We start from the raw sequence: 72,089 nt of genomic DNA, 5'->3' as shown, positions 1-72,089 counted from the left end.
TCATTGTGCAATATGGTATTAAGGATGCTTCGTATACGTGGATCGAGTTAGAGGTCTTTGTGAGGTATATAAGAGCATCACCATCAAGGTTGACAAAATTCAACCAACGGGTAAAAGAAGAAATGATAGATAGTAAGGCTCAATTGTGTTTAGATGTGCCTACTAGATGGAACTCAACATATATGATGTTAAAGGTGGCTGAAAAATATGAGCGTGCATTTGAATCATATGTGCGTGATGACCATAATTTTTTCTTGATCTTCTTGCTGGAGATGGAGTTCCTACATTTGATGATTGGGAAATTGTTCAAGAGTTATAAAAGTATTGGAGCCTTTTATCATCTTACATTGAAGGTGTCCGGATCTTTGCATGTTACCTCTCATTCACTTTTGAAGTATTGACGGATGTGCATTGTCTTTTGATGGGTGGCAAGATTGTGGAGATCTAGAAATAATTTCTATGACTTCCAAAATGAGAGAGAAATATAATAAGTATTGGGGTGAAGGAAACAAGATCAACATGCTAGTTTACTTGGCGGTCATCTTTGATCCGCGATGTAAAATGAGTTTTTGGACTTTGGGGTCAACTTGCTTTTTCCTAATGTCGCTAATGACATTATAAAATGATTGATAAAGAATTGCATTGCTTGTTCAATGAGTATTCTTCTAATGCTGGGAGAATTGAATTGTTTGAAGGTAGATCTAGTTCTTTGACTAATCTTTGCAGTTCAATGGAAATAGATCGATCGAGAAATGAAAACGGCTTGGCCAAACAAAAATACCTTAAGAAGAAGAAACAAGTTGGATTAGAAAGCAAATCTGAGTTGGATAGATATTTGGGTGAAGATGAAGAAGTAAACAATTCAAGTTCATTTGATTTACTATTGTGGTGGAAAATGAACAGCCCTAGGTTCCTATTCTTGCACAAATGGCTCGAGATATTTTTGCTATTCCTATCTCAACAGTTGCCTCGGAAAGTGCATTTAGCACGGGTGGACGTGTTCTCGATAGTTTTAGAAGTTCTCTAACTCCTCTCATGGTCGAGGCTTTAGTTTGCACACAAGATTGGCTTGAAATCTAGTGATGCCATCAATCTTGAAGATTATGTTGATGAACTTCAAATCATGGAAGACGGTAATATAAAAATTTTAATTTATAAAATAAGCTTTTGTATTATTTATATTAGTAAGCATTCCCATAATTTAACTAACACTTTTGTTTTTAAATTTGCTAGATTTATTCAAAATACAGAAGATCAAGAAGGTAATACACTTAACATTAGTTTATAAAGTTAAGTGTTTATTTAATTATTTTTGCAAACATTTTTATCATTTAACTAACTCAATCAATACTTTTACTAGATGTTTTAAGATTATCAACAGTGATTGAAGCACAAGAAAGAAGTTAAACCATTCTATAATGGTTTTTGAACCGATGTTAGTTTGGTTTGGTTTGTTATTGTTGTTGGATAATTGAGCTTTTGTTGTGTTCTTTTTTTTGGACTGGTGTAGGTTTTATTGTATTTTAGACTTTTAATTATGTTTTTTATTACAATGTTGTTGTATTGTTTTTGTTTTTATTTGGACTCATGAAGAAACTTAAACTATTCTATAATGGTTTTGAACTGATGTGTTATTGTTATTAGTTTGGTTTGGTTTGTTATTGTTGTTGGTTAATTGAACTTTTGTTGTATTCTTTTTTTTTTTGAGTGGTGTAGGTTTCTATTGTATTTTAAACTTTTGCTCATGTTTTTTATTATAATGTTGTTGTTTACTTCAACTTATGTTGTTTACTTTGACTTTTACTTATGTTTTTTATTATAATCTTGTTGTATTTTTTTGTTGTTTTTTGGACTAATGTTGTTTATTTAGGTTAATGTTGTGTTGCTTGTATTTATTCACTTATTTACTTTAATTTTTGTTGTATGTTCATGTTTAAAAACTTTAAAGAAAATTATTTTTTGAAAAATTACATAAAAATAAATAATGCTAGAGTCATTTTTTTAAACTTAACTCGAACAAATATATTCGATTCGATTCGATTCGAATTACATCTCACTCGACTCGATTCGAGAAAATTTCAAATAAAGTTAGGATGATAAAATAAGATTCGAAAACTCGATTAACTCGAAAATTTTCTATTCGATTCGATTCGATTCGATCGAATGCTCACCCCTATTCCTTCCCCGATCTCAAAAGGTAACCTTTTTTCGCTTTCTTTTTGAATATCTATATATATGTGTTATATTCGAAACTGGACTTGCAAAGGAAATGAGAAAACAGAACAGAAAGAAACACTTTGATTCTTTTTTGTATTCGATTGCTCTTCCTTTTTTTTTTTGTATAATATGCGTGTATTGTGCCATTCCCCCCTTTACAATGATCCCCTAGGGCTTCTATATAGCCAAAATAATAATAATAAAAAAGAAAAAGAAAAATACAATTGTTTTTGTTCTTTTCTGTTGTTGTTGCTGTCATTTTTTGCAGGTACGGAGAAGGCCAGCTGGCGTGCGGTGTTGCATACGGAGGTACGGAGAGGCCTTGGGGGCTGTCTGGTATTTGAAGGTGCTGAATATAAAGGTGGAAACCCTAGGGTTTCCTGTTGGTGTTTTGATTTTGGGCCTTGTATTTCTGGGCTAATACTTAGGTTATAATTAGGTTAATTTGGGCCCTTTTTTTGATGTGTAAATGGACTTGGACTGTTTTATTATTTGGATTTTTTTTAGCTTTATTATTTATTTTAATTTTGGTTTTTCTTCGGGCCCGGGCAAATTTGGGTCCTTATATGTATGATGTTTAAACATGAAGTGGAACAAGAGAAGTAGTCAAAGTTCCAACAATCTCCCCTTTGATATTTTGACAAAACTAACAACAAATAATTAGCTTTTAATCCAGACAAGTCAAGTATGAACTATGAAAGGAACAAGAATATGTTTTTACCTAAGAGGTAGAACCATGATCGAACATACACTCCTCATATCAACAACCAAGTTTATTTGTTCATGAGGTAATCAACCAAGAAAGTGCCAAAGTCATCAAAGATAAATTCAAGATGTAGAGCATGACATATAAGCTAAACAAAACAAATATCATAACCAACATAAATTAGGATGATCAAATTAGAAAATACTCTTACCAAGAGATTTTCATTTTTTGAAACAAATCTTTCATCCAAAGTCTCTACATTGTATTTGATTTTCAATATTAATTGAATTCATTTAAGCTTTCAAGAACTCCAAACACTTAAGTGTTTTGGGTGTCTCTTCAATATCATGACCAAACCAAATCATATGTTCAGCACATTAACCTCCTAAAACCAACAAGAATATAACAACAACAACAACCAACAATATCAGTTCAAAGTATAGAAATATTGAAATCAATCATAAGTAAAATCAACAGTATTAGCCCCTTTATTCATCCCAATCAATTTCCATCATGTTGTTTAGAGGGATGAGATTAAATGTAATATCAACAATAAGGCTCATAACTCATAGAACAACAAGTAATTTTTTCACGAAATTTAGAAGTTTGTCCAATACTTAATAAATCTTCAATATTATCTCCATCAATTGCAACTTCATGCTTTACACAAGCATCAATCAAACATTGATATTTATAACTCAAATGTGCTAGATCCTTCCTCATCCAAATCTACGTATATCTTGCTCTTCTTATTTTAGTTTTTTAGTTTGAAATGTTTAAAAATTGAGATAAACTTTTTCCAATCTCCCATCATCTTAAAATAGCGGGGTCTGATGTGCCTTCATTAGATTGAATGCTTTCTATACTTTTTTATTATTATTATTTAACTCTTGCTGGTTTGCTCTCATAGTTCATTCATTTTAACAATCATCTCGTTTGTATTTAATACTTGCGTTAACCTTTATAATGAAATGCAAAGGTGAGAGTGTGAAGCATACGCAGCCAATTAGCTTATTGTTAATGCTTTTAATATTTTATTTTCCGTCTAATTAATGAATGATTTTAGTATTTTAAAGTTATCTTTACGCTTTTGTTGGCGGACATCTAGGTTATGGATAGCCATTATTTGGTGTCACAGTAGAATTTACATGCGACATATCATTGACGGTTGAATCAATGTAGTCATACTTCCTGCTTTAGTCATTTTATTATCCAACATCTCATTGAAGCATTAAACTTTCCAAGAGAAACAAATGTTAAGGATTATGAGACATAAAATGAGTGGAAAACTCGTGATATATAAAAAAGGTGGTGGAAAAGGAACTGAAATGATCCAATTTTGTTAATTGAGAATTAAATTTATTAAATATTTTATATTTAGGATCAAATTAATATAATTTGTAAATATTAGAGAGCTAAACTTGTTATTAGACCAATAAAAAACTCATTTTAGTACCTCTGTTAAATTTCAAACGATTGTTAATAATTGATGATAAAAAAATTGATTTTAAAAGTTTAATGACTAAATTATAAAATATTAAAAATATTTTTAGATAAAATTATAAAAATGATTTTAAAATCCCAAAATACTAAAAATTATAAATAAAACATCATCTAAATCCCAAAAGATCAAAATAAAAAATTAAATCTAAAAATATTAAAACAAAATTTAATATTTACATATTAAATAATTTTATCTAAATCCCTCAATTACCACCTCTTGTTAATACCAAAAATAATAAAATTTGTAACTTTATTATAAATTATTGAACCGATGGATTAAATGAAAGGGAATTAGTATTTAGTGGAACCATTCACCAATTGAATGATGAATTTGGTTAAGAGAGTATAGACTGTTGAAGGAGTGAGAAGGGATTTTGGTTGACAAATAACTCAATGTTTCTTAAGGTATTCAAACATGGATTATCCAATTTCCACATCTTTTTAGTGTTTGAAAATTAGAAGGTTTTTCTTTGCCTCAGACTTACAAATTTAAATTTGAATAGTAGTCCAAGCACGTTGATTAAATAATCAAAGTCATAAAATATTTAATTTAAAAACTGAAAATACGAGTAGAACTAAACTAAGAGAAATTACATTGTCCATTCCATGTCTTTTGGAGTTGTTCATCTCTCTCTAATACTCATCAATCTATTTCCGGTTCATTTCTTTTGAATTATTTAATATTTTTTACTGTTTTTAATTCTTTAATACATATATTTTGGTTTTTACTTATAATTAATTTATACTTTTAGATTTTTAAATTATTATTATAATTTTTATTAAAAATAAATATTTTAAAATTTTTCTTTTTTTAATTTTAAAATTAGGACTAAAATGACAAATTTTATAAATTTTGAGGGCTAAATTTGTTAAATTTTTAGATTTAGGATCAAATTGATAGAATGTATAAATATTGGAGGGCTAAATTTGTTATTGAGCTAATAAAAAAGAGGCCACATCATATTTCTATTACTCATCTAATGACAATGAATGAGAGAGTGACTAAAATATTTGATTTTAAAAATTGAGTGATTAAATCGATAAACTTAATTGTTGGGTGCCCAAAATAAAACTAAAGTTATAATTGGGTGACTATTTTATCGTTTACTCTTATTATTATTTGGGGCTTCTCTCGAAGGGAGTCATTGATTTTTTTCTCTCTTATGAAGCTAGCCGTTGAGTTGTTTCCTATATGACTTATTATTATTTATTTTAGTTTTGTATTATTGTAAAATCTTAGGCATGTTCCCATTTGAAGAGACAAGATTTATCTTTGAATTACCTTTATCATGGAAGTCACATAGATTGTCTTGATCTTCTTCTTCTCTCTGATGGATGATCAAAGGTTCAATTGGAAAGTTTTTTTTTTTTTTTGTTAGGGCATAAGACATTTCCAAATTTTTTCTAAGAGTCAGACAATTGTCAATAATAGCTAAGACTTCCATTAGTTCATTAACAATTAACCTTTACGTCGAACATTATAGTTCATTAACAATTAAACTTTACGTCGAACATTATGTGCAAGTATCTGAGATCGTGGGCTTGTTCAATCACATATTTATTTTTCACCATTGGAAATATGAAATAACGACTACAAACATTCTTTCTGGATCCAACTTCTTCAGTATCATATTTTTGTTGCAATGTTTTCTAAATTTTCTTTGCTGAAACATACTTTTGATCATAATAATCATAGAAATTGTCAGAAAGAAAATTGAGTAAATAATTTTTGTGGTGGTCGTGATTCTTCTTCCATTTCTTCACATTCTTTTTAAGCTCAAATTTTTCTTCTTCAATCAAAGATTCAATATTTTTTTTTTTGGGATTCTTTTCCACTAGAATGTAATAGACATTCAAAAGTATTAAAGTAAAAATATGTCTTTTGCTTCCATATTTTATAATTTGCACCATGACAACAGAAAAGGTGATTCAGTTCACCAGTTTGCGTAGTTTTTAGTAAGCTTTCAACAACATTCTCTATAAGAAATTCGTCTCAAATTGTTGAAGAACGTGACACAATATTTCTTCTAAACAAGAGTGTAGGATTAATTTACTGCAGTCAAACTATCACAACTTTGATAATTAAAATAAGGTGACGGAGATTGAGGAGTAGGCCATGTCACTCTCCTGAGACGATCCATGCCTTCTCAATGATAATAATCAGTGCAAAAAGATTTTATTGCACGTTGTCCTCCAAAATACAACAAGCAAAATTACCCACTGTACACCTTACTAACCTACACGAGTTAAAAAGTAAAAGCTCCACCCAAATTAATACTTTCTTCACCCAATTAATTAGCACCCATTGAAAAACTAAAAAGATCTTTTTAAAGGTAAAAAGAAACTTTTAAGAATACCTTAAAAAATAACTTGTTTTGGAAGTGAGGATGAAATCACTATTTATCATGAAAATATGAAGGAAATCAGATCTTACATGTAGAAACCAATTACATAAACTTTTGTTGAATTGATTGTAAGTGATTAAACTTAGAATAATAAATACACTTAAAATATTAAACTCACATAATCACAATAAATGTAAGTTAAAAGATAATTTTAATAATTCGATTGAGTTTTAGTTCGATTGACATTGACGTTGTTACTAGTGTAGGAGGACTTGGGTTTGAGTGTGTTGAAGCTCATTATCCTCCTATTTAAGAGTTGAGAAGGACTATGAGTAATTATACATTGTAGCAAAATGACCAGATATTATAAGAACCTATAATTAGATTAATATTAAAATTTTTTTAATAATAAATGTACTAAAACTCTCTTTAATGTTGTTTAAAGGATAACTTTGTTCTTTTATTAAAATACTCCAACAAGTTTAGTAATAAACAAATATTTTCATTTTTATATCTAATGTAAATAGGGTGAATTGATTTATATATTCGTGTAAAAATAGGATAAATTAACATAATGTGTATAATGTTGAGAGCTATAATTTTAAAAATTAAGACTCAATCGATATAATATGTAAACATTGAGTGCTAAATTTATTACTATGTTAATTTTAAAAGTAGTGACATCATTTTTTTGTTAAACAATGGTAGGTGATTGAAAAGAAAAAATAAACTATTTGAGTGACTATTTTGTAACTTTTCATAGTTTGATGACCAAAAGAAATTACTAATAATTGGGTAACTACAAATGTAGTTTACCCTATTATTATTAGGATAAATCTCAAAATTATACATGAACTTTGATTTAATGTGCAACTCTATACATAAACTTTAACTTGTTGCAATTATACACATGAAACTCTAATTGTAGTTCAAATGTGTACTTGAAACTTTAATATTGATTTAATCATACACATTTAAAGAAACAAATACATCAATTTATTTTTATATTGGATAAATATAATTATTTAAGTATGCAATATATAAACATAAAATGATGTTATATTAATAATTGTGTTAATAATTTATAAGAATTGGATAAAATCAAAATTTCATGTATAAAATAGCACAAAACCAAAGTTCATGTATACAATTACACATTAAACCATAATTTATGTATAATTTTGGAATTTATCCCTTATTATTGTTATTACTATTATTATTATGGTTGGACAAAACTTTATTTACGTTCAACAATTGAAAATTAACTGATTTAGACTAACCATTTAAAATAATTAAATTAAAACCATTTGATGTATTGATTAGGATATAAAGATTGAACTAATTTTTGAATAAACGACTTGAAACCGAAAAATTAAATAGGCTGTGTATATGAAAAATATTAAGTTGAATGGAAAATGCGAATCTCTTATCCTTGATTTACGACAATGAATTTACCGAATTTAATTATATAAATAAAAATAGAAAAAGATTGGGTAGTTCGACTTTTTGTATTTTAATAATATTTGGTCAACAATTTAAAAGATTAAATGATAGAAGTTTTCTTTTATAAATTCTTTGTATCTTGACATTTTAAGATTCAGTATTCAAATCTTAGTTCCATAATTTTATAATGCATCTATAGGTTAAATAATATAACAACATTTCGTGTATCCTAACGGTTGTGCCACTTGCCATGCACCATTTTCTAATATAAATATTAAAATAATATTTTCAAAAATAATTAAAATTGTCAACGAGATTGGGAAAATAGGAATGAGATTGGAAGTGCTAAACGCATGAGAAGCATTCCTTTAAAAAAATGGTATGATATCCTGATTTTCATCAAAGGGTTTTAATTTAGTATTTAAAGAAAAATAATATTTTAAGTTTATAAAAATAGTTTACCCATTTCTAACATCCAAGCTAAGTCAAAATTTCTAAAATTTATATGTTACAAAAATATAGTGAACCGAAACCCCCCACTTTTCTCACCACTGAATGATGAATGTGGTTTAGAGAGTATGCATTATTAAAGAAGTGAAAGGATTTTAGGTGATAAATATTTCGATGTTTTCTTTAAGGTAATTCAAACATGGCTTATCCAATTTCCACGTCTTTTTAATATTTGAAAATTAAAAGTTCTGTTTTTTTATCTTATTTTGTGTGGAATTAGGCATACTATTAATAACTTTTAAATTTAGGTAATTCAAGAATGTTGGTCAAACGAATAAAGTCCCCCAAAAAATAATTCTGAAATAGAAAATGCTATTTAAATTAAATCGAGGGAGATAATTTTGTTAATTCTATGTCCAATGGGAATGTCTAACGCCATCTCTCTAATACTCATCAATCTATTTTGTATTCATTTCTTTTTGAATCATTTGATATATTTTTTTTGTATTTTTATTTTTAATACATATGTTTTTTATAGTTTTAGATTTTTTTATAGTTTTTAGATTTTTATATCTTTTTATTCAAATATGAATTTTAAACTTTTTTAAACATTTAGAATTAAAACTGAATTGACAAATTTTGTAAATGTTGAAGGCTAAATTAATTGAATTTTTAAAATTAAAAATAAAATGACAAATTTTATGAGCATAAAGAGCTAGATTTGTTAAATTTTTCATATTTAAGACCAAATTGATGAAATGTGTAAATATTGATGAGCTAAATTTGTTATAAGGTCAATAAAAAAAGATCACGTCAACTTTCCGTCACTCATCTAACGAGAGCTTAACTAAAATATTTTATTAATTTTTAATTATTCTTAAACTGACATTCGAACTTATTAAACTAAAAACCAATAATTTAATCAATTCGAAAACCGATCATATTATTAAGGACAATCAACCTTTTTTTTATCTCTAACATCAGGCCTTGACACTTGTCTTATACTGATCTTATCGTGATTAATTACTTATGGAACAAGATATGTTTCTAGATAGGTGATAACGTGCGGTTTTATACCTAGGAAAGTGTTGCACACAAACAAGGTTTTAGTTTAATAAAATATGAGTGAGCAAGATGAGAATAATGAAGCCTACTCCAATCCAATGAAATACACATAACATCTAACAACTTTATTATATATTAAGATGTATATCATGGTTTTAATTTTATCACAATATTTAGAAATTGTATCCACGCTGCTGTATGGGCCATTTGGCATTGTCGCCGATCAATACAACATCGTGATTGAAAATTAGAATTTCCAGAAAGGAGATGAATTAGTAGCTCAGCTCCACTAAAAATAATGTGTAGAAGAGGTAATCAAGTTTTAATCTGACTTTCTATAAAAAATGATTAATTTGACTTAGTAGATGGTTGATGCAGATCTCTTCAACAAAATCAAAATAATTTATACCATGTGTACGACATTAATTTTACCAAATTGAAGTAAATAAATATGATTGCATAGTTTGAATTTTTGTTATTTTAATATAATATAATAATATTTAGTCAATAACTTTTATTGAAGTTTTGTGTTGACATTTTAGTGACAATGCCTTTCCTAATTTATAATAACTGTGCTTGTATTGTTCAAAGAATATAATAATATTTCATCCGTTCGAATGGTTATACACTTGCCCTATATAGAATGACACTGTTTCATAAAATATAGAATTAATGTTGGTCAAGTTTTTAACTCTATTGGTATAGGTATTATTGTTAATGTAGGAGAATGTGGGTTCGAGTGTTGAAGCGCATTATCCTTCATTTATGAGTTGTGATATCCAACTATAATACTGAATAACTTTTTTGAATGACAGTTAAAAAAAAACGTACTTCTACATCAAAAAAGCGTATTCGAAAAAATGTTTGGAAAAAGAAAGTATATTGAGCGGCCTTGAAAGCTTTTTCATTAGCTAAATTTTTTTCTTGTACGCCAAATGAACTTGGAGTAATCTGAATTGGTTTAATTCAAATAAGATATTTACTTTTTTGAATTTTTGAATATTTTTTTTTATTTCCACGGGGTTCTTATTTTTCCCATCCCCATTTGTATTTGTTATGTGTGTTATAATAATTTGTTATTTTATAATATTTAATTTATAATAATAAATAATTAAATAATAGAATAATAATTTTTTTCTATTTATACTATAGCATATTGCGAAGCACAAGAATACTCCATAATTCTTCATTTAATATAGAACATCGACTCAAATTCCTGTTGTACCAAGTATCCAACTCCTGTGTCGATCTCTTAATATCCCTCCAGCAATCGTCAACCCAGACTCTAACTTCATAGTGTCGTCAGATACGATTAATATTTTAACCATCCAACTATTAGATTTACTAAAATATTTGTATTTGTCATATATGTAAATTTTTGAATCAATCTGATATCTCTATTATATTGATTTAAAATATTGTCTCTCTCTAAATTTAACTATTGAAAGTTTTTTATATATATATATATAAAATGAATAGTTATAAATTTTAATTTATGTCAAACTTGACATGTATGATCTACATGAATAGAGTATGTAAGATGACGGTTAGGTTGTTAAAATATTAATTGTATAAAAGGCTAGAGAAGGGTGTAAAACTACTTTGTAAGTGAATCCTTATGCTAAATTAAGTTATTGAAATTTTATGAATTAAAAAAATATAGATGAATAATAATTATATTAAAATAAATAATATAAAAATATTTAATAAAGATTGATATTTATCAAACCCAATACCAATAAAACCATTTTACCCTCTACACGTTAAGTAAATTAGAATTCTCATTCCTGAAGCAGGGTCAGGAACAACGATTCTCTTTATGATAAACAGATCCATTTTGCAAGTTTGTTATTACGGGTAGTTCCTACAAAGGATCGGACTAATGACGTATACAATACTTGAATTCTCGATGTAGATGCTACATAGTTGGTTCTCATCCTTCAGAGACTACGAGTGTAATAGGAGCATCCGTCGACAAAAGGTTCACCCTAAGATGATCATCTCATGGCTATTGAGAACGAATCAAATCAGATGGTTCTATTTCTCAATCTTTCTGACTTGCTCCTACGGAACCAAGGTCGAAGTATGGGTCTAGCTTATTGATACGGTCCAGAAAACCCTAGTTGAATACATTTTGAAGGAACAAAATTTGTATAAATTTATACATAATTTTAATGAAATAAAATTATAAACTAAATAAAATTATGAGGATAAATTTATACATAATTTTAATGAAATAAAATTATAAATTGAATAAAATTATGAGGAATTTTAAAAAAACACCTCTTTAAATGAAACTCGAAAAGGAAATGAAACCACTAAAATGTTCGAAATTACCAACAAAATTTTAAATTCTCAATATATTTATTGAAACAAATAAATTTATTTTTAAAATTTTAAAAGTTTAATACAAATAAAATCCCTCCACAAGTCACTCACCCATATGTATTTGAATAATAATCTCAATGGCAATATTTAAAGACTTTGAGTGCCGCCTACTAAGTCTCATAAAAGAAAGAAAAAACCTTCCGTCCTCCAAATTACAGTTAGACTCTTCTCCAAAATTCTATGATTTACTGAAGTAAAATAAGAAACGCAAGAATTGCCGGCATTCACACCTAGTTCTATTAAAAAAAAAAAAAGCTGTTTTTTTTAATCCACCACAAATTCTATTTAAAGCCCGAAGTTGTGCAACAAGAAGCACAAAACCATCTGTTTTTCCTTTTTCTTTATTTTGAAGTGTCAAACCCCACAATTGTTGAGGTAAACATCGTGAAGAAAAATGGAAAAACAGATGATATTTGCATGGGCAATGATATTTTGCCTTGCCATTGCACCAGTGTATGGCCAATACTATTCCAGAACTGTTAAGGCAGGTCCTCGGGTGGAAAAGATTACCCACCTCCACTTCTACTACCACGACATTCGCAGTGGCAATAACCCTACTGCATTCCTGATAGCCAGTCCCAACATCACCCAGGACCCGCCCTCATATGGCACCTTGTTTGCAATGGATGATCCTCTAACTACAGAGTTTGAACTAACATCCACGCTCGTCGGAAATGCCCAAGGGCTCTACTTAGCATTGAGTCGAGACCTTACCAAGTTTTCTGCAGTCTTTTACGCTGACTTTACGTTTACCACTGGCAGGTACAACGGCAGCTCCTTCAGTTTATTCTCACGATTTCCCCCCACAGATGTTGTTCCTGCCCCTGGCACAATTCGTGAAATGGCAATAGTGGGAGGGACAGGTAAATTTAGGATGGCCACAGGCTTTGCCCTCCTGCGACCCACTTCTTCAAACGACACGGTCGGGGATGCTCATGTCGAATTCAATGTTACTTTGTACCATTATTAAACCCAATTACAAAATATTGAAATCCAACGAATAAGATCAATAAAATGATGTATTCTTAAAGATTATATTTAATGTATTGTCAGTCATCAATAAATCATAATTCATCACCTCATTTTCAATCTTATTGTCGTAGAAAATTGTGATTTTGATGTTATCGAAAATCCTTTAAAAAGAAAACTACATGTAACAAAGGTAGTTCTTTTTCTTATTCTCTGTGCAGTAGAATTTTGTAAAAATAATCATTTTAAAGGTTTGTCATTATTTTAAACTCAATTTATATAATTTCGATTTTGGAAAATTTATAAATTGTTCTAAACTCCTTTTAATCTTTGTTAAAGTACTTGGGGTAATTAATTCACCATGGAAGGAGACAATTCCAATATCTTTTATTTTGGTTTCATGTTACTCCAATTGTTAAAAATGTGCAAAACGATATGAATAATAGCATTAAGACAATCGATGATAATTGTTGTTGTTTGAGAGTGTTAAATTTGATGGGAGTATTAATTTTCAAAAAAAAAAAAGAAGAAAAAACCCCTCTCATTTGTATAATTATCCAATTTCATCCTTTTGCTTCAATTCAACTTTAATCTTAAACCTCAGTCATACACATTCATATAAATTGAAATAGGAGATAGTGAGTAAAATAATTTCTCTAAATTCATTCCAATAAAAATTTCAAGATTTTAGTAAACCCCGACACTTTATCAATTCCATGTTGATACACAAGAAGGAGGTGAGAAAATTATATAGGAAAGTTATAATTAATTATAATCATGTTTAAATAATTTATTTAGTATATATGAAAAGTCTTCCCACCATTTTTATTTTGCAAATTATTGATATGATAAATTGTAATTTATTAATGATGCATGAGATTTATGTACTAACATTGCATCAAATATAATTCTTTAGTTCTAATTCTCCGCCAAAACATCGGTTAAAAATTATATCATTTAGTTAAACGTTATATTTTATTTTAACAAAGCAATTTTAATTTAATATTTAAAAGTAATATTTGAAGTTTATAAAATTATTTAATTAATATATAAAATACGAAAAGTTCTAAAATAGCTAAGCCAAAATTTTCAACGTCTAATTGATTTCAATAATGACCTCGTGATAAATATTTAAAGAGTTTGAGTGTGATGGCCAAAATAGAGTTTGAGTGCAAGATTTACCAACTTTTAATTAAAATTGTGACAGAATTATTGATTAATTGTTTATACTATATAATTTTAGGTAAATTATAAAATAGTCACTCAAATATTTACTTGATGATTAGGTAATTTTTCAAATATTACTTAAAAATGATTTTACTTAAAATAAAAGATTAATTTTTGATTATGTTGAATTAATTGAAACATGAAAACTTAAGTAAAAAGTTTTAAAATAATGTGTATATATATATGAAAATTTTGATGTATTAGTAATATTTTATTAATGGTAACCAAAGAAATTTTCTGATATTATAGACCCAATAAATGAAAATTCTAAATAAAAATTTAGTAAAGAAAAATTTTCAGATCTTATTAATTAAGAAAATTTTGACTAAAGATATATTAATATTGTTATGATTTTTATAGACATAATTAATGTAAAGTTTTGATTAATTTTTTATGAAAATTAACTATAAATAACTTTTTCAAAAACTTAGATATGTCAACACTTGTAAAAATAATTTGTCGAATTGTTGCCTAATTCAAGACTATATTTATATATTGCATAATTGTAAATATTACATATAAAACATCACATTTATTTGGATCCATTTAAATTTGTTTGATTATAATCTATTTAAATTTGAAATAAAAAATAATTTTTTGGTGAATTATAAGGAGGAGTAAAGCTCTAATAATATCACGACTAGTGTGACTTAAACTTAGGTCACACTTGAAACGATAACATCTTGACTATCATATCAATACGCAACGTTAATGAAAAGTCAATTAGAAAAAACACCTCAAGAATCTAAACCCAAACATAATCAGAAATAATGTGAATTCAAAAACAACCCTACTCCACCTCGTGAGCACCCACCTCCCATTTACAACCTCTAGTAATGAATAACAGTTACATTAAGCTCCGCAATTATAGTGGTGTCATTACTTGAGTAATCCTTAAGTTGTGCAAACCCTTTGGCCATCCTAAATTTTCCTCTCCCTCCGACCACCGAAAGCTCACGTACCGTTATCGTTGTCGGATTCCTTGCAAGCATGCTTATAGAGCTGCCGTTGAACTTACCCGTGATAAATCCAAAGTCCCAGTACCAGAGCAGGTTTGTTGTATTTGTATCGGCTATGAGGATCCCAAGCCCCTGAGCATTTCCGATCACCTCTGAGTTATCCTCAGGACCAATCTTTAAGATATCATCAAGGGCAAATATGGTGCTAAATGGCACTGATGAATTGTTATCGCTGCTTGTGATATTAGCCTGAGCTATCATGGCAACCGTAGCGTTGCTGCCGCTGAGAAACTCATGCAAAAAAAAGTGGAGATTGGTGACTTTCTCCTCCTCGGGATCATATGGCAAGCTTTCTGTGTAGTATTGGCTCTGCACTGATACGCTGAAGAGATGGAGGATTAGAATCCAAGTCAATCTTTTCATTCTCTATGCTCTGATAACTGTATGGCTTATTGTCGATGAAATTTTCAACAAAAACTCCGCTGAGAAAAATAGATATGAAATAATTTGTCCTCTGTCACTGTTAAGAGGAAATAAGATTGAGCCAAGGATAATTGGTTTTACGCTTTGGCGCCCAAAATAAATAGGAAATTTGGGAAACTTATGATCATAATTAAATATTAATTAATTATATCAATTTTATTATAAACTTTACAAATCGTATGAAGACTGCTGTATGTGCCATTTAGTATAGTCGCCCCAGTCTGGATCAAAATCAAATAAAACATTGAATTTTAAAATTACAATTTATAGAAAGCAGGCGGCTTAGTTGCTCAGCAACAATAAAATAATAATATGCACGAAAGTTTTAGTTAATTAAATGTCATACTTTATTTTGTTGAGTAAATTTATACGTAGAATTTGTAAATCCAGTATTGATTTTTCTATCTATAAGAAAAATATTAATTTGACTGAAGTTAAAGTCTTGCCTCTACCTCATCTTTTTTTTTTTCTAGAGTGCTAGTTTTAATTAATTGAATGTAATGCTTTTATTTTGTTGAATAATTTTATATATAGAATTTGTAAACAAGTATTAATTTTTCTATCTATAAGAAACATCAATTTGACTAAATTTAATGTCTTGCCTCTACTTTCTCTCTTTTCCTTCTAGAATGCAAGTTAGTCATGTCTTTAGGCATGTTATTCTCTTGTTAGTCAAGTTTTCCATGGATTTTTAGAGCTTTTCACTACAGGATAAAGAAAAGTTTGAATTGATTTTAGATTTGAAGGAGGAGTTTGTGGTGGATGTAGATTGCCAAGTTTTTGAAGTGGTTGACTAAGTGTTAAGTGAAAGTGGCGACTTCCATCATCATTGTGATCATTTGTAATTTGTCATATTTGAAGTTAGCAAGTTTTTAAATAATTTTTTTTTGGCTTTGAACAATGTTAATATTGTGGAAGTATGCAAGCTTGAATTTGAAGAACAATCCATTTGAAGCAACTTACCTTGAAGATTAGACTGGATCGGATCAAGTAACCAAGTTCCTTGGATTGTAGAGATTAGATCGGGATACTATTGAAGACAACATTAAAGAACATATCTCCAACAATTAACTTTACATTGGTTTTTATTAGTATATTGTATCTTGCTATTTTATATCTATTGGATTGTAATTGATCTCTAGTATGTTAGCAAGTCTCAAAATTCTATATATTCAAGAGGCTTGTATAGACTTATGTACTGAGTAATGAGAGAACCTAATTGTTCATCTATGAACGTATATTGATAGTGCATTTGAGAGAGTAAAAAAATTGTGTTTATTACCTAAGTTCTTCAGGGGAAAACTTAAAGGTGAATGATCTAGGTTTTTAGATACAAAAGTGAGATTTCTATACCAAGGGTGTGATAGAAATTGAACTTGTTGTGTAGGGGATTAAAGATAATGAATTTACTTACTTAGCTAGACTCTGCGGATATAGGAAAATCAAACTATCTAAACAATAATTTGTGTCATTTGATTACTCTATTTTTCAATTTGTTCATTGTAGTAGCAAATAAATTGCCCACTACAACTAAGCACTTCCATTCAAACACTTAGTTTCTAAACAATTAGTAACTGTTTAATTCAACAATTAGTATCAGAATTATCTGCTTAACATAACTATTAGTGTTTCTTCGTGTTGCAAAATTCTAGATATGGAAGGATCTTCAACTACTCACCCTTATGTGGAAACTATGCCTATTAGAAGGCAATGATGAAAGCCTACATCAAGTTTACTAATGAGAAGGCTTAGCACTCCACACTCATTAGATGGAAACCACCTATGATCAAAACTAGATCAGGAGATTAAATCAATAATGACAACTTTTAAAACTTTAACAGTTTTACAAATTGGTACATGGATTAGCTAAATCAAGCTCTCATGACTTTAAATCTATAAAAGTTACAAAAGAATGACTTAAAATTCATTCCTATATCAATGACTGAATGTTTGAGGTGTAACACCCTTCACCCATATTCAACGCCGGAATAGGGTTATGGAGTATTACCGAACATATTATACAATTACACATACATTTTCTTATACGTTATCAATTTCATGTAATCATCAATCAACAACATTCATATTGTCCCTAATATGAGCCTACGAGGCCCAAAACATGCATTCGAGGTGGTTCAGGACTAAATCGATAACTTTAGAAACTTTTCGAACAGTTAGAAATTTTTTCTAAAAACAGGAGACACACACCCATGTCACAGGCCGTGTGGATATTCAACATGGAATCATATGGCTGTGTCCCAGCCCGTGTCTGACCCGTGTAACTCTCTGACTTGGGTCACACGGCCAACATACAAGCCCTTGTGCTCTAAAAATGGCCACACACGCCTGTGTGCCAGGCCGTGTGCTAGGTCGTGTTAAACCTATAGGGTATACTGACTTATGCCACACGGCCAAGTCACACGCTCGTGTATGAGGCTGTGTGGAGCATACTGACTTGATTTTAAATTCAACACTTGTGTACATGATCGTGTATCACACATGGCTGAGACACACGCCCGTGTCTTTGCCCGTGTGGACAAAAATAGGCTATTTACCAAGCCAATTTGCCACCCAAACTTGTGCACACCAACACCAAACTCAATAGCACCAAAACATAGCATATATAAGCATTTAAATCAACTCCAATCAAGCATAATCCATACCATTTCATTTCCAACCAATACAAAACACAAATACCACAATACAACATCCAAATTCATACCAAACTTCACTTTCTCAAATCATCAATATGTCTATTATCAACTATGTATTATTTGATTTATGTTCTCTAGCATATCAATCATTCAAATCTTAACTATTAGATATCTATAAGGCTAATTATTCACAAGCATTATATATCCAACATTTCAAACATCACACAAGCCATATACACATATATATACATGTTTCAAACATACCAAAATAAGCCAACTCCTATAACAATATACAAAACCAAACTTAGGAAATTTACAAGCCAATTCAAATGGTTACATTCATCATCAGCTTATATACCAGAATGACTAAAGTTCCTATACATGCCATATATTCAAAACATAGATTCAAAAGTACCAAAATGATAGCTTGATAGTGTGATGAAGTCTCCGAATATCCCTGAATCCAAGCTAGATTTGAAATCACTATAAAATATAAAAAAATAAACAAAGTAGTCTATAAAGCTTAGTAAGCTCTTATGAAAATAATAAGCAAAACTCACCATTAAGTTAACATTCAAAATATGCATAAAACATACTACAAAATATGTATAACAATAATGTTAACATATATTCAGTTATCTATTTAGCCATGAACTCAATTATTTCATATGCTCAATACATATTTAGTTTTCGTACATACCTGTACCGATACGTATTTATTCTCACCAATTTATATCATCGATAAACCCATTGAACCATTTGGAATAAAATCGGATACCCGGGAATCTCGCACAATAAGTGCCAATAATAATATAGCCAAAGCTATCTCAATAATCTTATACCCGAAGTGCCAATATACATAGTCGAAGCCATCTCGATGCATAGTCGAAGCTATCTCGATAACTATCCCTAATGACATGTCATTTGTATCCTAATCTATTCCTAAGGTTCAATCGGGTTTCCAATACCGAGTCGTCGTCGAATATATCTGCAATGTCGTATTCATAGTTTATGCAATATCAAAACATTTAAAATACAATTATAACAAAACTTATTACATACGAACTTACCTCGATTGTAAAAACGAAGACACAAGTTAACTAATCCGGAACCTTGTTCTTTCTTCGATCTAAACCCATATTTCGTCTTTCTTGATCTAAATATAATCAAAATTAACTTATTCAATTATATCTCTGTTCAATTTAATCAAAAATTCACATTAAGACACTTTTACAAATTTGCCCCCAATGTTTCACAGTTTTACAATTTAGTTCTTATTTCACAAAATCACCAATTAAGGCAATTTGATACCAACCCATGCTAGCCGAATTTTCCTAGTACACATATCAGCCCATATTTTTTATTTATTTCACATTTTAACCACAAAGTTTCTACATTTTACAATTTAAGCCCTAATTTGTATTTTCACTAAAAATCACTTAACAAAACTTGTATAATCAAACATTCATAATCTATCATCAATAATGAAAACACATGCTTATTCATCAATGAAAACTTCCTAAGTCTTTAAAATTTTTGCAAAATAGTCCCTGGGCTAGCTAGACCTAGCTGCAACGATCTCAAAAACATAGAAATCATTAAAAACGAGACAAAATACATACCAAATTGTAAGGATTGAAGATGGCTGAACCCTAGCTTAGAAGAACCATGTATTTTCGGTGGTGGTTTGATGAAATGAAGAAGATGAATGGTTTTTACTAATTTTAATTATCATTTAATTACTAAATTACTATTATAACCTTTATAAACTTTAAAAATTACACAAAATACCAAGAAACTATCATACACTATCTCATAAATGGGATGATTACCACATAAGGACCTCCAATTTAAAGTTTTATAGCTATTAGACACCTTTAGCTAGTAGAACTCAAGTTTTACACTTTACGCGATTTAGTCCTTTTTACCGAATTGAGCATTCAAACGATAAAATTTCTCAACGAAATTTTCACACAAATACAATATCATGCTGTAAATATTTAAATAATAATAAAATAATTATTTTAACTTCAGATTTGTGGTTCCAAAACCACTGTTCCGATTTGACTAAAAACAGGCTGTTGCATGAGGGACTTGGAGCTTTTCTTAAGTTTTCTATTAATGGTGGATGGTAGAAGAAGTGAGAAAGATGATGAATATTCCATTAAGTTTACCTTTTATACTAATATTAACCATTAATTAGTTAGTATAATTAACTATTAATCACTATTTAGAGGATGGTGTCATCATAATGTTCTATCTTTTATTGGAAAATGATTTATTTATCATTTTGGACCTTTGTTTAATTGCAATTTAAGTCTTCAAGCTATTTACTAATTGAAATTTTATAGCGATTGAACTTTACAATTTAGTCCATAGACCTTAATTAACCACAACTATGGCTAAATTATTTAACCAAATTTTAATTCATCTTTACATAATCTTTGTAAATATCCCAATTAAATTATTTACGACCTCAATTTACGAAAATGAGATCTCGAAACCATATTTTCCAATACCACTGAAAACTAAATCATTACACTTAAACATCCCACACGGTCCAAGCAGAAAATTCGTTCTTGTTCTAACAAAACATGGACCGAGCAAGTAACACCCCCAACATGGGCCATTTGGTATTGTCGCCTATCAAGATGAAAATCAAATACAACATTGCAATTGAAAATTGGAATTTTCAGAAAGCAGATCGCTTAGTTGCTCAGCCACCGTAAAAATAATATTATATGCAAAAATATGTTTTAAAGTTTATATACGAAAATTTTACTTAATTAGATGTTATACATTTATTTATTGTATACATTTATATGCAGAATAATAGGTAATCAAGTGCAAGAGTATAGCAGCGCTAGGGAATCCCATATTTTACGATGGAAAGAGCATAAGAGCTTGGTTACAACCCAAGCGATCCCATTTCCCATCCTCAATTATAAAATAAAAAATAAAAAATATTTAGTTAGTTATCCAATATTTTAAGTGCTTGATCACCCATATAAAATAGTTTACAAGCAAGGCAAGAACAAAAGAAACAGTCCAACTGCAAAAGTAATACCAAACATTCCTCAGTCCTCACTGCTGCCTACTCCAAGAGGTATCTTGCCTTGTTAAAGAATACTTTCATCAAGGAGAAAAACTTTGACGAAGCTAGTTTTTCTGAGTATGGAACTGACACCCTCCTGGAAAACAAAGGTCCAACGGGCTGTGTTAGTTTTGTCAAGCCCTATGTTAGACAATAGTTCCATCAAGGAGCAAAACATTGCTGAGGTATCCTGGCATGGAAGTGGAGCAAGAATGGTGTTTTTGCAACTGCTATTACGTATGAAGCTATCATTAGTGCTACTGGGGATCCCATTGACTCTTCTTGGGAGATGATTTGGAAATGTCCAGTCCCTCAAAGAGTTTTTCCTCTGGCTCTTAGTTAAAAGCCGAATCTTGAAAGATGAGGAACGTGTACGTCGTCATATGGCAATTGACAAGAGTTATCCCAGGTGCGGAGGCTGAGGCAGAAACTTCTTTGCATGCATTGCGAGATTGCAGTTTTGCAAAGCATGTGTGGAGGGTTGTTACGCCGGTCACTTTTAGTCGGGTTTTCTTGTATATGCACATTGATGAGTGAGTGTTATGGAATGTGCGCAACGATGAGGGATATCTTTTTGAAAATACTAACTTGTATTCGCGCTTTTTACAATTATTTGCTGGAGGTTGTGGAAATGTCAGAATAGTTTTGTTTTTAATGATGAGGATAGCAGCGCTAGGGAAGCTCTTCCATCGTGTTTATCTTGGGCTAAGGGAATGGACAATAGAGTTTGCAACAAAGGTTGTCTATTGGGTTTGCTTTTTCTCCACGATGGATTTCTCCGAGAATGGGACGGCTTAAAATCAACACCGATGGGGCTATGGATCCTGTATCTGGTTTATCTGTAGGAGGTTTGCAGGATTTTGATGCTGGTTGGATCTTTGGATTTGCAAGGAATTTGGGGTCAATGTCGGTTTTCCAGGCAGAGGCGGGAGCAATGTATGAAGGGCTTGGATTGGCTTGGGACAAGGTTGGCTGCAAAGTTGAAGTCGAAAGTGATAATGCTCTCTCGATTATAGTTGTGAAAAACACCTACGCTGATTACAATGGGTTAGTTTACTTCAACTCTCCACTAGGCGGTGTTGCTCCAATCTTGAGTTGGGATATTAGTTCGAGTTCTATTTGTAATGCAAATGTTGGGGGTTTACTTTAGGCTCGGGTGAGCCTTTTAATTGGTTTCACAGCCGATCAAAAGATTATTAAAACATTGATATAGAGCAATCCTATTAATTAGGGCAGAAATTTGATAGATTATAAATTTTTAGAGAATTAAAATGAAAAATTATCATTATATTAATTTATAATTTCATAAAATGTGAAATCATTTTTATTTATATCCCAACGCCTAGTGATATTTGGAGGGGTTCACGTTTGATACTTCGGTAATTTTTTTTTTTCAAAATTGGAAATAAACTTTAAAAATTATCTTACATCAAGATGGTAGATTGCAGTTCAGATGGTGACGAGTAGAAGTGTTCATGGGTCGGGTTAGGTCTAATTAAAATTTTAGAGGCTCAACCTAGCCCGAGAAATAAGTTTAAAATTTTGCTCAAACTTGACCCGAATAAAAATGTTAAAATTCAGATCTAGCACAGCCCGCCCATATTATTATTTTTTATATTATTTTTTCATATAGATTTTTAAAAACATATTTAATACATCAAAAATACTAAAAATATTAACATAAATGTTTCCCAACAAATTGAAAATAAATTAAAAACAATATGTACACTTAAATAATACCAAGCAGATGCAACTTAACAAACAAATACCTCTAAAATAGTAACAAATTAACAATAAAACAAAAATTATATAATATCCAAACAATAACAAAAAAAATAGTAGCAACATAATAGTGAAATTGTAGCAAAATAGTGAAAAAAAAAGAAAACAGCAAAAAAATTTAAAAAAAAGAAAAAAAAGCAGCAATTTTTATATTCGGGCCGGGCTCTGGCCAAAAAAGCCTTACCTGAGGCCCGGTCTGTTTTCTAAACGGGCCTTATTTTTTTGCCCAAACCCATTTTTTAGGTCTATATTTTTATTTAAACTCTCCCACTTTTCGGGCGAGCCTTCGGGCTAGACCTCCGGATCGAGTCGAGTGACCTGTCCCATGGGTATCCTCCTAAAATCAGATAGTTGAACAAAAGAAGAAATAAGTATGAAGCATAAGAATCCAACATTGAAGAAGATATCCTCCTAAAATCAGTGATGGGTATTTATAGGCGAGTCTGATTATCTTTGCCATTAGGCTTTGATGAGTGTCCAATGCTGGTCTTATCGTGGTTGGCCACTTACAAGGCATGGTAGCTTTCTAGATTGGCGATAGTGAGATTGGCATGGATCATGTAAGACTCCACATGTGACCGATTTATAAAAAAATCTAACTTTTGTCCATCGCGAGATAGATTAGAGGCATTCCACGTGCCATATATATATACACACACACATATATACATACACTAGCTTCTAATGTCACATATTTGTTGCATGTGATTTTATGCATTTAATAATTAATTAATTATTAAATTTTAATTTATAGTAATTAGCATAAAATAATATTTTTATTTGAATTATTGAAAATAATAAAATGTATTAACTTTTAATTCAAATATTATAAGAGAAAATTTTCAAATAATAACTAAAACATTTTAGCATATTCAAAATACAACATAGTTTTACTTATGTAATTAATGCAAAGTAATATTATTCAAAATAATAACTAATTAAAATAATTAAATTTAATAATAATTAAGATGCTTAGAATTCTATTCAAGTAATAATTCTATCTTAAACTAGCATAATTTTTAACTAATAATTGTAATATAAATTCTAATTATTTTAAATGTACAATTATCACAACCTCTATTTTATTTAAAAATTTTAAACTAATAATTTTAAATTAATTATAATTATTTTAAAATGTGAATTTAATAATATGATAAAATAAATGGTATTATCATTGCTTCAAAAAGTTTCTAAACTCATATATATATATATATATATATATATGTGTGTGTGATTTATGGAGTCCATAACTAACGAAGTGTTGCACACGAACAAAGTCGTCATTTGACGAAGTTACGACTAAGCGAGATGAGAGAGATGAAGCCTACTCGAATGAAATACAAATAAAATCTATTTAACTTTTATTATATTTTAAGATTTATAGATAATTATATATGTCATTGCTTTAATTTTGTCATAATAATTAAAATTTATATCAATATTGTTGTATGGGCTGAAAAATCTTCGATTTGCACTTCATTTCACTATTGATGTATGCATTATGGATGGAACAACAAAACTTGGAGTTAAGCCATTTAAAAATAGTCTCGTCTTATCTTCAGTTGGAACAAAATCTAGATAGAATTAAGAGAGTTTATAAAAATAAATCCAAAGTGCAAGTGAGTCAAAAAGATAAGTAACGAGAGAATCAACATACGATATTTGTAAATATAATTTGGAATTCCAAATCTTTTATCTGTAGAGCTCCACTCAAAAAATAATTTTATTCACCAATTGTTCGGATTACCTATTAGCTCAAGCCCAATCTAACATTACTCAAAGAAGTAATTGCAACCTAAATCTCTAAACATGGAGTGCTTTAAACATCCAAAACTGCTCTCCAAGAATGTCAATCAACAACCTATTAATAGGCTCTCCAACATGATTAACAACCAGTGTTTTAATAAGCTTAAAATACTCTTTTAAAGATTGAGATTATCACATTAATGATTTTAAATATTTATCACATAAAGGCCTTCATAAATTATTCTTCCAACGGCTTTAAAACTCCCTTAAAAGATAAAGATAAGAATAATCACTTTTCACCCTTTAAACTTTTCAATATAATTAGTTAAAGAAGTGAAAATTCCTAGCCAAACACCAACTGATATTTGACGAGCAAGTAAAAAAACCCAACAATCTCCCCCTCGGCATTTTTAAAAGAGCCCTATAAAAGATGATTAGCAAGCAAATCAAACAAGTTAAATATCAAGGGAATAAAAATATGTCTTCTCCTAAGAGGTAAAACCATGCTCAATCATACACTTCCCTATCAATATACCTGTTCATCATGTAATTAACTAAGCATGCACCAAGGTCATAAATAAATAGTTACATATCAACATCATATGCATTAAATGCACTTGCTTCACACCAAGGTCATAAATAAATAATAACATATCAAGATCAAGCAGTTGCTGCACATCTTCTTCCTTCCAATCCTTTATATATAATCTCAACAAATAAAGTATCAAGTTACCAACCATAAATTTAGCACAATATATTGCACATAATTCTTAATATGATGTATCCCAAGATCTACTCTCAAGTCATTAAATATAATACCATATTTTCACCCAAACTTACAAAGCCTGGACCGATTCCATTATCACAAACTGAACACCAATTTGACTGCCTATAAAAAAGGATATTAATTTGACTGAGTTTATAGATAATACGAATCTGTAATCTTAAATTTACGACGTTAATTTTACTCAGTTTTAGGATTCAGTATTCGACACCTTCCCTAATTGATAATGTTTGCATGGGGAAAAAACAAGATTTGATGTGTCGTAATGGTTGTGCTAGTTGCCACACTTAGAATGGCATAATTTTCCAAAACAAAGAATTAATTTAATTACAACTACTAGACTCATTTTAAAAAATAATTAAAAGTTAGGTTAAGTTTTGAGACTGGGCAAATAGAAATTAGAAGCATTAATCCGTTATAAAACGGTTATTATTCACTAATGTTTTATCCTTGACTTTCGCCACGGGTTTTAACTTGGTATTTTAAAAGTAATATTTTAAGCATATGTAAATATCAAAATTTCTAATATTTGACTAAGCCAAGACTTCTAAAATTTTGTAAATTTAAACAGATTTTTAATGAAATATTCATGGTAAACTATACAAATAGTCACCTAATTATATAAAAATTATTATTTAGATATTAAAATAAAAAAATTTAATTTAAGCACTTACGTTGCATAGTTTAATTATTTTGATCACTCTTGTTAAAATTCAAATAAAAATGTTTTTTCTACCTTCTTAATGAACTTTTCTGGGTTTTAATGTTTTGATAATGAAGGATGATGGTGCTGATGAAACAATGAAATCAAAGGTGTAATTTTTAAAATATTATTATTATTTAACAGAAAAATTAATTTTTATTTAGATTTTAATGGGAGTGATCAAAATGATTATACTATGTAATGTAGGTATCTAAATTGTAATTGTTTTCATTCTGATGCCTAAAATGAAAAAAAAATTATAGTTATTAGGTGATTATTTGTGTAGTTTACCCAATTATATAAAACTTATTAAAATTTTGAGTTTTGATGAAAAATTTTAAATATTTTGAGATTTAAAATGCTAGCATTTTTAGAGTTCATCCCACAACTAATGAACAAGGATTGAACTCCAACCACATGGTTATGGGATGAGGTGAACAACCACCACCGCATAACTCATGGTTAATTTATAATTGTCTTGTTTGAGAAAGTAATTGATTTAGGAAAGGGAAAGGATCTACTTACACGGATGTAAAACTAAGATGGTTTTACACCTTCAATAATTTTTATATAATTAATATTTTAACAATCAACGGTTGAATTCATTAAGATAATTGTATTTATTATACATGTAAAATTTTGAATTAATCTAATATCTATATTACACCGATCTAAAATATTGTCTAAATTAATATATTTAACAGCTGATTTTTTTATTTCATAAAATGAATAGTTACAATTTTTAAATTTATGTCAAATTTGACACATATTATCTATATGCAAGTGGATTCTTCCATTAAACTATGTTATTGGAATTTTACTAATTAATTACATTAAAATAAATAATAATATAATATATTGTCTCAAAATTTACAAATAGTTATAATAAAATAAAATTTTAAAATATATATTAAAATTAAATTGGAAGAAATTTAAAAAATCACTCCTTTAAATGAAATTTGTAAAAGGAAATTTGAGCAACTAAAATCCCCTCTTAAAAGGACTAGCAAAAATTTTGTTGATTGATTTATAGTTCGATTAGCATGGACAATATTATCAACACAGGAGGGCGTGAATTTAAATATGTTGAAGCGCATTATGAATAGTTATAGACATAATAGTAATAAAAATTTTAAATTCTCTAATATATTTATCCTAATAAATGAAATTATTTCCATAGCTTTGAAAAGTTTAATTCCAGAAATAAATTTATTTCCATCACTTCGAAAAGTTTAAAACAAATAAAATCCGCCCACGAATCCATACCTAAATTACATTTGAATAATAACATTGAATTCCTTCCTACCAACCTCCAAGTGACTAAGTCTCAAAAAAGAAAAAAAAAAATTCCTTCAGTTCTCCAATCACAATTAGACTCTTCTCCAGAATTTTATGATTTTACGAAAGATAAGGAACACAAGAATTACCCGTATTCACACTGAGATTTATTCAAAAAAAGCTGTTTCTTCATCTCCAGCACAAATTCTATTTAAAGCCCTAAGGTGTGCAACAAAAAGCACAAAACCAACAATTTTTATCTTTTTCATTATCAAGTGTCAAAACCAACTATTTTTAGGTAAACATTGTGAAAAAAAAATGGAAAACCAGGTGATATTTGCATGGGCAATTATATTTTGCCTTGCCGTAGCACCAGTGTATGGCCAATACTACTCCAGAACTGTTAGGGCAGGTCCTCGGGTGGAAAAGATTACTCGACTCCACTTCTTCTTCCACGACATTCGCAGTGGCGAGAACGCTACTGCAATCCCGATAGCTAGTCCCAACACCACCCAGGATACGCCCACATACGGTACCTTGTATGCAATGGATGATCCCCTCACTATGGAGTCTGAACTAACATCCACGCTCATCGGAAATTCTCAAGGGCTCTACTTAGATTTAAGTCGAGAACGTACTAAATTTACCGCAATCTTTTATGCGGATTTTGCGTTTACCACTGGCAGGTTCAACGGAAGCTCCTTCAGTTTGTTCTCACGCTTTTCCGCCGAAGATGCTACTAGCACAATTCGTGAAATGGCAATAGTGGGAGGGAGAGGTGCGTTTAGGATGGCCACAGGATTTGCCCTCTTGCGACCCACTTGGAGCAACACGATCGGGGATGCTATTGTCGAGTTCAATGTTACTTTGTACCATTACTAAACCCAATTGCAGAATACTGAAAATTAATAAATAAGCTCAATAAAATAGTATATTCCTAGGCCTTATATTTAATGTACTGTTTAAAGATTTTTTACTAATTAGTTAAATATAATTAAAAATTAATTATAATTTTGTAATTGTTGAGTGGTTGTTTTTCTCTTCCCCTCTTGAGGGTTTATTTTCATATTTATAAAATATGATTTTTTAATGTGATGTACTAGATTCAAATAGGTTTTATGCATGTCAACATATGTCGTCATTTAGGATCAACATGCGTCTTCCTAACATGAGTTTACCAGTATGTTAAAGAACTGTGTGTTAACGAAGCTTCCAAACTAACTTAATGGTATGCAAGTTATATAATCATAAGGAATAATCGATTAGATCGATTTTAATCAAATAGTAGGTCGAATCAGGACGGATGATGGCTAACACTATGACAATCATCTTCAATCTTCATTAATTAATATAATTGTCGTACAACATTTTAATTTAATTCTTGTCGAAAATCCTTTAAAATGAAAACTATATCTAACAAGGTAGCTATTTTTCTTATTCTCTTTGCAGTCCAATTTTGTTAAAAATAATCAATTTAAAGGTTTCACAAAACTCTATTTATATAATTTGCAATTTGGGAAATTTGTGGATTATTCTAAACTCTTTTATTTTTAATCTTTGTTAAAGGCCATTTGGGATAACTGATTCACCATGTTTTCCAAGTTGTAGTTGCAAGCAGTATTTGACTTTATTAGGAGGCAGTTTCATGTTGCCCTGTAAAACCATATAAATACCAATTATATGTGATTAAGACAATTGATTATAATTTTTTTGGCCGTAACAATTGAATTGCATATTCCTAAAAACGTGCCTCAAAATCCATGACACATGTAAACACATACAAAAGCAAAAACACCTGCCACAAACTTAGAAAGGTTAAAAAAAAAAGAAAAACGAAAGATTGAATTAGGACTGAAATAAATCAAGGATACATTCATATGTTATTAGTATAAAAATAGCAACGACGATAAAATTAAATATTACAATAATATTATAGTGTGAGGTTAAACATATCACACCAAATCACCTATTCAAACCTTACCGCATTTAATTTTGATCTATCCCTCTAGAGGCTTGGACCAAGCAACTTTAGAAAATTTCTCCTGTTGCACTTGTCTGTCATTAACAATTCCCTGAGCATCCATAAACTCCTTAGATGCAAATAGGATGGGCCGTATAGTACAGTGAATATCAATATTCTTGCCTTCCATCAAGAACTCACAAACAACCTTCAAAAAAATCCTACAGGTATACAAAATTCTAATCATTAATACCTTGTTCTGATCCCAACAATTAACCTAGACTGGACTGATTTAGATATCAACCTAGATAGGACATCAACTACAAACAAATAAAGGTGAGGAGATAATAGATTTCCCTGGCTCAGACCTCTAGATAGTAGTCCAAGCATCTACAAGTGCAAGATCAGTGGGTACAAATTAATAATTTTGAGAAAATAAGATGAGAAAAATGAAATTTTAAGATGTAAACTCAGACTTTTAACTTAAGAGTTTTTGCAAAAATAAGTTTTAATTCTAAAAATTCTAAAATTTTATTTCTCAATGTTTGCATAAATTTTCATTTTATTTATACATTTTGTAATTTACAATTATTTTTAAGAATTTTAAATATTTTGTTTATAATCTTTTAGGAATAATGGATACCAAACTCATGTCATCTATTAACTTAGATCTACCTTATAATGGTCGATTTCAGCACCATACGGATGTTTTAGGACTGCATTTTCTTGTGTCTTCGCCTGCTTAGCACCCTGCCAATGAGTCTTTGTGTACATAATTCACAATCCTATTTTGATAAAAGTAGATGCATTCAAGTCCTTACATACAACTAGATACACTTAATCACGACCCCTCCCATCAATATTTGTTATGTTTTAGATAAATAGAAAATTCTTCTTCTTTAAACTAGGATTATCAGGAGTAATCTAAGAACTAGCAATTCCATATCTTCAGTCAAATAATATGTTTCCATCAACAATCATAATGGGATTTAAATATTTTTACAATATTTTAGAATTAGAACTAAAATGGTCAATTTTATAATATTAAGGGTTAAATTTATTAGATTTTTTAGATTTATCATCAAATTGAGAGAATACGTAAACATCGGAAGACTAAATTTGTTATTAGGCCAATAAAAAAAGTGCACATTAAAGTTCCATTACTGATTAAAATATTTAATTTAGAAAAGTTAAGTGATTAAATAAAAAGTAATAATTAAGTGACCAAAATAAAATTAAATACATAATTGATTCACTATACTTATAATTTACCCTAATTTTGAGCTCAGAGGACGAAACTACTAGACATTAAAGATAAAAAGGACTTGTAAAATTTGGTACAATATGGGATAAAATAAATGATTGGAAAGTGCAAGAAAAAGTTACAAAAACTAATAAAATAAAATGTAGTCACGAAGAAGGAACATGACAGCCAACCACCTCTCTAAATCCATTCACGATTATTTATTTTTTTCCATTAATCAAATACTTTATATACTGATTGACCTCTGAACTTAGTAAATTTTCTCTTATTCATCTTTAGTTTTTTTCAGATTATATTATACTGATCTCTAAAATTAGCATCTGTTACACAGATTAGTCTTTAAAATGATACTGTTTGATTCTTTTCTTTTTTTAATTTTTGATGTAAAAAACATAGGACTAACACGTGAAGAAATAAAGAGACAAGATATAGATTCATCTTTAACTATTCTTTAACAATGTTTTTAAAAACCTTAAAATTTTGAAAAAAATTAAAATTTGTTAGAAAAAAATGAAATATATAAATTATAAAACTTCAAATATATATAAATTGAAATTGAAAATAAAAATAATATATAAATTGAAAATAAAAATAACAGTATTAGTTAAAAATTCAAAAAAATATATGTTAAAATTCAAAATAAATAAATTTGGTTAGATTTTTAGTAAATCACAAGAAATCGTAAAAATATAAAATTAAAATATTTTAAATATTAAAGAAATAAAATGTACCGATTGATGTTTGTCAATTCTTTATTAGCGTCGGTCAATGCTGGTCAAGTTTGGTTAACTTCAGTCAACGTCCGATCAATTTTTTATAATATTTTTAAAATATTGACTATTTATTTTTTATATTTTTAAATTTTATTTTTATATATTTTTAGATTTTAATTTTTAATTTTTATTTTTAAGTTAAATATTTAAAGAGTAAGCTTTTAGATGTTAAATCTTAACTTTAATTTTTTATTTTAAATTTTTATATATTCAGTTTTGGAGTTTTATAATTTATAATATCTTTTAAAATTTTAAATCTTTTTCAAAATTTTAAGATATTTTTTAAAAAATTGTTAAGAATAATTGAAGATGAATCCACGTATGCTCTCTTTATTTCTCTACATGTCGCCCCTGTACTTGTCCATGTAACAAATTGTGCTAGTGTAGGGGTGAATTTGTATAATGCATGCCAACCTTAGGGCCAATATGATTAAAAAAACATTTAGGGGCTAATTGTTGCCAAGTTCAGAGGTCAATCTATATATTAATCCTTAAAAAAACTAAACGTTAACAATAGGGATGGGTTTGGTGTTAATCATAGGGATCGATTTGAGTAACAAATGCCAACCTTAAGAATCAATGTGATATAAAAATTTTAGGTGCCAATTTGAGAAAAGTGCAAAGTTTAGGGGTCAATCTATATATTAAGCCTTGAACAAATCGCTTGTGTTTTTTTTTTTTCTCTTTTAAGAATTTAATTGAAGTCGCCGGAAAATCTCAGGCTTTATCACCGGAACACATTTCATCTTCTTTTCTCTCTTCTCAGACCAACTTTGACTTCAATCAAATTTCAATCAACAAGAATTTGCTTTGAAAACATAAAGAAAATTCCTTTTTTGGGTTTCGAAAATTGTGAGATTTTGGGCTTTTAGAAGAAAAGTGGAATGGGCTGTGCTGGATCGACGCCGGCCAAAGGAGACGGTGAGTCTATTTTACTTTGTTTTTTCTTCTGGTTTTTCTTGCTTGGTTACTGAGAAAATCGTCGGGAAAGTTGGAAGCTTGAAAAACAATGACAACATCTTTGATTTATTTGAGCTCAAGAAAACTTTGGAGTTAAGCAAGTTAAATGGTATATTAAACAAGTAAAGTTTCTGATATTTCCTAAGCAGCTAAAAGGCTTCCGCTTGAATTTCTTTTTCTTTTTAAAATTTTTGTTTCAATTTGTAGTGTTTTTTCGTTCATTTTAAGATATAGATAGCATTTTGGTTATTCGATTGTGTGATAATTATAGTCTCTTTGTTTTTTTTTTCTTTTTCTTCCTATGGATGATATAAAAACAAAAACAAACCATAATGTTGGAGCCGTGATTGAAATATCTATCATCTATATATTCATGTAACAGCTAAAAGATTGAAATTTCTGACTTATTCCTTTTCATAGTATAAATAATGTTGTTATAGACTGAAAAAGAGAAAGTAGAAGAAAAATGGGGCTAAATTTGGGACGATGATTTGAATGTTCTATTATTAGCTTGCAATTAGTACTCAATTTGTTTTCCAAATGTTTCTGAAAATTTTCTAATGTGTTCCATTTAGATTTTTCAATAAAGAAAACTTGCATTTTTGGAGTTGCAAGCAACTACATTGTTTATTTATTTATTAGTATTTTTCTATTGTATCGAGATTCAATAGTTGAAAGTTTGGAGATTGATGATCAAATTATGAGAAAGAAAAAGGACTAATGCCTTGGCTGCATGAAATGGGCTATATAATTATATATTCATTCATGTTATTGTCATATGTATGACAATGGATCAGTTTAGCACAATTCATAATCATATAGGAAACTTTATTTTCAGTCCAAAGACGGTTTCATATTGCGTAGAGAAGGGATAGTGGATGCTAGGATTCTAATCCGGGACTTGCTGAATGCCTCTTAAGCATGGCTATATAAACCGATTGAGTTAAGTGCCGGATTCTTATCACGTAGGAAACTTTTTCCTAGTTTGAGCTCCAAGCATGCTATCTTCAAAAGAAGTAGTGCTTGAGTGTTTGGGTGGTTAGTTTCTTTTTACCATCCGTAACTAACTAACTCTTTCTGGCAAACATGCAGTATGAAATCATGCTTTTAGATTTGCATTTGAAGTGTATGTGTAGTAAATGATATAGTGAACTCTTTTGGCTCTGATAGGGAATGTGAAAAAGATCCGGAAGCCCAAGCCCTGGAAACATCCTCAGCCGATAACGAAGTCTCAACTTGAGCAGATGCGTGAAGAGTTTTGGGACACTGCACCTCATTATGGTGGCAGTAAAGGTTGTACCTATGACATATAACCAGTAATGATTTTGTTTCTAGAAATCAACCGTTAGGTTTCCATGCATAAGATTATGAGTATCTTTCCACGATTATCAATTTTGTGGGTGAGAAGAAATTTTTTTGATCTCAAGTTGACCAAATGGAAAAGGTCTTTTTCTTTTCCTTTACTGTATGAGTTAGGGGAAATTCAGAAAATGCTGAAACACTGAGTGGATAATCTGATAAAGGCAACTGATCCGCCAATATGCTTTCCTACTTAGGTGGGGATCTGTTTCTATGGAAAACTGAATCAAAGTGAAATGATATATGCCATTTCAAGTTGGTTCTGAAGTCAGACCAAGAATTGTAGATATGAAATTATTGTAGTTAGATACTTGGATTCATGTAGTGAGTTATTTTCTTGTTCATTTTAAGTTCCTTGGCCCTGATATACAATGTTAAGAGCTTTGGTTACCACTAAGATTACTTGAGCATGCATGTAAATCAACAGAAACTGGAAAGTATAAATTAGGTAGACCAACTCTTTCACTATTCAGCCTAATTTCAATTTTATAGCCCAAAAGGAAAATGAAAGAAAAACTGAGAGAAAAACATGTGTATTCAGCAGGTTTTAGCTTCCTCTTAGCAATGTTCTTATGATTTATAATTTGTTGGTGTTGGCTTTAGCTTTATTTATTTATTTTATTAGACTTAGTGTTTGATTGATTAGAATGGAGTCATTAACTGGAACTATAGGTTTCATGGGAAGGTTCTCCATAGATATGATTTCCAAGCTAAACATTTCTATTTAGGAGTTCCTGCCAACTTAAATACAAAGGCAGGGTAAATCATATTGAGTTAAAGATGACACAGTTTGTAACCCTTACGACGCTTGTGTTTTAGGAGAACAGCCTTTTTAGTTCCACTTATTTTAACCAAAATCAGGCTTACTAAAATCCTACAATGATTTTTGAAAATCCCTAGAGTGAGTACGAACTCTCAGTACTTAATAACAGTAGTCGGTTTACTAATATTTGACTACTGAACAGTATTATGATTGCAAGAAGGAAGTATGTCTTCCAAGCAAGGAAAAAAAAAAGTGTAATAGGAGTTGCAGGAAAATCAAAGAAAAATACTGGATTGACTAAGGGCAGAGTTTAAAAGAAATAGAGAAGAAAAGAGAACCAAGCAGGAAACTCAAATAATAATACCATTTTTTTCATTTAAATATTGGAATAAATATCACAGGCTGTATGTCTTCAATTTCTGGTCTCATCAGGAAATATGGTTTCTTTGCTAAAATGCAATCTAGTTTTATTGTAGAACAGAACATTAGAAGTAAATGATTGAAAGTGAACTGAAAAAAGCCATGGTGCCTTCTACTTATTATAAAGCATGTTTACTTTTAATCTGTTTATATGTTAATAACTTGGTTATCTTCACATGGATCTGGAATGTAAATGTCAACTTCCTGGACGCTAGAGATCTGGGATGCACTTAAAGCTGCTACTAAACAGGATTTAACATTTGCTCAAGCTATTGTGGACAGTGCAGGGGTCATAGTGCAATCTGCCGATTTAACTATCTGCTACGATGAAAGAGGTAATGAAACCTTGTTGAATCAAAACTTGAAAACCAGTCAAGCCTCCTTCAACACCCCTATGATTCATCCTCCTTGGAAATAGTTAACTTTCTGAATATCACATATTCCGGAATGAAATTTCTTCTAACATGCTTTCACTAACTCTTCTTTGCAGGTGCCAAGTATGAACTACCAAAGTATGTTTTGAGTGAGCCAACCAATTTGATCCAAGAGAGTTGAAAATAGAGAGAATAAAGAGTGCAATGCACGCTAAGGTTTAATGTAAATCATGTATATGATTCCCTCATCTTCTTCAAACCCCTTTATGAACTTAAGGCCGCTCAATCTATGTTCCTTTTTAACTTTGTGTTTACTTTCGATGTTCACTAGGTTGCTGTAAGTTTCTCTGATGAAATGATCAAAAGGCATAAACATTGGTTTCAATCAAGATGTCACAGTTCTTCTCTGAGCTTTTGTGTAGAGATAGTTTTTGTTTGGCCCTTGTTTGAACTTGAAGACTATGTATAAGATTTTACCAAAACGAATTAAATAACTGAGTTGAGTCAATGCAATGACATAATATCTTGTATGTAAGTTAAATTTTTTGTTCAATGAAAAATAAAGTGTCGAATCATAAAATGAATTCATTAGGGCACTGCTCTTCATTCCAAAAGGTAAAGAAATAGAATCAAACAGCGTTTAGTCATGTTAAATCCCTCATATGGAAGTCTTCTATCAGACTATCCTACATGAACATGCAGTATACATCTTCATAATAATACATTAAAATATACATGAAAATGTATTTCCGGCTCAGTTGCTTGTTGGTATCACTGTGATCAAGCCTTTTTGAAGAAAGATAGAATGTTGCCTTGCTTAGGATCCTTTGCATTTCCAGCCTTCTTGTTTCCGGCTTTGCCTCCGGGATTAGATGGTGCAGTGCTTCCAACAGCAGGAGACCTTTGGGGTGCAGTAGGCCTGCATCAACAACTCTAAAAGTTAAGACCACCCTGCCACCCTACTAAAAATGTAAATTGAAATAAAACATCTACATGATAGAAGCAAATATTGGCCTCAATGAAGGCTATCAATCTCATTGACAACACAGCTTAGTAACCTAACAATTATATTTCAATTGCTTGAAGTAGTAAAAGCATTACATATTGTAGAGAGATTATACCATCCCTTCTCCCACTTTTCCACTGTTTTCTTCATCTTTAGTCCCCTACAGTTGGGCTACACAATTTTATACGATAACACAATGAATTATAGTTAAAACTGTCACAGGAATCCCTGTTGGCTTATTTCCTTTTTGATGTTCTAGCAAAGATTGTTAACCCTTCATCCTAGGACCTATTTTCGGGAAATAATTAGGCTTTAGTTTTATCGGTTCTCATGTATGGCAGGAGGAAAGAGGGAGAAAAACAAGGAAAACATGAGAGATTAAATCGGTTTTCCAAAGTGAGAATCCTGAAAAAGATTATACATATTTGGTTGCTGAGTTTCAAATAACTAGAATGTCAACTAAATCACTGCCCCAACCTGGAAACCTGTACAACTAAACAGAATGTTCACTAGCAGGAAAATACGAATAAAACCAAACAGCTGGTTATTTTTCAAACAAAGATGTACTGGCTTAGAGAAGCACTTCATGGCAAAAAGAAAAGGACATATAAGCAATTGTCAAATGCACTTCTGCTAAATAGCAACATGAGAACTAGCAAAAATAAAAATAAACAGAAAATAGCATAACCTGTTAGTGGTATTTGTAACAGTATTGGCTTCAGCATTGGTTGTTCCACTTCCAACTTTCTTCGGCATATGATTTTCAACTTTCTTCACCTCTGTCTCTTCGCCTTCCCAAACTACCTCATTTACTAATATTAGCATAAATGAAAAAAATATATATGAGAAGATATACTCTTTTGAATTAGCACTACTATTATTGTTTGCTTCAGTTTATTGCATGTAAGGGGGAAAGGGGGGTACAAATGTACAAACACCAATTTCTGCATTTCTCATAAGAAAGAACGGGCAATGAAATTATCTAAATTGATGAACTGACAGGGGGAAAAGGAAAACAGCACTCTTGGAGAGAGGCTAGGCATTGGATTTACCTTCTCCTCCATGGTCATCGATATGTGTTTTTATCACCTTCCTCCTTTTAGGTGAATTGGGTGCAGCATCAGTCACTTCATCCATCTTATTTGGAGCAGTGTCAGGAAGCTGGCTCTCAAGCTTAACCACAGAATTTCTACCATTTGTGCGTTTGCTGACAAGTGAAGTTTCTTCCCTCAATGATATATTGGGTTCTCCATCAGTCATTGTCTCTTCCTTAATATTTACTTCATCCTTGTTTGGCTTGTCTACAATTGAATTGGGCCTCTCTGGAACCAAAGTTTTAGAATCTTGTTCTGAACCTAAAAGTGATTTCCTTTCAGGGGGATCAGGTGAAGCTAGATTGACAGCATCTTCATTCTCATCTTCATCTGAGAAATCAAAAACTACCCTCCGCTTCTTATTGCCTTCACTATAAGAAGCTCTCCTGAAATTAACCTCATAAGCGTCAAGGTCACTGTTCTCGTCTTCTACTGCTTCACGAGCACAAATTTGTGCATCTGCAGTACCTAGTAATTTAAAAGGAAATTACAAAAATAAGAAAACCAGCCAGCTATGAATATAAAAGAAAAGAAGAAATTTAAATAGCAGAACCACCCAAGTAATGAGTCTTAGGTTGATGAATACAAGTTTGCTTTATAATTTATAGAATGCACTTAAAGAAATTCATATAACAAGGAGTAAACACACCATTGAAATTTTGGATGGAATCGCAACCAACTTCTGGCACAGAACTGGACTTTGGTTTTGTACATGCACGACCCCATAAAGTTGCTAATGATCCTTCATTTCCAGTGGAGCTTTTACCATTCTGATCTTTGTTTTTATTAGAAGGCAAGGAAGTAGTTTTCTTTTTATCGGTAGAAGGCTTGACGGCCAGATTATGGACTTCACGAATACCATCGCTTTTGACATCTTTTACCATAATGGGAGTATGCTGAGCAACTTTTGAGCTTGATTGCAGAACTTTATTTTGTTGAGATGGTAAAGCTGCGTTGGTTTGAGAAGAATTCTGTTTGGATGGTCCTGAGGTTCCCGCACTATCTGGTTGTGCAGCAGCAACCCTTGCAGTAGTTCCATCAACATTGCGCTTGACAAATGAAGCTGAAATCCCACAGAACCTGAAGAAAACAATAAGGATAAGATATACACATGGCAGACAGATGTAAATATTCATCTGATTAAGGAACTAGCATTTTACTTTCACCTAGGTTTTAGGACTATATGAGCTGACTTCATGTCTCTTGACTCACCCAACCCCTCCCATCAGCCCCTGCCCCCAAACCAGACTATTACTCTTGTGTGGTTTTCTATTCCAAAAAAGTGTCTGTAAACAAACAGGCTACTTGAACCTCCACTAAATGTATAGATAAGTAACTAAACATCTGAATGGAAACTACAAGGACCAGAAAAAAGTGATTAACACGGAGGAACCACTAATGACATTGAAATATAATTCTCTCCTTGTGCTGTGATGATCACTTTACGGAAGTAGGATACCTATTATCTCTCAAGCAATTATCCACTGGGGCAGGCCGCTTGAAGAGCTCTTCAGCTTGTAGAAATTCAGTATTCCAAATTGCAGCTGGGTCCTCTGGAATGCAAACTTGCACACTGTATACATCAGCTCTGCAATTGCCATCATATTCTTGCTTGGCTTCTGCAAGAAATTCAGGAAAAAAGAATTTCCATTAATTATTTACCTAATTTTGATATCCCAACAACATAAATATTATTATGGCATAAGAAGACAAACATCTAGAGGATTAATATAATATACCAAAAACCACCTAAAGCATCTTAAAACACTGATAAACTCAATAGTATATTGGCAATATTGAAAATGTACTTGATACATCTCTCTTCACATGGAGGAGGCATGGTTTGATAAAAGGTAACTTCTAAGTAAAAGGAAACTGATATGAAGGAAGCTTTCCAGCAATACTGAAAATGTTGAAGTTAAATAAAATGTGAAAAGCAACTATCCTGTTTCTTGTATATAACTGTACTTAAATTTGCATTGTACAGTTGTAAATGCTCCTTCATGAGCCTTAATTATGAAACAGGAATAACAGGTCAGTTACTCAAGTGAATGAAGATTTCTCAGAAAATAACTCTCTTCTTTTAACGGGGAATATATATAAACTTGGAATTATAGGAGAAAATCATGAGGAAGAATGTAGATTCAAGTTAGCATTATAGATATAATGGATATCAACAGTTGAATGAACTACAATCTACTTTGACCATGACTACCCTACTATATGTGGTTCATCTATTCCAAGAAATATGATCCTGCAACTTTTACACAATCACACATGTAAAGGCTATTACACCCTAACTGCAGATGTATTAGAATAAGTAGAACCAGATGAAATTTCCATGGGAAGTCTAACCTGAAAGTTTATGTCTTGATACAAGCTGAATATGATAGTTTGATGGAGAGTTCTTCAACCAGCCAGACAAACTATATACAACTTCTAATCCACTTCCATGCTTTTCAACAAACTCAGCAAGCAATCTAAGTACAACTATCGGTGAGTTGGAAAACATTATCTATATGATTCTTGATGTACATGGCTACTTAAAGTGCATGGAAACTTTAACTACATTCTTGGCGGGAGAATTTTACCTCTTTGCAACGTTGGATGAGACCAGAAAATGACGACTCAACCACTTGTAGGATACCTGAAAAGAAATTCACTTTGAATGTGAAGTCCTTGCTTTGAACAAAAATTCTAGCCTACAAATAAAAGGAGAGAATTTTCATTGATCTGAATTATCATAGAGTTCCTCTAAGACAATTTTATTTAAGCATATAAATCGGGAAGATAATACAAGGAGAGGCCAAATATGGTCCTACTACATAATTTTGTATTTATCAAAATCTCCATTCAAACTGCAAACAACGAATCACTTCTTCCAAAGACTGTACTATACAAAGCGTCCTTGGAACAGAATTACCATCTTACCAAATCGAAATACTCTAAAGAAAAGTTGTAAATTCTGTTGGTTTTACTTTAAAATTACCATCTTCCTTTAATCCCCAAATCTATCAAATAAAGACACAAACAAATAACATGAAAAAGGGAATAGGAAGAAATTTCCTGCTAGTTACATATGTAATCAAAAGAGACTCCATTTAAAACCCCGACCCAGAAACCAATTGATGCACTAAAAAGATCAGTAAAAAAAAGCAAGAAAATGGATAAAACCCGTGAATTTATTACCACAAGAGGAAAAGAAAAGAAATCAAAATTTGCAAAAGAGAATATTACTATTAGCAAAATCCCGGAAGCAAACCAACAAATTAAGCCAATACGAAAGTAAAGTAAAAATAAAATCTAAGATAACAGAACTTACGACTTGAAGTTTATCGGAGACGAGAGCTTGGATCTCTTCAAGAATACCTAGGGTTTCAATTTGGGTCATTTTCTTTTCTTTTTTCTCTTGGGAGGGTTTTGAAATCTGATTTGGGAGATTTTCCCTCTAATAACGGCTCTAACTTTCCCGCCATTGCTTGTAGCTACCTGGAAATTAACATAGGGATACCTGTGGTTAATGTTTGCACGTGACTATTCGAATTTGCACGTGACTTTGTGGGGGCGCAAGGACCTTTCTGTCGCCGATTATTAATGTAAAAGAAAAAAAACTCAACTTTATAGAAACAAATATATATTTATATTTATATAAATTATTATCTTTTATATATAAATATAAGTATCAACCTTTTCTTTTTGAAGAAAAGCATCAACTTTATTTTAACAACTTTACCTCTAAATTTTTAAAATTAATACACTTTAGCTATCTTAATAATGTAATTCATTAATTTTTAATTTAGTCACTAAATTTTAAATTAATTTTTAATAAAAATTAAAAGAATTTTATACATTTAATATATTTAAATTTATATTTAATGCATCAAGAATATCAAGATTATAACATATTATCAACATAGGTAAAAAAATATCAAAATATGTCGAAAATTAGATGTGTGCATGGGCCGGGCTACCCGGCCCGGCCCGAAGGCCTTCCCGAAATGTGGGAGGATTTGGGCAAAAATATAGGCCCGAAAAATGGGCTTGGACAAAAAAAAGGCCCGTTTAAAAAATGAGCCGGGCCTCGAGTAAGGTATTTTTAGCCCGGGTCCGGCCCGAATTCACTAAATGACAAAAAAAATCTATATTTTTTTTATTTTTGAATGCTATTTTCTTGTTGTTTTCTCCATATTTTGCCACCATTTTACTATTATGTTGCTATTATTTTGTTAGATATTGTATAAAATTTATTTTATTATTAACTTTTTATTATTTTAAAGGCATTTGTTAATTTTTTATTATTTTATAATCATTTGCTTGTTAAGTTGTTTTTATCTTAGTGTTATTTAAGTCTACATATTTTTCAAAATTTATTTTCAATTTGTTGGAAAATATTTATTTTGATATTTTAGTATTTTGATGTATTATATATATTTAAAAAAATAAAAATAATATAAAAATTAATCTGGTAGGGCCGGGCAGAGCTCGGGTTTTAGTATTTTTAACCGAGTCGAGCTTGGACAAAATTTTAGGCCCGGCCGGGCCCGAGCCCAATAAATGAGCATGATTTTTAGTTAAATCCAACTTAAACTCGGCCCGGCCCATGAACACCTCTATCGAAAATACATCATTGTTTTTTTCAAAAGAGTGAAAGAAAAAAGAAGAGATTGTTTATATTTAAAAGTTGAAACTTGATTTAACAAAAAAAACAAAAACAAAAGACAAGTTATTTTACCACAACACCATTCACCAATTGATAAAATACTTTATTTTTAAGTTCAAAACCGTTAAATTGCTCAATAGTCGGCTGTTAACTTAATTATATGTTTTTTTAACCATTAATTTTATTCCATATTTCCATGTCATATTGTAATTTTGGGTTTAAAATAGTTTTCTTAATTATAATATGACATGAAAATGATGTGAAATAAAATTAATGGTTAAAAAACATATTATTAAGTTAACAACCACATCAGCGTACTGTTACCAATTTAACAGTTTTGGACATTTATGTAAATTACCCTTAGCATGTCATAAACCGCATCAAATACAAATCCATTTCTTTTTATATTTATCTCAGACAAAAATAATGTATTTAAGCTTAAACCCTATTTCTATGGTAAAGTATTCAAGCTTATTCATAACACAAATAAGAATAAACGTAGCAAACTTTATTTATCAACTACACCTACTCATATGATAAAATGAGTATGACTTCAGTGGCAAGCATCCAGTCCGTAACTTATATAAATGAAGAGAGCAATCATATTCAGAACTTGAACAAATCACAATGCAAATACAACGTCAACAATATACATATATCCAACCACGTACATCTTTAACTATGCAACTCAATCAAATCCGAGCTTGACGTTGTGTAAAGATGTAGACCTCATCGAAACCCCTCCTACAGCATTCGAATTCACAAACATGCCAATCAGCTTACATTCAAAAGGATGGTGTCCTAATAGTGTCAAAACTTAAAAGGATTGATGTATCAGCTTACCCAGCTTTCCCACAAAACGTGGGGCTGTAATTATAAATAAGGTTGTCAAGCACTTTTTGAGCAGCTGGCCTATTCAGCGATCTCCTAGCCTCCCTGTACCAGAAAAAAAGAAAGTTAAATTACCTCATCTTCCAAACAGATGAAGGAAAGAGATGGTATTTATTTTTTATAATTTGGGTACGGCAAAATGATGTTGGGGTTTGAACTCAAATTCTTATGCCAAGAACACAAATATCTCACCACTAGTCTGTCACATAATTAGAAATATGCCTTTTCTTCCCTTTCCTCTTTCATATATTCGTAAAACTACGGGCATTTCATTCTCAGCCAGAAAAACTACTTTGTAGTATAGCATGCTGAAAATGAAGTTTGCCTATTTCCTTTCCTTCTCCTTTCATACTAAACTGTTTATATTCTTATATTGTTTATATACTAAAATTTATCAAATTTCCTTTAAACATTTCTTCCTTACATACGCTCTAGGACGAAGCAAAGCATATCCACATGGGAACAGCTGCCAAAAACTTAAATAATATGCTGAAGTGCAAGATTGTGTCTCACTCGAATATAACAAACGCTCAGTTTGTTGTTGACTAAATTGTACGAATATAAAGAACTATTAATAACTTCCTTATTTAACATTCCTAACCTGATTAAAAAGTTTGCAACATGTTGTGTCACTTCAATGGCGTCATCTGAGTGTGGAATCATAGGCAAGCCCCATTCAAAAGCATTTTTCTGCAAAACATATGGTCAGACTATTCATAATGAAATGGAGTGTATTGGTGGATCATAGAATAACACTACAGTTTTGCAAACAAAACTAAAAGGAGTAAGAGAAACAGAAGCAGAGATACACAAAGAAGTAAATAAGGAAAAAAAAGACAGCAATTCCTCGTAGTAGTCATAGATATGATTATTATTTAACAAGAAAAATTACAAGTGTCATGCCAAACTGTACTGAGGCATAAATATGACGATGATCAGATAACACTAAAAGAGGTACCTCTGGATGCCACTGGAAGGCAGTGACAGGATAGCCATGTGCTTGCGCAGTGGAGACATATACCTATTATTAACACTTCAATAGAAATAAGGACATTTAAAGCAGCCATAAAATGTAATGAGATAAATCAAGTTAAGACATTTCCTATGGCATAGTGATGGTAAGATTCAGAACCTTGTTATTTTTATCTGTGCTTGTTGTTAAGATCTTGAAGAATCTGGACAGATTTGGAGTATTTTGAAGCTTCTCTGGCGAAATGCCATACTGTTACAATGAGACATTCATTTTAGGCAATACTAATTAGCTTGTACATATAAACATAACAATGACAATGTGCCACAGAAGAGGGCGGCAAGGATTCTCTTAATAAGCACATGAAAGAAAGATAACTTTTGAATAGGGATATATTATCTTTAACTCTGAAGAAATGTTAGCATCTTTCTTCTTTAACAGGTCTCTACTCTTAGCACGACATCTTGCCTGTTGAGTTTTCTTCTAAGTTAGGCTTTTAGAGACCAAGAATGAGGTTCAAGGAAATCAAATTACAGATTAGGAGAACAGAAGGCATGAACAATTTACTGTGCATTAAAATACATTTCATCCCTCAAATAATAACCTGCACAAGCTAACAAGTAGGAAGCTGTTAAAAGTGCCAAATAGAGGAAACAGGCAACCAGTGGCAATAAAATTGAAAAAAAAAGAATGAAAACATTGAATAAATCAGAATTTAGATCCTTCATTATCAGTTCATGGTTTTAGGAATGATCCAAAGAGGACATACTAGAGAAGCAAAAGACAAACAGTTACACGTTGTGCAACTAATTTAAAATATTAATGAAAGGAGCCATGAAACTCACACGATGGTTTTGCATGACTAGGCAATCTGTGCCAAGCTTTTGCAGCAAATTTGGAGGAAATCTGGCAAAAGAGAATAACTATCAAGCTGTAGAAGTGTGGCACTCACTGGAGCAATGAACATATAATTACACTCACTATAAGAAATCAGATAAGCTCTCACATAATAAACGTCAACCAGGTTGGGCTAAGTAGAAAGTTTGTAACAATATCGTTCTGCTACTAACTTGGACCAAACTATAAATTATCAGCTTAAAATCACCTCATTTTTGCTAATGATTGAAAGGTTAGATATTATAAATGGATATACCTACAACATTCATAAAGCCTTTTGATGATAAAGCAAACAGGAAATTAAGGTTTATTACTGTGCTCAGCTATTGCTATTTATCAAAGGTGTAACTCTGAAGTTCAGAGAAGTATTTATTAAACTCTCCTCAATCAAATAAGAACAAATTCAATGACACTAATCAGGAAGCTAAACAAGCACACATTTATTTTAAGTGTTAAACTTGTTTATGGTCTTCACTAAAAGCTTCAGGTGAAGTCTGGTTACCGTACCAATTCATTGCCATGTGCCTACGGTGCAAGCAAAAGCTAACAAGAAAAGTGGTAAGCCATAGTACCAAAGTTTCACACCAAATATTATGCTATGGTCATCATTTAACCTGAAGAACAACTTCAGGAAATCTCATGCAACTAGTTGACTTCCTTTTCTCTATCCTCATGCAATAAAGTCCTTATTCAAATAGGGAAATGGAGAGATCAGTCTGACAGAACATAGACTGCATATGTATTGCAAGCCTCTTTCCCTTCTTAGCAGCGCATACAGAGAGGCTTTTGTTACTTCAACACGTCAACAGTTGTGAACTTTCCTATAAAGCATCTAATGCATGACCAGCAAAACATATTTGAAATATAAAATACTTAATCCTCCAAGGATAATAATTTAAAAACTGAGCAAAAGCATCAATAGAAAAATGGCACCAAAATCAAACAATACTAATGTACCATGAAAGGTAATAAAGGTTTCGTACCTTTGAAATACTGTTCCTTCAATATTAACATTTTCCACAAATTGGAGACTAGAGGCTTGATTTGATGCAGAAAATGGTTCAAGAATATTTTTGTCCTATCAGCAAGAAGAAAAAAAGTATGTATTCATTAAAATAAGATTTTGTTAAATTTTTTATAATTCAACAAAGAAAATCCTTACGTAAAATAAGTTATTGGATACAGTAGTCATGGGTAGATTTAAGCTAACTTGAAATGAAGTGATTTCTAAAGAACCAGTAGGTAAGATTTTGAGATTTCAAATTTTTGAGATTTCAAATCCATTAGAAAATGTTTTCCAGCAAGGTCAACCATTGGTTTGGATGCCACAAACAAGGTAACCATGACATCCTAACAGATCAAATTCTGCAGTTTTCACAATATGATGAACATGCAGGAGTTGCCATTATTTAGCCATGTTAGGCCAACAGTAATCTTTCACAAATGGAAATTATAGAGTTCCTTAAATCAAGAAATTTAAAAACGTCTCATTTTGTCATTTTGCCATGACGCATGAATGAATATTAGTAGAGAAAGTCCCAATAGTGAACAAAAGTTAACTACATCAAGAAATGCCATATAAACAGATAAAAGCCTGAAGAATATAAATTGTTTTTCTTTTTTTAAAAGGAAACAGATAAAAAAATGTCAGATAATGTGAGGTGCTTACTTCGCTGATAATCATTGTTAAAAGTTCAAAACCCAAACAAATGGCATATAACGGGAAATGATCTCCCCTATCGTTCTTCTCTATAACTTTCTGCAAAAACACAGAATAAAAATTTTACATGCAACCCAAGGAAATTGGAAATATAAAAACATTTGAAGCATAAGTTGAAGAAACAATAGACTTGCCTGCTAACACCAATCTCTTGCCTATATTTTTGTCTTAGTTTCATTTGAATTTCATAAAATCAAGAAACAAACAAATATAAATATAAATTACCTTGAAAATCTTTTTAGCAATATCATAATACAAGCCGTATTTAGACCACCCTCCTGTAAAAAGCACGCCATTAACCAATTCAAGCTTCTGCAATATGAAGGTGGAGAAGAGACTTAGCAAGCTGCCAGGCTTTTGGCAAAGGAAGGCAACAACTACGCTAAAGTAGGTATCATAGCATCATAACACTGTCTAATCATAGCAAATCAAAGCAAGGAAATGAAAGGCATATGCATATGCAATCAACCAAGCAATCAAAATATCATTTCAAATATTAAGGTACTAAAGAATATCCAGAAAAATGCAAATAAGCTAAAATTCGATCCTTTGCATAGACGGTAAGGAGATTGCAACAGCTGGTAGTATCCTAATTTATGATTTAACAAAAACGAGAGAATTTTTTGTAATGCAGGAATAGCAAGCATTTTTATATTCTTACATTTAATTAAGAGGAAAAACTTATTATGAAACAAAATATTAAAAATCACAGTATCGAATTTTACCTAACAAAAAGAAAATATTTTTCATGACCAGATAAGTTATTTAAGATTCGAAATCAGGAATTTTTCTTTCCAAAAAATAGATTTACCAAAAAAAAAAAAAAAGACCGACTGTCGATTTTTTTTAACCGAATTTTGAAAAACACACACACCCCCAAATATTCAAAGTCAAAATTCAGCATTTTTACAAGGGAATGAGCATCATGATTATTACCTGGAAAAGAATCTCTTCCGGCTCATTATAAATAAGAGGAATGATTCGAGCCCCAGCCGCTTCCACGAACTTCACGTACGACGCAGCTATGTAGGAAGCGTTAGTATCATTGTTCAGCCTCCCCGACGCGCCGTCTCCTGGATGACTCAGTATCCCAATCACAGGCCGATAATATAGCTTCGGGTCAGCATTCGCGCAACTCGAAAAGGAAATTAGTGAATCATCGGCCGAGCCGTCGCCGCGTTGACTCGGGAGGAGGAGTCCAGTTGAGGTTTGAGCTTTACCAAGGGAGAGTTCTTTGGTGAGGCAAAGGAGGATGGGGACAAAAAAGTAATTCCACATGTCCAGAGAGGAGGAGGAACAAGAAGAGGAAGGGGAAGGCACGGTGTCGTTTGCAGGATCGGAGGATGAAGGGTTAGAGCCAAATAAGGAGGGCATTTTGGAGAACTGAAATATAAACAGAACGAAAGAAAAACAAAGGAAAAGTTAAAAATTGAAATCAAGTCCTTAAAAAATTTGGAAGGAAACTGTGCAGTTGAAAAATAAAATTGTTGGTAATTACAATCAATTTCATCTAATAATACATTTATTATTTATTATAAAACAACTCGAAATTCGCCGCGCAATATAATATTTAGTAATTGAACTTGTTATTTTTACTAATTTGATAATTAATTTTTATTTAATTTATTATTTAAATTTGATATTTTTTCTTAATTCGGTAATTGAATTTAATATTTTTCTTAATTTAGTACTTAATATTTTTTTGTCCTCTTTAATATCTGAATTTGATTTTTTTTCTAATTCGGTATTTAATCTATTTTTTGTTTAATTTGGTACATTGACTTGTAAAATGTTTTACAATATATTAACAATGTTATACTTTTACAAGTTTGTAAAATAATCAATGTATGATAGGCATGTGGCAAATAACATGACATTTCTTTTTTATTTTAAATTTTAAATTACTTATCATTTTATTTATTTATTTTACTAATTTAAACTAATGAATTTTTTTTATTTTGGGTTTTAAAACTCTTGTTTTCTTGTTCAATATTAATTCATTAAGCATAATTCAATGCCTAATTTTTTAACACAAATTTTAATAATCTTGACGATATTTTTGTAGCACGATATAGAATTTAACACCGTTAGTGTTTTGGGTAAATTGTATAGCATTTAATAAGTTTAAGTACCAAATTAGAAAAAGTGACAAATTTAAGTACCAAATTAGACAAAAAATTAATTACCAAATTAGAAAAAAATCAAGTTGAGATACTAAATGTTATACTAAGTCTTATAAAATAAAAATATTATAATAATAATTTTAAGTAAATAAAACAAACTTTATCTAATATTATCTCCATTTTAAAATTTTAATACACAATTATAAGTTACTTTATTTTCCATACTTTGATAGTTAGTGTTTTTTTAATATTTTATTATACTTTTACCCAATTTTTAAGATCTAAAATTTAGTAACAATTTACAAAATATTTTCTCATTATTTATTAAACTTATTTTTGAACCAAATTATTTATTGAACTTAATTAAATAAAAAGTTGTGTAATATTTTTTAGCTAGGTATCTAATTTTTTAACCAAATATTTAAAGTACCATTATGGACCGTATGTAGTATTTTTAATTATAAAAAATATTATATTTAATATTTTATTTCCTCTCTCCTTATATTCATATTCTTCCTTTCTTATTCCTTCATTTTATCCCTTTTCTCATTCATCTTCATTCATGCAGGTTGAAGGTTTTCTTTTTCTCGTTAAGCAAATGACATGAAATTTGGGTTTTTATTTTGATGGAGGAAAACCCTTTCAGGGTTGAAAACTGTGAATTTTTGGACTCCAAACTTGAAAAACCTATGGCTACGCTTTGACAGCACCATTTGTGGAGGAGGTGTTCAAGCAAAAATCTTTTATAAAAAAATGATAGGGACTTTTCAAAAGAGTTATTTTTTTAATTGTAAAAAAAAAAAACAAAGAAAACTGTGCTGGGGTAAGAAAAAGAAAAACAGACCTGATGTAACGCCCTAATTTTCGGGAATCCTGTGAATGTTGGCATAGGTTTAATTATGTTAGTGGGCCTCTAGAAAGCCTAAGCTTAAGATAGAACCCGACAATTTTAGTTAATTTTTGTTCCATAAGAAAAAAGGGGTGAAATTATGAAATAGGACCTACGTGAAAATGTTTGAAAATGCTATAGGCTAAATTGAAGTGGCCAAATAAATAAGAGTGCAAAATAGGAGGATTTGCATGACAAACCTCCCATTTTACATAAAGTGGCCAACCATCATGTTGTTGTAGACAAAATGTACACTTGATATCCATAATTTATGGTACAAATTGATACAAATTGATAATAGGTTAGGTAAATGTTCCATGATAATGGGTTAGGTAAATGTTTCATGATAATAGGTTAGGTAAATGTTCCATGATAATGGGTTAGGTAAATGTTTCATGATAATGGGTTAGGTAAATGTTTCATGATAAGAATATCATTTCTTTTGTATTAAAGAATTAAATGGATGAAATATGAAGTTTTATTAAAAGAAAAGGGTGAAAAGAACAAAGTTTTGTCCATCTTTGTTCATCATAGCTGAAAGTTAGAGAGAAAGGAGAGGAGAAAGCTCTTGAGTATTCGGTCATTAGGAGGAGAAAAATTGAAGGAAAGTTCTTGGTACCTTGCTTCTATTTTGAGGTTCATGAGTTCTTCTTGATTCTACCTTAACTCTTGAAGTATATTTTGATTTTTAGTTGTGTTGTGAGCATTTGGTCATGAATTAAAATGAAGGAAATGGTTGTTGTTTCATGTTCTTTTGATGAAAATGGAAGATATGTGAAGTTGAGCCAAACAAATGAGCATGCATGTGCCTTAGATGTTAAAGGAAAAATCAGCTAACATGTTGTGCTTTAAAATGATGAAATGGAGATTATACTTAAGTAAAATCATAGATATGTGATGATTGATTGGTGATATACATGTTTAAATAACAAGCATGCAAGTTAGGTGTGAAAGAGTGATTTGGTAATAAATCTGCTTGGGACAGCAGCAGTAACGTGACTTTGGAAAATCACCATAGATTGTGAGAGATGAATTAGAAGCTGAATAAATTATGTAATTAAAGCTTAATGAGTCTAGTTTCAAATGGAATAAACGAGAACATATTTTAAATTCTGTACAATGAGAAATTTGATTCGTAATGAAGAGTGGTCAGATTAGTCAAACAGTGAAACATGGGAAACTTTAAGAAAAATCTGGTATTGATTGGCCATACCAAAAATTCTGAAAATTTTATGGATAGAAGATATATGAGTCTATTTTCAGGGAAAATTAACGGCACTTGATTTGGAGTTTCGTAGCTCCAGTTATAAATGATTTAGTGACTGTTGCTCAGGAAGACAGCTTGCAGTGAAATTATGATTATGTGGTAAACATTGACAAAAATTTGTTAATGGGTTGCTTATTAATTTCTTATAAGCTCACTATGATCTGTAGGTGTGGTTGGCCGAATATTGTAAGGGGTTAATATGTAGTTTGTATTTGAATAGTTAGATTAACGTGTTAGTAATCCAATTGTAGGCGGTTCGTGTGTGGATCTCGTCAACATATAAATCGCAAAGTGTGTGTAACTAACACCCTCTTTCTTAGTCTAGATCGGCAAAAGCGAAAAGCGAAATGTCGAAAACCGGTATTTTGTAGATTTATGTGTGTGCGAATGCTCGTGAGGTAAATCGATTAATGTTTTTGGTAAGCTGCAATGTTTGGACCGCAAAGTGCATGATTTACGTGCCCTCGATATTTTTGGGCTTAATGGGCCAAAATCGGAATGATGGGCCAACGGCCCAATTTAGTAAGAACCCTCGGTAGTGATTCTGTTAGTACGTGAAAGGTAGGAATATGCATGAAAAAAAACCTAAAATAGATAAATTCTGAAATACCTTTAAAAGTGGAAAATTTACGCTTTACCCTAGGTGATAAATTATCGAAATACCCTAGGGTTAAATTGACCTAAATGCATATTTGATTGTTGTTATTTCTTGCATGCCATGTTGTTATTATCGATGCATGGGATTGGGATATTGATGGAGGAAATCTTGAAAGTGGCTTGTCCACGATCTTGGAGGCTTTGCCTCAATTCTATTGATAAGCGAGCAAAAAGGTCAGAATCGTGGAGTGTTAAATTTGGGTGGGTTGAGCTATTCCCACATGGAGTGTATGGCTGGTACGGGTGGAGTGTAGTGGTTGGTGGGTTGAGTAGTCTCCCAAATGGGCTTGCATATGTTTCTTGATGTTGCATGTATTTTGAAATGGGCCTATGGGCCATACATTATCTGAATAAGGGCTAAGGCCCGGTTTATTATAATCTGAAAGGGCTTTGGCCCAGTACCACTATTACCGAATGGGCTTAGGCCCAATAGGCTTGAGTGACTTGGGCTTTGAATGGGTTTTCCTTACACTGAGTTTCCCCAAACTCACCCTTTTATTTTCATCCACGCAGAAATCCCCAACCATAGTGGGCTTGGAGTCGTGAGGGAATCGGAGTGGCCACCGCTCGAAAGTTTGATTTTCTTACGTGAACTGGACATCCTTTTAATTACGTTTGAGGTTTTGGGCTTTTAAATGTAATAAGGCCGCTTATTTATTTTGATGGTTTTATATGTTTTATTAAGATAGATAATATTTATTTTAACTGTTGAAATTGGATAGCTTTAGGCGCGTTTTCAAAAACAACAGTTGATTTCAAAATAACACGAAAACAAGCAAAGCTTCCATAATAAAAGTATTTTCCAAAATTAATCACTTTTCCTAAAATGACTTAATTAAATCGGTTTCTAGAAATATCCATGACGTTGAAGTGTGGCAATGGCGGTATGCATGTCTAGGATTGGATCCGAAGGAGCTTGGTACTTAAGCGGTCAGATGGACTCACCACCTCTTTTCCGGTTTCCTACGGTGCCTGACTTCCATTCACTTTAACCCTTAATGAATTAATCTTTGAACATCAAGTACGATTTTCGGACTTAGAATGGAAAAAAAAAAATTTAACGTTTTTGATGTGGCATGTCGGATCCGGCCATAACTTCTGGGCCGGGTTTGGGGTGCTACACCTGAAGCTGGAAAAGATTGAAAGGGTGTTTGTTTATATGCACAATGTTCAAAAAAATATTCATGTTTTTGAATTATTTTCCTTCTAATTTTATAAAAAATTATTTTTACCTATACAATTTCATAAAATTAGTACAAATGATCATCAAAATTAAGCCTAATTTATCGAACTTAAATAGTGCTTATTGATATAATTGAAAACAGTTATGCGATTGATAATAATATTTTTGAACTTCGTTTTATACATAATTTATGTAAAAAGACTAACAACTTGCATGGTCAAAGTTATTTCTAGTGATCTTAACAGTTTATCAACTATTAAATACCTAACTAATCATACTTGATCTTTATTTAAAAAAATGCTTATCGAAGAATAATTAATATAGATTCCCATTACATTTATTGTAGCTAATTTTTTTTTTTAAAAAAAATCACAAAATGCAAAAATAACTATTAATGAACTTTATAGGAAACAAAGCATATGTATACATATTTATCAAAGACATTGCTAGAAAACAAAGCTCATGCTTATTTTAGTCAAATTAACAACTGCCTCTTCATCGAACTCGTTCCATATCCCTTAATAACTTCTCTTTGATCTTCTTTAACTTCATAACAATCTCTTTCATTTGAAGCCTCTCATTTGGTAACTCTACACAACATTCTAAGCCAACTTGCAAAATGGATAAGGCATAATTCTCGACTTTTAAATCTTCCCTTCCAATGGTGCTCAACAACTTGGGATCTACAACTTGATTTAGCGAAGCTGATATCGACTCTATCACCCAACTCTTCAAGGTTCTTTCTCCTGCAAACATTTCATCTGTGGGCTTTTTTCTTGTGATGATTTCCATCAAAAGAATACCAAAGCTATACACATCACCTTTTGTCGAAACAATTCCTTCGACTCCATATTCTGTGTATGAATTTCAAACAACATTATGAATATTCAAAGATATCTTGATAATGAAAAATTCCTATAAAATATCTGAAACATTATATGCTTGCCTGTTATAAAAGATATCTAGTTGCTTCCCAAAAAAGTCGCATTCAATATGTTTGAAACTCAAATGTTATCAGATATGATTCCTTTTGTTATGCAGATGCTACACTTACATTAGAAATGGAAAAATAAACATGGAGTTTGGTTAGAAGTATAACCTGGTGCCATATATCCAAATGTTGCCATTGTCATGGTTTGTATCATTGAAACCTCTTCACTTAAGAGTTTTGCGATGCCAAAATCACTCAAATGCGCAACCATATCTTCATCTAATAGAACATTGTTGGGTTTTAAATCACAATGAACCACGGGTGTTGCATTACCGTGATGGAGATATTCCAATGCAGATGCAACATCTATCATTATGTTCAACCTTTGTAGGATATCCAAATATTGGGTGTTGGAATACAACCATTTATCAAGACTCCCATTAGGCATGAACTCAAGCACCAACGCTTTGAAATTAAGATCATTAGAGCAACTACTTATTACTTTGACTAAATTTCTGTGACGAGTGTTGCGGAGAACATCACATTCAACATCAAAGCTCTTAAAAGCTCGTTCTAACTCTAACTTGAAGACCTTTACCGCGATGATCGTCCCATCCCGGAGAATCCCTTGGAATACTGAACCATAACTTCCATTACCAAGCAACCTACTATCTTTGAATCCATCAGTAGCTTGTCGAAGCTCGTGGTATGAAAACCGTCTCCACGTTCCTAAAGGTATCATGTCTTCTTGAGTTGGCAATTTGTCTTTCCTCCTCCTATTATGCAAGATAATGATTATCAGAGCCACAACCAAAATTGTGGAGGCAGTTGGCAGAGCTACATATATTATGAGTTCAGCTTAGTTTTTGCCTTGGAATTTCTAAGAGGTCTAGTTTTGCAGTTTGGAACATGAAGTCGAGTTGCACCACACAAGGCTTCATTCCCCTTAAATGATTCGATTGTGTAGTTTCCAAATGATCCTCCTTCAGGAATTTCTCCTTCAAGTCTATTAAAAGAGACATTGAAATATTTGAGATAACGGAGTTTCTCTAAGGATTTGGGAATCTCTCCAGATAGATTATTTCTTGACAAGTCCAAGAATTCCAAACTCAATAATTCATCAAAAGACTCAGGAATAGAACCCATGATTTTATTATTGGATAAGGAAAAATGAGTGAGGTCCTTGAGATCTGTAACTCCAGTTGGGATATCACCTGAGAACTGATTGTTCGACAAATCCAAACTAGTCAAAACTTTCCATTTTCCAGTGTCAATTGGCAGTGGACCACTTAGAGAATTTGAAGACAAGTATAGGATGAGGAGATAGTTAAGCCTTGTCAACGTGGAAGGTATTGAGGAGGAGAACATATTGGAGTCGAGAAATAGTTTCCTTAATGAAGCAAGATCACCTAGGCAAGCAGGTATTGGTCCAGACAATTTGTTATTGGTCAAGAACAAGAAAGCCAATTTGTTTAGATGACATAACTCAGATGGGATGGATCCTTCCAACTTATTGTTTTCAAGAGAAAGACTTTGCAAGTCTTCCAATACACCAATTGTAGTAGGAATCTGTCCTATCAATTTATTGCCTCCGAGCTCAATGTTTATCAAGTGGCTTAAGTTTCCAATTTCACTGGGGATGCTACCTCTGATGTTGCATGAATAAGCAGAGAACCGTTCAAGAGAACTTGAGAGATTTCCTACCAGTCTTGGAAGTTCACCACTAATAAGTGGGTTGATACCGAAAAGAATCTTCTCCAAGACTCTACAGTTTGTCAAGGAAAAGAGAAAGCTCATTCTTGAGGAAGTTAAATTATTATTCTCCAGGTTGAGAATCTTTAAATTTCTTAGATTTCCCAGATTATCAGGAATGGACCGTAAAAAGTAATTACTAGACATGTCAAGAAGAGTAAGCTGAGAGGCATTGGAAATATACATTGGGAACGAGCCGACAAGGTGATTCAAACCAAGATATAATTTCTCCATGTTTGGAAGGAAAAGGCCCATGTTTGATGGAAGATGGCCAGAGAGTTGATTTGTTTCCAAAGAAATTATCGTTAGAGTTGAAATATTAAATACTTGTGGAGGAATAGAACCAGCAATATTGTTAGATGTTATAGTCAACACTTTTAGATTCTTTAGGTTGCCAATCTCATGTGGTATTATACCTGCCATAAATTTTACCAAACAAAAATATTAGACAAATATGGGGAAGGAAAGAGTTTATATATATTTTAAACATTATAAAAATTTAAATTAAATTATCTAACAATGTGTACAATTATGTCAATTAGTTTTTATAGAGCTCTTTCAAATATCAAAGTACTTCAAGTAATTTTAAATTGAAATTTTAGGTCTAAAGTCGGAACAAGTTAAAAATATAGAAAATAGTGATGAATTAAATCATTAAGAACAAACATTCACAAGTTTAAGAAAATGAAAATAGATATTATTTTTCTTTTATCTGATTTGATAAGTTTATTGTTCTAAGAACATAAAAAAAAAAGAAAAAAAAGGAAAAGAAGAAATATACTATTCGCAATGACTGAAAATTTTTATAATTATTGTAAAATAATGAAAACACTAAAAGTCGTTGAGCAAAATAAAGTTCAAAACACATAATGCTACCTATACTAATAGAAATTAAACCTATCAGTAAAAGTTGCAAATTAATAAAAATAGTTTGGAAATAATCACTAGTATTTCACATCCTATTTCTCTCATCATTTTCTCGTAGTTTATTAGTTTATTCTTCAATCTTCTTTTGAAAATTTTCATTTAATAAATAAATTTATATTTTCAATCTCAATACAAGATTCATCTAAATTATTATATTCATTAACAAATGGTTAGCATATATTACCTTCAAAGTGATTCCGACCAATATAGATGTATTGAAGCATACTCAAATTCCCAATTTCTATTGGTAGGCTCCCCTCCATTTGGTTATACGATAGAGATAACATTTGTAACTCTTTGCACTTGAATAGGCTGGCAGGAATTCTACCAGAAAGCTGGTTAAAACTCAAGTACAATTCTTTGAAATTTGGAAGATGACCAAACATATCTTTTGGGATATGACCACTGAGATTATTGGAGGTGAAATCGATGACTTCTAGCAAAAACAAATCTCGTGGAACAAAGGGTATGAAACCAGAGAGCATATTATCGCTTAGATCAATTATTTGCAACGAAGATATATTAAAGATGGAGGAGGGTATTGAACCTGAAATCCGGTTTTCAGACAAGACCAAGATCTGTAGCTTTGACAAATAGCCTAAAGAGAATGGAATAACACCTTTGAAGTTGTTGTGGTACAGAGACATCCCTCCAAGTTCAGTTAATGATCCCAACCATGAAGGGATTTCTCCACTGAAGTAGTTACTACCAAAGCTTAGATATTTCAGCCGATGCAAATTGGATAACTGGACTGGTAATCTGCCATAGAAACTATTGTTTGTGATACGAAGAAGAGAAAGGAATGATAAATTTACTAAGTGAGGTGGAAGGGTGCCTACGAGTCCCAACCCAGTAAGGTTTAGAGCTGTGACTCTACGGTGCTTGGATCCACAACTTACACCAAACCAATTGCAAACAGGGGCAGAGGCTGACCAGTTAGTTGTCAAGACATTTTCAGGATCATGAATAACATGATCTTTTAGTGCTAAAAGAGCTGATTGATCTGTAAGTATGGTGGTTAATTTCATAGAGAAAGTAGGCATAGAAAAATGGAAGATGATAAGAAGAGCTAAGTTGAGGAAAGTATTCCCCATTTGAATTTGGGTGTTTATCAAGCTACCAACAAAGGCAGAACTGAGATTGCTAGACAGATAATTGAATGACCACACAACTTCTTTCACATAATATGTGTGTATATATAAAGGGGAGCTTATGTTGCAATTTCTTCTTGCAAGATTGCAAATTCTTTTAATGTGATTTACGTAGAAACTACGGAATTTATTATAGGATGTGATAATATAATTATGTAATTATTGCTTAAGAAACTTCTTTCTAAATTTCTTTTAATTCTTAAGAAATTTCAGGAAATAATATATAGTGTCGAAACCATTTTTAAATCGAGTTTTGGAAATTGGGAATCGACTTTAAGAAAAACGAAAACGGGAGTCGCCACCAATCTTTTTAGGTGTGATTGGATCACCTTATAAAATGTTTTGTTTTAAAACATTAATTTTGGTCTACGAAAGTCGAGAAAACGGATTCGAGAGTCGGTTACGTACGAGGAAGGGTTAGCACCCTCGTAATGCCCAAAAATTGGTACCTAATTGATTATCAAGTGTCTTTAATGTCGGAAATTTGAAAGTTTTAAGATGCAAACCTCTTTTAATTAGAATGTCTCAATTTTGAAAATTAAGGCTTACTTATTTCAAACGAGTCAAAACATCACATCCAGTAAGTTAGGATGCAACATTTTAAAACCTTCGAAACTAAGCTCGTCTTTCGAAAATTTCTATCTCGAAACAACAAAATGCCATATCCAATAAGTTAGGACACTATGTTTTGAAATCTCGAAATAATTGTTTAAGTTTTGAAAACTCAAAATCACTTAGAAGGGTGCTTGACTATTCGAATTCAACGAGAAAAGTCGCAACCCGATGAAGTTAGGCACTACCTTTCTCAAGTTTCCAAACATCAAGCATTTCCTTTTATTTTTTTTAAAAAACCTTGGAATATTATTTTAAATGACGTTTTAGGATGGCATATTAATGCATCATAAAGCATAGATGTACAAAATATTCTAACATTTCCATACAAACATAAATAATATCATTAAGACAAAACTAAATAACATGAACATACGTTTAATAAAAAAAATCATACTAGGGTAAATATAAGATAATAAACAAATAAAAACATGAGTAAACTAAAAGAAAAACATAATACATGCAAAAAAATTATACAACAATATATATCATAAAATAGCACATAAAAGAAATAATTAAACATAGCATATAAAAAATAAAATTATGCACAAATAAGATAAATGACATACACTAAAAAATGAATAAATAGAACATTTACAAATTATAAAAATATAATGCAATAGTTCAAAATACATGAAATGATAATGTAATATATATACATGCATAGAAAATATATATTTGAAAAAACTATATAAAAGGTTAAATATTATAATATATAAAATACATAATAAAATGTATAAAAGATAGGAATAAATATACATATTTGAAAAATGAAGAAATTAAAATAAAAAAAGGGTTGAAAAACTAAGATAGACGAAGAATAAAATAAGAACAAACCACAGAGAGTAAGAAAGCAAGAGGGAGAGAATTTTGAGTGAATGCTCTCAAGAATTCTTATTGCTTCCCAAAACTCAAGTGATTTACAATGAAGGGAGAGGCCTCTATTTATAGTTGAGCCTCCCCAAATCCAACGGTACAGATCAATTACATCAACGGTTAAGATTAAAGGATATCTACAAATTAAATCTCCAAGATTACAAGATCATATCTTCAAGATTGCATATCATATCTAAGATTGCATATCATATCTAAGATTGTATCATGTCTAAGATTGCATATCATATCTAAGATTGCATATCCTTAAAGATTATATTTCCATATGAGTCAAGCTTATAGATGGACCTTAAATCTTTTCAAGTAATGGGCGATTCTGATTAGGCCAAATTATATGTTTGTAATTTTGTATTGGACTTGGACTTTGTTTTATTTTTATTTTTTTGGGGCTTTATTATTTTAAATACTGAAATGGGCCGGGCAAAATTGAGTGTCTACAACTACCCCTCTTTGCTCATTGCTGTGTAACAGGAATAGACCAAAGACTATAGAAGGACCAATTTTGCCCGGGCTCGCCGAGTCTTAAGTTCTTGATCTTTGATCTTCTTTAAATGGCCTCTTGATGGCTTCAATTTGCTTCACTGCAACTCAGGAAGGCGATATCTGTTATCTTTGACCTGCTCCCCGTTTACTACAGAGACGCCAAATCTGTTATCTTCGATCTGCTCCCCGTCTAATACAGAGACGCCAAATTTGCTTCTTCAATCTGCTCCTTGCAAACTCATGACTGTCATGTTGATATCTTCGATCTGCTCTCCGTCGAACACAGAGACGCCAAATCTGCTTCTTCGATTTGTTCCCTGGCAATACAGAGATGCCAAATTATCTTAGATTTGCTTTAGCGTAAACACGTGAAAGCCAAATCTGCTATGTCTTCGATTTGTTCCTTGTAAACACAAGGATGCCAAATCATCTTGGATCTGCTTCAGTATAAACATCTGAAGGTTAGATCTGCTATGTGTCTTCTCTCCGTCAAATATAGAGACGCCAGATCTGTTATCTTGGATCTACTTTGATGTGAAAACATCTGAAAGTCAGATCTGCTATGTCTTCGATTTGCTCTTTGTAAACACAAGAATACCAAATCATCTTGGATCTGCTTCAGTATAAACACCTGAAGGTCAGATCTGCTATGTCTTCGATTTGCTCCTTGTAAATACAAGAATGCCAAATCATCTTGGATCTGCTTCGATGTGAAAACATCCAAAGGTCAGATCTGCTATGTCTTCGATTTGCTCCTTGTAAACACAAGAATGCCAAATCATCTTGGATCTGCTTTGATGTGAAAACATCCAAAGGTCAGATCTACTATGTCTTCGATTTGTTTCTTGTAAACACAAGAATGCCAAATCATCTTGGATCTACTTCGATGTGAAAACATCCAAAGGTTAGATCTGCTATGTCTTCGATCTGCTCTCTGTCGAATATGGAGATGCCAAATCTGTTTCTTCGATTTGCTCTCTGACAATACAGAGATGTCAAATCATCTTGGATCTACTTCAGCGTGAACACCTAAAGGCCAGATCTGCTATACTTTAACCTGTTACCCTACTACTTAGGGGGTTAAGGCATATCTTCGACCTGTTACCCTACTGCTTAGGAGATTAAGGCGGGTCTTAGATCTACTCCACTACTGCTTAGGGAGATAAGATCTGCGAATTTAACCTGTTACCTTACTGCTTAGGGGATTAAGGTGAGTCGTCATCGATCTGCTCCGCTACTGCTTAGGGAGATAAGATTTGCGAACCTGTTACCCTACTGCTTAGGGGATTAAGGTGCATCGTCTTCGATCTACTCCACTACTATTTAGGGAGATAAGATCTGCAAATTTAACCTGTTACCCTACCGCTTAGGGGATTAAGGTGAGTATTTGATCTGCTCCACTACTACTTAGGGAGATAAGATCTGCAAATTTAACCTGTTACCCTACTGCTTAGGGGATTAAGGCGAGTCTTCGATCTGCTCCACTACTACTTAGGGAGATAAGATCTACAAATTTAACCTGTTACCCTACTGCTTAGGGATTAAGGCGAGTCTTCGATCTGCTCCACTACTGCTTAGGGAGATAAGATCTACAAATTTAACTGTTACCCTACTTGCTTGGGGATTAATGTGAGTCTTCGATCTGCTCCACTCTGCTTAGGAGATAAGATCTGCAAATTTAACTGTTACCCTACTTGCTAGGGGATTAAGGTCTGAATTTTGTAATTTTCAATCAATCTTGCTACATTGTCCACTGGGGAATCCAACTGCAGAATTGATTTCCTGGAATTTATGCTTATGCCAAATAATTAAGATTCCATGATCGAAATGAGTCAAATGCTCCTAATTAGACATATTATGATGCAAAATGTTTATGAAAATAACTCCTATTTCGGACGTCATCATTCATTCATCTATCGAGCTTTCCACCTCGTTCTTCTCGACATATTAATCATACTCTGCTCGTATGCCTCGAATCTTCTCCATCAATTTGGTCTACCGTACCATTCCCCGAATGTTACGACCCACTGAAGATGTTTATGAAATGATCCTTTCTTAAGATCAATATTGCTTAAAACGTCCAACCACCTTGTGGGCTGAAGAAGAAAATCTCTCGAGTATCTCCAACCCATACATATGAGAATTCCTTAAACAATTGTCTTGTTTCAGTTTCTTGTATTATCTAGAAATTTCCAGAGTAATATGCAAAACTTCAATTGTGAAGATATTTTAGTTCATCTATTATTATTTCAATGCAACATGCTTTATGAATAATGGGAGACAAATAAATTGATCCTGAGGATAATTAGATTTGGACAAATTATTGGAAGGAATACAAAAAGATTAACTTGAGAACATATCTTTGCGAAGAAAAAGAATCCAAAGATAATAAATAGGAAAGAAATCAGATGCCCCAGATATCGCCGCTTGAGCGTCTATACACCAGCTCCAAGAAGACTTTCTTGAGTTCAACATGTGTTTAAAATATCCAAAGTAATTCGTTGATGCCTCGATATGTAACATACTTCACTTCTCGTTGAATCCGGTATAGCAAGATCACTGCATGACTTTCCAAATTTGAGCTGCCCTTTCAGGTTTTCAACTCAAAACCCCTTTGGTCTCAAGGCGCCCTTTGCGGGTTTTCACATTGGCCTCTCCATTTTTTTTTCTTTTTTCTCTTTTTTATTTTTATTTTTTTTCTTTTTCTTTTTTTTTCCTTTTTTTTTGAAATACAAGTCCCAAAGTGCCCTTTGCGGGTTTTCACCTTGGCTTCCCTTCTCCTTCAGACAAAGTACTCCTTAACCGAGTCCGAATTCACTGGATCAGATAAATTCTTCCTATCCATTTCTTGTCAAAATCAGTGCACCTCTAGAGAAAGCCCTCTTCGCAACATATGGCCCTTCCCAATTCAACATCCTTTTGCATGGGAAGGATCTCTTTCAGCACAAGATTTCCTTTATGAAATTCTTTTGAACGAACCTTCTTTGTCATAAGTCTGTGTCATCCATTCTTGGTACATTTTCTTAGGATGAATACTTTCAAGTTAAGTTTACTAGAGGTATTCAATTCTTGACTCCATCAAAGCTTGGAGGAAAAATCTTGATTCATAAACCTATGAGAAAGGGATTACCCCAGTAGTAGTCCTGGCTGTTGTTTGTCAAACCCTACAAAAAGATGGTTCAATGATTCTCAGTATACAAGAATGAAGTTGCTGACTTTATCCTTCAACCTGGAAAGCTGAGGTATAGAGATTACTCCCGGAGCATACATCTCACCATAACTCGATGATGTTTTTGAAACATCTCTAATCTTCATAAATTGCCCCCAACTGTGAAGCTGCCAAATGAGCGTAGCAAATAAGAGCCACAACAAATATGGCTGTGGTGCTCTTTTGATACATATAGGATAGAGAATGAACAAACTCTTGCAGATCATTAGCCGAAAACCCAACCTGGTCTAAGAGAACATGATAGTGGGTCTGCCTCGTGATTCTAATCATTCCAGCATGGGTACCAAGGTAAAAATCATTGTTCTTTGGATGGCATACTTTGTTGTCAATGTCAGTACCATGTAGCACATTTTCAGGAGATCCCTGCTGGAAAAACTTGGTATGATGGTTTTTCGTACAACAATAACCACAATCTTTAGGGTTCCACTTCTCGTCAAGGAACTTGCAAGCTTCAACAACTTGATCAAAATTTGATTGAATTGAGACTCGCTAACCCTATCCCTGAAAATAATAATTTGATTAGGTTTCCTCTTCCCTGAACTTGTATAAAAGTCTAAGAGAGCTTCCTTCATGATACCGCCATCCAATTTGTCAGAAACTGGTTTTGAAGAAAGAATCTATCATTTTAAGCTTTAGAGACTGTGTACGGCCTGATGCCCCATAGTTGGAAATCAATGGCCACTTTGGAGCTAACCATCGCAGACTATTGACGGACATCGATCGCTTCAGAAAGCTAAACAATGCACCCATTCCAAGGATGATGGTTGTAACCTTTGAAACAACTGGAATTGAAGGTGTTTGCCCAGTATAAGCATAGAGAGTAGGCGGTAGTTTCTTATGCCAATTTTTACCAGTCTCGGTCATCTTCTGTAATTTGTTTTTTCTTCTTTTTTTTTCTTTTGGCAACCTTTGTTGTACTGTGGTATGGCGCATTATCTTTGAAAAGACTGCAAACTTTTAGCATTGTGCAGTTATATATAATCTTTTTTTTTGAAATGGATGGCTTTTTACTTTGTAATATTGGCATATGAAGCTATCTCCCCCTCTTAATGGAGTAGTTGACGTCCAAAAAGATGAGTCATTGTCAGCTTGAAACTTTTGACGAGCTCAAGCCCATAACATACATGCCCCATAAGTCTTGACTCTTTTAAATTTGGCATTCATTGTACAACTGATGCGATCCCTTTCCATGGTGGACCAACAGTGCCCCAAAACCTCATGTTTATCCTGGCAATTGCAAATCCTCCTGCATGCGTCTTTGGACCACATTTTTGAATTCCCATAATAGTCTCAACAAGGTCTTGTTTTGTCTTCTCAGCTAATTCCAATTTCGTAATCTTTCCTTCCTCTAAGGCTATATTTCTTACCACCACTTCATGGGGTAAAAACCATTTTCAACAAATTCAGAAATAAGTCACAATTTCTGTCACCTTCAAAGTACTGAGATTCCTCTAAACACATATCGCACTCAAAAGGAACTCTGAATCTATAGTATCGTTGCCCGTGTCATTGATATCTAGGGATCTATGATAGGCACACAAAAGAATATACAAGGAATAAATGAATTCAAGAATAACTATTTACATGAAATGAAAATTTATAAAGAATGTCAAAGGTTAAAAGAATCAGAATGAAATAATATATACTCGGATAAATAATAAAAGTATGTTTTATTGAAAATAAAAATGTCTGAACATGAGCCCAATTCTCAAAAGAAATCTCATTACTCCTAGGCTTTAGAGCAACAAGAGTGTTCTGAATATTACTCCGTAAAATTCCTAAAGATTATAAGAAGTTCTTCTGCAGTCCAATTGTTTAAAGAACTTCCCGGCTTATAAGGGCGAATGCCCTGAAGGTTTCTTTGTTTAGTCCCTTCCTCATGTATGATATTGATGGGATGATTTTCATTTCTAAACACCCCATTCTCTAGGTAAGCTATCCCTCCTGACACAAAAGTCAGGGATATGTAAGGGAACGTCGTTAATTCCCATTCAACTTCTTTTTCACTTAGCCGTGACCCTCTTCTCTCTCTCTCTTTTTCTTTCTCTTTTTAATAACTTTAACTAATTAGGGTCTTTTTATAATTTTGAATGCAAATGATACAATGAAATGCTATAAGATGCAAATGAATGCAAAAGGTATCGATCTCGATTCAATCTCATTTAGAAAACTTTATTTAGAAAAAGAATATCTTTACATATAAATGGATTACAAATACGCTTTCGCCTTAATGCCTAAAGTTTTAACAACAAACTCTTGGCCACGATCAGATTGTAGCTCATATTGGTGCTCAATATGTCAACCTTTGCCGCCAATGTCTGTAAATAATCAGCTACCTCTTAAGTTTGAGCTACGACCTCACCTGTGGGGTAATCCGTGCAGCTAAGGGCACCTCTTCCAATACTTGTGAAGTTGTTCTGATTATTTTGAGATAGATTAGCGAACATGTAGGTATCCCGTTCTGCAGTGTGCTACCTTAAAATAATATCCTATATCCTTAATGTTTCTTGAGAGCTTTCAGATTTCTACCCATGCAGAGCATCCTGCCTCAGTACCTTCGCAGCATAGCTAATCTCTAAAGGTCTTTGTATGATACGGTCTTCTTTAATTACTTTCTTTCACGCTTACTTGAGCTATCCAGGCCATCGGGGCTTGCATTTCCATTGTTTCTGATAAGTACAACAGTAAACTCAAGCTTGTTATTTGGTAGCGGTCCTATAGTAAACGAGCTTTTACCATCATAGGCAAAATTCTTTCCATCCAACTCATTTTTGTAGGTCTTATGCACTTTATCAATCACTTTCCTTCCAATACCCTTACCATCCACATGGCAACCGTCTTCATATGAAAAGAGAAATGCTATAATGTTAGAAGTGTCCATCAATACTCCCACACTCACTTTGAATTGCTCATCTATCCTCCTGTCAAGCAAATATTGCAAGTCCCCTTAGTTATTGTAGAACAACTGCTTGGCTTCATTACTCCATTGATCCATATTTCCTTTAACTCCTAGAGATTATTTTGTGCCATGTTGATGCGAGTGTAACCCCATAATTCTGATGTGTATCCTTCAGCGTTTCCTTTGACCATTTATGGACGTTAACGTTGCCCTCCATTCTATCAAGAAGTCCGTTCTCCATAGTAAAACTTTCTAACTTAGAAACTGACCGTGAATCAATACCTTTTAAATGCAAAATGACATGCACAAAAGAAAGAAAACAGTCAGTATCATATGATATTAATAAACACAAAGATAACCTAAGTATAATTCTATCTATATTGAGCTCTTATGATTTTTCTATATGTGGTTTGTTTCTAAAGTTTGAGGTACCCGAACTAGCAGATTCCTCGATCCTCACCCATTATAGGCTCATTTGAATTGAGTTCAGTTCAGGGGAATACATTTCCCTATGGCTACATGGAGATGAAAATCTCACGAAACCATAGGTATGGATGTATCCCGAAAGTGATCCACTATCCTGCACGGAGGCGAAAACTTCACGAAGGCATAGCTTCTCACTCCCACTTAAGGGTGTGACCACAACGGTCATGCAAATACAATGCGTATCAGAATATAGCAACACATGCAATAGTACAAACACATGTAATGCAAAGAGGATTAAATTTTAAAAATTTTAATTTCTAACATTAAGACAAGAGATAATCAATTACACGGCTTGACTCTCTTATTAGTCCCCAATGGAGTCGCCCAACTGTCGAAACCATTTTTAAATCGAGTTTTGGAAAATGGAAATCGACCTTAAGAAAAACGAAAACGGGAGTCGCCACTAATCTTTTTAGGTGTGATTGGATCACCTTATAAAATGTTTTGTTTTAAAACATTAATTTTGGTCTACGAAAGTCGAGAAAACGGTTCAGGAGTCGGTTACGTACGAGGAAGGGTTAGCACCCTCGTAACGCCCAAAAATTGGTACCTAATTGATTATCAAATGTCTTTAATGTCGAAAATTTGAAAGTTTTAAGATGCAAACCTCTTTTAATTAGAATGTCTCAATTTTGAAAATTAAGGCTCACTTATTTCAAACAAGTCAAAACATCACATCCAGTAAGTTAGGACGCAACATTTTAAAACCTTTGAAACTAAGCTCGTCTTTTGAAAATTTCTATCTCGAAACAACAAAACGCCATATCCAATAAGTTAGGAAACTATGTTTTGAAATCTCGAAATAATTGTTTAAGTTTTGAAAACTCAAAATCACTTAGAAGGGTGCTTGACTATTCGAATTCAACGAGAAAAGTCGCAATCCAGTAAGTTAGGGCACTACCTTTCTCGAAGTTTCCAAACATCAAGCATTGCCTTTTATTTTTTATTTTAAAAAACCTTGGAATATTATTTTAAATGACGTTTTAGGATGGCATATTAATGCATCATGAAGCATAGATGTACAAAATATTCTAACATTTCCATACAAACATAAATAATATCATTAAGACAAAACTAAATAACATGAACATACGTTTAATAATAAAAAATCATACTAGGGTAAAAATAAGATAATAAACAAATAAAAACATGAGTAAACTAAAAGAAAAACATAATACATGCAAAAAAATTATACAACAATATATATCATAAAATAGCATATAAAAGAAATAATTAAACATAGCATATAAAAAAATGAAACTATGCACAAATAAGATAAATGACATACACTAAAAAATGAATAAATAGAACATTTACAAATTATAAAAATATAAAACAATAGTTCAAAATATATGAAATGATAATATAATATATATACATGCATAGAAAATATATATTTGAAAAAAACTATATAAAAAGGTTAAATATTATAATATATAAAATACATAATGAAATGTATAAAAGATAGGAATAAATATACATATTTGAAAAATGAAGAAATTAAAATAAAAAAAGGGTTGAAAAACTAAGATAGACGAAGAATAAAATAAGAACAAACCACAGAGAGTAAGAACGCAAGAGGGAGAGAATTTTGAGTGAATGCTCTCAAGAATTCTTATTGCTTCCCAAAACTCAAGTGATTTACAATGAAGGGAGAGGCCTCTATTTATAGTTGAGCCTCCCCAAATCCAACGGTATAGATCAATTACATCAACGGTTAAGATTAAAGGATATCTACAAATTAAATCTCCAAGATTACAAGATCATATCTTCAAGATTTCATATCATATCTAAGATTGTATCATATCTAAGATTGTATATCCTTAAAGATTATATTTCCATATGAGTCAAGCTTATAGATGGACCTTAAATCTTTTCAAGTAATGGGTGATTCGATTGGGCCAAATTATATGTTTGTAATTTTGTCTGGACTTGGACTTTGTTTTATTTTTATTTTTGGAGGGTTTATTATTTTAAATCTTGAAATGGGCGGACAAAATTGAGTGTCTACATATAGTATTGTCATTTAATTGCACTTGTAGTAAGGTTACAATTTTTTATTAAATTTTTTAGATTATTGAAATTATTAGAAACAGGATAAAATTATATGATGATAACTTTTTTATCAAATACAAAGTATATATAGTAACAACTTAGTAGTCACTTGAAGAATATAAACAATGCAAGTCCAAGAGTTAAAAAGTCACTTCAAATAATATAAACAATGCAAATTCAATAGTTAAAAGTGATGGAAAACTAAGTAAATAGCTAAAATGACTTTTTTTTTTATAAAGTTGGAGGGTTAAAAAATTTTCTTATCTTATGAGTACCCTCGACAACATGCCACCATAAAGTAAGAATATAAAGTATGGTTCATTTAACTAGATTTCTAGAAAGAAAATTTGTATTTTTGTCCGTATAAAAGGGTGTAGGTTTGAGCTTATTGAAACATATTTTTTCTCTTATATAAGGATTAGCAAAGATTTATGGATAATTCTAATTATTTTATAAAAAAATTATATATTATGGCATAAAAATTTCACTTTATTTATTTTCGTAAATTATTGAATAAAGAAATAAAGAATTTTTAGTTTAAAATCTTAAATTTAAATCATAACAATGAAGGAATTTAGTTACAACTGTCTCTTTACAATTATCCAAGATGGATTAAATTTGGTTTTATATCTAAGATATTAAAACGATAATTAGGTTAATTATAAGTATTAAACAAAATTTTTCAGATAAAATATAAGTAATTTTACAGTATTCATGCTAGGAATTGTGGGGTGTGTCTCGTATTCTTTGCACACTTATTTTTGTATGATTAGAACTCTAATTTAAGCATATATAAAGGAGTACTTATTGTATCCATGTTTCGATAAGCCAATCAAGATGTAGTCATAAGTTTTTTCTTTGAGGGCAACAATATATAGTCCCATATGAGCTTTAGTGAGAGTTTCGTGATAATTATGAAGAATATTTTTATACCCATTTTGTGAGTAACTTATGAGATTTAGGGTTTTGTTTACCAGTTTTCTCTTTGCAATTTTGAGCTTTGTATTTAGAGTTTTGGGTAATGTACATTTAGTACTTTTAGGTTTAATTTCTCCATATTGTACTCTTGTTTGTTTACTCATTTAGTGAAAAGTGAAAGCCTCCTTTGATCATAGTTTTTCCCTCTTTGAAGGTTTTCCACGTAAAATATTTGTGTTCGTTCTTCTCTACTTTACTACTTTGTTGTTTTTATGGGTCAATGCCCAATAAAATGGTTTCAGAGCTATATTTTAGCTTCTGCAGATTGAATCATTTGGTGACACAATAAAATATTTGGATATCGAGAAGTTCAACGGGATCCAAAATTTTAATTTTTGGCAGCTTCAAATAATTACAGATGAAGTTGATGTGGCCAGGACAAGGATGATGATTCATTGTTCTCCACATATAATCTGGTTAAAGGTGGAGTCGTGTCAAATGTTAGGCATGTGCCTGATTTAGAGAAGAATCTCATCCCCCCTTTTGGTCTTTAAGACTCGAGTGGTTTGCAAAGTGTTTAAGGCAAGGTTGTCGTAGAGGGTTACAGTCAAATGGAGAGAGTTTCGCTTGTTTGGGTATTACTGACACTTGTTGCATTATACAAATTTGATTTAAAGATTATGCGTCTTTCAGTTTTCAAGTTCAAGCATACTTTAAACTTGGTTGACATTTTGCAAAATTCGAGTTTGGCATGTGACGGGGGATGGAAAAGGAGACATGATAAATATGAGTCAATGTGGAGATTTGTGGGGTGTATCTTGTATTCTTCTCCAAGTTAAACTCTATTATCTTTTCCCAGTTGGAATATGATTATACCAGGGATATATTAGTATGATTAGGACTCTAATTTAAGTCAATTTAAAGGGTCATTGTATCCCTGTTTCGATAAGCCAATCAAGATGTAGTCGTAGGCTTTTTCTTTGAGAGCGACAGGATGTAGTCCCATACGAGTTTTGGTGAGAATTTCATTTTTATACCCCTTTTGTGAGTGACCTATGAGATTTAGGTTTTTGTTTATGGATTTGCTCTTTGGGATTTTGAGCTTTGTATTTAGGGCTTTGAGCAATGTATGTTTAGTACTTTTAGGTTTATTTCTCCATATTGTACTCTCGTTGGTTTACTTATTTAATGAAAAGTCGAAGCCTTATGAAACATGCACGGATGGGGTGAAATTTATTAAATTCCAATCACCAAAGTTGCCAATTTTCAAGCTTGGGAAATCATTAGACTTGTGATGACTTTTTGGACGGGATCCTGGCATTTCTAGGTTGATATATGACATGGTGTTTTTAGATCTATCTCTTATCTTCGATACACATTTTGAATAACTCGATTTTGAGTTTGGGAGCTCAAGTTATGATCGTTTTAGTGAAGACTGCGCGAGCAAAATTTCTGAAAGGGATTATGACGGGAATTACGAATTTTGGGCTTTTAATTTGAGTTTAAATCATACAGGGTTAGGATTTTAGGCTTAATTTTTTTATATATGAGTCCAATATTGTATTTATCAGCTCTTATTATTTTATTATTATTTTATTCTGAATTTTTATAATTAGTAGGTATTTTAAGTTATTTAGGAGTTTTATGTTAACAAGAAAGTTTAGTTTAAAAATTTTTCTTGTTTAGATTAAATTGAGTTCCAGTATACTTAAGAATTTTTTTAGATTTATGTAGCTAGCCTATATATGGGCTTTTGCATTGTACACAATGGATACAATTCATTATTATTCTATTTCTCTTTTGAGTTAATAAATTCTCTCTGGGTTTTTCTTTTCAAGAATTTCTCTTGAGTTTCTTTTAGAAGAGTTTTAACAATCTTTTTAGATTGTGGGGATCATCTTCAAACTTTTTCTTACCAAGGTTTCTATCTTGGAGGGGAAATTAGAGCCGCTTGAAGGGGGTTGTGGATTCTTCGTGTTTCCAAGGCTTCTTAAGACTTCTACTTGCCACGTTCTATCTTTCCATTTATCTTCTTTATTTGCTTCCTTAATCTTTAGTTTATTATTTTATTTTAGTTATTTATTTTAATTATTTTATCTGACTTGGATTCAATTTCGTTTAAGGTTGTGTCAAAATCCAAGTTTCTTTCTGAACGTCTAGAGCCCTAAGTCAAATCGGCAACTCTGACAAACTTTACGATCCACTTTTGCATTCATCCTTCTCATCCTTTATCACCTCATTTGCTCGTGGTTTTTCCCTATTTAAGGGTTTTTCACGTAAAATATTTGCGTCCATTCTTCTCTACTTTTACTACTTTATTGTTTATATGGGTCAATTTTCAGCAGGAACATGTCCAGTCACCAACCTTTCATAAATTTTTTACCATTTTTTTTAGATCTTTATAGATTCAATAATAGTTTTCCAATTTTCCAAGTATTCATTGTCTTGCCCCTTCGTTGGGTTTGGTTTGGGACGACTGCTTGACTTAATTGTGCAATCTAAAGTCTTTCCAATTTGTCATTTTAAGCTAAGTAGTTGCTAATATTGTAACGACCGACAATTACGGGTATCGAAAACTGAAGGTTTAGGTGACTGTTTTCATAAAACGAATTCGTAAATATTTATTATAAATATTTACGAATGATAGTTGAGTGGTTAATTAGAGTTTAATCTAGTGAATTAGCTTGAATTAAGAATAATTAGGAGAAAGGACTAGATTGAATAAA

General features: G+C 31.6%; 8 protein-coding genes across 10 annotated transcripts; 3 read left to right on the top strand and 5 right to left on the bottom strand.

The window, feature by feature from the left end:
- Positions 1–12,403: 12,403 nt before the first annotated feature.
- LOC108482715 (dirigent protein 15-like) lies at positions 12,404–13,206 on the top strand. The gene has a single exon (XM_017785835.2). It carries the CDS (start codon positions 12,512–12,514, stop codon positions 13,085–13,087), a length of 576 nt encoding a protein of 191 aa, XP_017641324.1. The 5' UTR covers positions 12,404–12,511; the 3' UTR covers positions 13,088–13,206.
- A 1,815-nt stretch (positions 13,207–15,021) lies between these two features.
- On the bottom strand, positions 15,022–15,856 carry LOC108482711 (dirigent protein 4-like). Its single transcript, XM_017785832.2, has one exon. It carries the CDS (start codon positions 15,693–15,695, stop codon positions 15,144–15,146), a length of 552 nt encoding a protein of 183 aa, XP_017641321.1. The 5' UTR covers positions 15,696–15,856; the 3' UTR covers positions 15,022–15,143.
- A 12,258-nt stretch (positions 15,857–28,114) lies between these two features.
- LOC108481174 (dirigent protein 15-like) lies at positions 28,115–28,678 on the top strand. The gene has a single exon (XM_017784335.1). It carries the CDS (start codon positions 28,115–28,117, stop codon positions 28,676–28,678), a length of 564 nt encoding a protein of 187 aa, XP_017639824.1.
- Positions 28,679–32,319: 3,641 nt separating this feature from the next.
- LOC108480302 (uncharacterized) lies at positions 32,320–36,249 on the top strand. Of its 3 annotated transcripts, none has more exons than XM_017783252.2 (5): positions 32,320–32,714; positions 33,924–34,046; positions 35,511–35,630; positions 35,786–35,885; positions 36,001–36,249. In XM_017783252.2, the coding sequence occupies exons 1-4, from the start codon at positions 32,678–32,680 to the stop codon at positions 35,848–35,850; spliced, it is 345 nt and encodes a 114-aa protein (XP_017638741.1). In that variant the 5' UTR covers positions 32,320–32,677; the 3' UTR covers positions 35,851–35,885; positions 36,001–36,249. The 3 variants fall into 3 exon arrangements, 2 of the variants coding, with proteins under 2 accessions (XP_017638741.1, XP_017638740.1); XM_017783251.2 differs by having other exon boundaries at positions 35,786–35,892; XR_001870597.2 differs by having other exon boundaries at positions 32,321–32,714; positions 35,786–35,901.
- LOC108480301 (uncharacterized) lies at positions 36,023–41,240 on the bottom strand. The gene is made up of 8 exons (XM_017783249.2): positions 41,092–41,240; positions 40,361–40,416; positions 40,125–40,249; positions 39,229–39,388; positions 38,419–38,849; positions 37,728–38,237; positions 37,364–37,487; positions 36,023–36,588 (listed from the first exon to the last, which is right to left on the bottom strand). The coding sequence occupies exons 1-8, from the start codon at positions 41,158–41,160 to the stop codon at positions 36,450–36,452; spliced, it is 1,614 nt and encodes a 537-aa protein (XP_017638738.1). The 5' UTR covers positions 41,161–41,240; the 3' UTR covers positions 36,023–36,449.
- Positions 41,241–42,877: 1,637 nt separating this feature from the next.
- LOC108480536 (gamma-glutamyl hydrolase 2-like) lies at positions 42,878–48,403 on the bottom strand. Its single transcript, XM_017783569.2, has 10 exons — positions 47,844–48,403; positions 47,133–47,219; positions 46,857–46,946; positions 46,171–46,265; positions 45,136–45,196; positions 44,453–44,542; positions 44,279–44,341; positions 43,922–44,010; positions 43,273–43,365; positions 42,878–43,173 (listed from the first exon to the last, which is right to left on the bottom strand). The coding sequence occupies exons 1-10, from the start codon at positions 48,279–48,281 to the stop codon at positions 43,122–43,124; spliced, it is 1,158 nt and encodes a 385-aa protein (XP_017639058.1). The 5' UTR covers positions 48,282–48,403; the 3' UTR covers positions 42,878–43,121.
- Positions 48,404–53,328: 4,925 nt separating this feature from the next.
- Positions 53,329–56,048, bottom strand: LOC108481175 (receptor kinase-like protein Xa21). Its single transcript, XM_053031031.1, has 2 exons — positions 54,126–56,048; positions 53,329–53,880 (listed from the first exon to the last, which is right to left on the bottom strand). Exons 1-2 carry the CDS (start codon positions 54,697–54,699, stop codon positions 53,522–53,524), a joined length of 933 nt encoding a protein of 310 aa, XP_052886991.1. The 5' UTR covers positions 54,700–56,048; the 3' UTR covers positions 53,329–53,521.
- Positions 54,804–57,806, bottom strand: LOC128280840 (LRR receptor-like serine/threonine-protein kinase GSO1). The gene is made up of 2 exons (XM_053019406.1): positions 56,821–57,806; positions 54,804–56,125 (listed from the first exon to the last, which is right to left on the bottom strand). The coding sequence occupies exons 1-2, from the start codon at positions 57,728–57,730 to the stop codon at positions 54,804–54,806; spliced, it is 2,232 nt and encodes a 743-aa protein (XP_052875366.1). The 5' UTR covers positions 57,731–57,806.
- Between the last annotated feature and the right edge of the window lie 14,283 nt (positions 57,807–72,089).

The sequence above is a fragment of the Gossypium arboreum genome, chromosome 1 (assembly GCF_025698485.1).
Source record: "Gossypium arboreum isolate Shixiya-1 chromosome 1, ASM2569848v2, whole genome shotgun sequence".
NCBI classification, from domain to species: Eukaryota; Viridiplantae; Streptophyta; class Magnoliopsida; order Malvales; family Malvaceae; genus Gossypium; species Gossypium arboreum.
Note: the sequence above shows the minus strand (reverse complement) of the source record. Positions and strands in the feature narration are given on the sequence as shown.

Bases quoted from the DNA above. Each gene is read 5' to 3' on its own strand.
- LOC108482715 (XM_017785835.2), top strand. From the start codon at position 12,512: ATGGAAAAACAGATGATATTTGCATGGGCAATGATATTTTGCCTTGCC.
- LOC108482711 (XM_017785832.2), bottom strand. From the start codon at position 15,695: ATGAAAAGATTGACTTGGATTCTAATCCTCCATCTCTTCAGCGTATCA.
- LOC108481174 (XM_017784335.1), top strand. From the start codon at position 28,115: ATGGAAAACCAGGTGATATTTGCATGGGCAATTATATTTTGCCTTGCC.
- LOC108480302 (XM_017783252.2), top strand. From the start codon at position 32,678: ATGGGCTGTGCTGGATCGACGCCGGCCAAAGGAGACG. The intron at 32,715-33,923 runs GTGAGTCTATTT...TGGCTCTGATAG, and splicing joins GACGCCGGCCAAAGGAGACG to GGAATGTGAAAAAGATCCGG. The intron at 34,047-35,510 runs GTTGTACCTATG...CCTGGACGCTAG, and splicing joins TCATTATGGTGGCAGTAAAG to AGATCTGGGATGCACTTAAA.
- LOC108480301 (XM_017783249.2), bottom strand. From the start codon at position 41,160: ATGACCCAAATTGAAACCCTAGGTATTCTTGAAGAGATCCAAGCTCTC. The intron at 40,250-40,360 runs GTAAAATTCTCC...AGTTGTACTTAG, and splicing joins TCATCCAACGTTGCAAAGAG to ATTGCTTGCTGAGTTTGTTG. The intron at 38,850-39,228 runs GTATCCTACTTC...TGTTTTCTTCAG, and splicing joins AATTGCTTGAGAGATAATAG to GTTCTGTGGGATTTCAGCTT.
- LOC108480536 (XM_017783569.2), bottom strand. From the start codon at position 48,281: ATGCCCTCCTTATTTGGCTCTAACCCTTCATCCTCCGATCCTGCAAAC. The intron at 44,342-44,452 runs GTTCTGAATCTT...TGTTAATAATAG, and splicing joins GCACAGATAAAAATAACAAG to GTATATGTCTCCACTGCGCA. The intron at 43,174-43,272 runs GTAAGCTGATAC...CGAATGCTGTAG, and splicing joins ACGTTTTGTGGGAAAGCTGG to GAGGGGTTTCGATGAGGTCT.
- LOC108481175 (XM_053031031.1), bottom strand. From the start codon at position 54,699: ATGATACCTTTAGGAACGTGGAGACGGTTTTCATACCACGAGCTTCGA. The intron at 53,881-54,125 runs GTTATACTTCTA...ATTCATACACAG, and splicing joins ATTTGGATATATGGCACCAG to AATATGGAGTCGAAGGAATT.
- LOC128280840 (XM_053019406.1), bottom strand. From the start codon at position 57,730: ATGGGGAATACTTTCCTCAACTTAGCTCTTCTTATCATCTTCCATTTT. The intron at 56,126-56,820 runs GTAATATATGCT...AATTTATGGCAG, and splicing joins TGGTCGGAATCACTTTGAAG to GTATAATACCACATGAGATT.